Raw genomic sequence first — 72089 nt, forward strand, 5'->3', positions numbered from 1 at the left:
TTTTGACATAGGGAGTAGTTTCCCAAATTCAGACCATGATTCATTATGATCCTCCTTCACAAAAAAACCTATTTCTGCCATGAAAAATATAACAATTAAATGCCTAGTGTTACTGCCAATTTGGAGGTTATTGATCAAAATCTCATTGTTGTTTACTTGTCTTCCAACTCTATTCTTTTAATGCATCCTACTACTAAGATATGCATAATAACAACAGGACATAACTTTGTATTGGTTGTTCTTCCTGTGGGTGTGGATGTGTTGCATGCTGGTTCATGATGTAGAAGGTCACCAGCACTGCACGTTTCTGAGGTCACCGGAAATCTTCCTTACTCACTGCAGTCTATGCACGAGTCTTCCCTGATGTGCTCTGCTCATGTCTCCACTGAGATTTGTGCTGTTTATTAAGGGTCTGAAGTAAAGCTGATTGAAGGAAATTAAAATTGGAACATTTTCATTCATTTCACTGCAAATCACAGTAATGAAAACTGAAATATAGCCGAAAGGACTAGAGCCAACAGAGGACCTAAGTACCTAAAAACCTTTTGATCTGAGCATCATGTGGGATGCAAGAGGAGCAATTCAAAGCTTCTGGATGTTGATCAGGCTTATGAGTTAGGTGTGAAGATGCCCAGAGGGGCCAAGATCTATCTATACACAGGCACAGAGTGACAGGCACCCTGGAGCTTTAAAATGGAAAAGTAAGACCCTGTGGAGTCAGTTTAAATAACAGTTGAGAAAGGCTTATTTGATGAGCAACTTTCAACACAGGTGCCTGAGGTCCTGTGTTAGTCATAAAAGTCCCTTGTTAGAGTTGAAATCATTTTGGCTACTTCATTCAGAAGTTGCCTAGGCTTTGATAAAAAATGAAAGGATAGCAGTTACTTCATTTGGAGAAGGTTTTTATGCTGCCTTACCTTTTTATGACAGTCTGCCTCATTCTAGCTTGCCATACATTTATAGTTCAGCATGACTGAACTTTAGATATTTTCTAGCTCAAAACACTTTTTTTTTTTTCTGTGTAAATGATTCCATTTAATTCTTGGCAAGGGCAACTGCCAATTTCCATGTTCATAACCCAGCCATTTTCCTTAGCCTATGCATTTTTCATCCTGAGTTGAACTGCCCTTACTAATTTACTAATTAAGTACAAGTCAGATTAGGATTGCCACTTAACATTAATGTATTTGTTTGATCAAAATGAATTGCAAGCATATGATGTCTCATAATTGGTAAATGTAAGATGATAGCTCAAATCCACCTCTAGGCCTTTATCATACAGGTTAACAGTTTTGCATTTCAGACAGCTGAAGGGAATGTGGAGAATCCACAAACGTTTGAATTTATGAGTATGTTTTGCCCAAGACACTGTTTGGGAACTTGACTATTTCAGATTAACCATCAAATACCGTAGAAGACTCAGTGTTGAATTATTTCAAGGTCTGATGCACAAAACAATCTCTTGCAGCCATATCAATGTTATTTATTGATAAAGTACAGAAACTTTTCAGATTTTTTTTTGTAAACATTTGACATAAAATTTCTCTCTCACATGAGATGCTATAATAATAACCAGTAAAATCTCACTGTATTTGTTTTGCTTGACTTGCAGTTTTATAAGCGATAATCATGTATACTCCATCCATAAGAAATCCACATAGCATCACGAAATTATGGTTTCAGATCTAAGATTCTGTTTAAAAATAATACGTATTTCTGGGCTTCAGGACTTCAAGACAGACCTTAAGGACATTAACAGCTAACTGAAGGCTCCAGTGTTGGGAGTGAATGATCTCCACTACTCTTGCTGTTTTAACTCCAAAGCCAATTTAAGTATCAGAGAAATTAGCCATTCCATTGCTGATAATATTAGTAAACACAATCAGGTAACAACAATATTTCATAATCTCACTATTTCTCAGCTGCTTCTCTTACGAACTGGCAAACTCCTCAGTTTCCTAGAGGTAACTTCTACAGTGCTCTTATGTGCTGATAATATAAAACACTTAAACTTGTAAAACCAAAATTTTTATTATCACCAGGTAATTCCAGTTAAAGACTGAGGACTATAACCTAACACACAACAGAGAAGCATAAAGGAAAATTGCCTTTTAGTGAAACTCTGGTGAGAACTTTACCATTCTAGGGATGGAGTAAACTCTGTCAGAATTACAGCTGTTACAGGAAGGAGAATAAGTATAGAAACACAGTATTATGAAAAAATTAGGTTAAAGAGGGTTTCTGAAAGTCATCTGGTCCAACCTCCTGTTTCAAGCTAGTCCAAATGAAAAATTAAAAGGGGATGGCCAAGGCCTTGTCCAGTCATGCTTTGAAAATCTCCATGGAGGTGGATCCCACAGGCTGTCCGGGAAGCACATCCCAGGGCTTAATTAGAATTTCCCTTGCTGCAACTTGTGATTGTTGCATCTTGTTGTCTCATTGTCACGGAGAGCACTGCCTAAGTGTCATCACAATGTATCGCCTTCCTCCCACAACCTCACAGCAAGAGTTTTCAAAAACATATTGAAACAAGTGACTCTGTAGTTTCTTTACTTGGGACTTCAGTTATGTTTGGGTTTTCAGCACACTTTATCTGTCATCCCCACCAACTCATATATGCCTCTGAAAGAGCTGGCAGCTGAAGATGGGAGACTACAAACTTGTCCAAATATTTTGGTCTAACCACTTACCATCAGAGACGTGATGCTGAATTAGACAGACCTAGTATAGCTACTCCTGTATTTGTATGTTCTTTCTCTTCTGTACTTGAAACACCTCTAATTCAACTCAGAGCAACTGTTCACAATTTGTACTTGAAGTTTGCTGTGTTTGTTTCAGACTTGGAGAAGCTTCAGTGTCCATAAGCTTGTCTACTTTTCACAATATTAGTTGATTTGATTAAAGACATTACCTCTACTTAAAAATCTGTATCACTGATATCCTTAGTTTATCATGGTCCCAGTAATACTACTTCTACATTAATTCTGAAGACAGCTTGATAAATGCAGAGTAAATGATGCTTGTTTCATTAATTGTACGTATAAGTTAACAACTTCACACTGATTGTAAAGCACCAAATTAATGGGAAAGCATTTGCTGAGCTCATCTGTGAACTCCAGCATTTGTTTTGTATCATTCAGTCAATAAACAGTCCCTAATCACAGGCCATTTGTGTTTTCTGGACAGGTATGTGGACAGTTACTAAAATCTTGTCTTTGAGGATGGAATATTTATGGCACTTGTTTACTGCTTATACTACTGATAACTTCCTTGGCTACAACTTCTGAATCTATGCAGAAAAGAATAAGCCTGACATTTCTAGTAGCTGCATTCAGTCTTACAATGTTGTTGACACTTCGGAACATTAACGTAACTTTCTATGCTGTTGAGACTTTTATGTGATTTTATTATCTGATATAGGCTGCTCTATTCCCTGGTTTATTTTTCCCTTCTACTTTTGCCAGTATTACTCTTGAGACCTCCAAAAACCATTGTGAAACCTTTGATCCTTCACAAATTTTAGAGTCAGGAAAAGGTTACAAGAAAGATGGGCTTGGGTTTGCAAAGCTCATTGGGACCACAAGCACCCAAGCAAACACTAGGGTAACACTGAAGGCTCCAAGCATCCACTGTAACCAGCACTGGGAAGAAAACTAGCTTCAGGCACCTTCTGGGATTGGAAGGAGACAAAGACCTTTCATCCTTGTGCCAACCTCACCTCCAAGAATAGAGGTGAACACTAGGCCAAAAGCGGGTCCTTGTAAGGGCCAACACAGGCCTGTCAAAGTGGTTATAGCTTTGAAAACAAACCATGTGCAAATCGAGCAACAAATTGTTCCCTCTAGCCTTATTTAATTTTTCTCTTTCTATGCATTTATTTACAGGACTCGCCTTTTTTCTCAGTCAGAAGCAACCTAGGAGCTGTGAATTCTCCTTTTGACTAGAAGATCATTATGGCTATGTAGTGAGAGTCTACATGAACCCAGTGCACTTGTTTCAAGTTCCTGGCTATGGCCTAATTCAGGATTTGGATCTGCAGTTCATTAAAACATTAAGATCAAAGAACAGCAGACAGCTTGCCATTGTGTAAGGGAATTATTCTCCCTTTCTATGGGGAGCTCAACACTCATGGAACCTGTACTGAGGAGAAACAGCTTAAATGGGAAGAGATATTTTCCATTACTAATGTATCAACAGCAAACTGGACTTTGATGTACTCAAAACCTTGGTTCAACTGTTGTAACCCAGATCTAAGGCCAGCTTTTACTAATTTGATTCTTACTTATACACCATGTGAAGTTGTATATAATAGTTTCTATAATATTAAAAATTTATAGTATAAAAAATTCTCTGTAGGTTTACCTTTTACTAAATTAGTATAAAATTTTCTTTATTGATCTCTGTATTATCCCAAAGTATGTCTGGCCTCAAGAGGCAAGCATATCCATCCCTAATCTCTAAAGCCTTAAGACCTGAATCTGGATCACAATATATATGGTTAAGATTTTGTCATCCAAACTCCAGAAGTGCATCAGCCCTTGGGAGGATGTGATGAGGACAGGCTAAGCCCAGTAAGGAAGATATTCCAGAACGTTTAGTCTCCTGGGAAAGTCAGCAGGTGGAGAGCAAGATATGAGAAATTTCTAACCAACTGGAAAAGTGGATTTTTTTTTTTTTTGCCTTATTTTCCAGTCAATTTTGTATTACTGCCTGCTTGTAGTAGTAATAGTACAATGAGTACTATTCCCAAAGTAAGGCAAAGGTGGATGTTAAAGAAGGGCAAGTGAGAAAATTAAAAATAATGACAAGAGTCAGCCTGAAGTATGTATTTAGAAGTTATGACAACCACATGGATACCATCTGGGCAAAAAGATTTCTAAGATTGAGCCTGAATCACAAGGACACATAAAATATCAGAAGACCTCAGAAAATATGAAGGTTTTGGTAAGCTTGAAGAAGATACCTAACTGTAACTAAAAAACTTGACAAGCCATGAAGAAAACAGAGAAACTGGGCTACCTGCTGCTAGCTGTGCAGCCATCCTTCCCCAGGGGCAGGGGTGGAACCATGTCTAAGGGAACACGCAGAGGTCTAGGAGCCTGCAAGATCAAGGGGAGCTACCTCTCTGACCCATAAAGAAGGAAGTTAATCTGAAGTAAGGAAACTGTACTCCTCCCCTTTTTTACTCATTGGCCTTAGCATGCTCTGCTAACAGCTGTATGAAGTCAGAGCAAATGTCTATGCAGCCCTGCATCTGCCCTGCAATGACTAGCAGCACATGTAGAAATGTGGCAAAGAGGAAGAGGAACAAAGCAGAGTGTGGAGAATACTTTGTCATTCTCCATCAGTTTGGAACTTCTTGTCTCAGAGCCTCCTGAGCCAGAGGTGCTGTCTTCATACTAGAGCAGATCCAGAGGAGTTTTCTTCTCTGTATTCAGCCCTGTTTTACAGAGGAGGTACATGTTATGTGACAAACCACATAAAGAAGCCTCAGTCACCAACTCCATTCCCAACCTGAAGAGTCTCAGTCTGAGTGGTTCTTCCACAGATGGCAGCTGTTCTTCACCTTCAGTCATCCCTCTCACCTGGCTTTTTTACCCTCTCAGCTATATATATTAGGGGCAGAAAATAAAGACTGGTGGATTTTTATTTATTTAGTTGTGTCTCAAAAATAAGATGTTTTGCATAATTTTATTAATCTCTTACAATAAATTCCTTACAGGAAACCGTCCGATTCTCTTCACAATTGAACTTCCTGAAGTCATTTCAGTAGGTTTGCACAAGGCTTTGACACAGGATCTGACCTAGGACAAAAATCTACCATATAGTATATAGCATATATACCCAGGCCAACATATATGGGTTAGGAACCCTCTCTCAGTAAAAGATCTTGATTTTAGTTCTTTGTATTTCAACTACTGGCCATTTCCTGTAAGAAGCTGTGGGGGTAATTGGTAAACTACTCAGTGTTTGGACATTGCCAAGTATTTCCATTATATCATTATGACTAAATTAATGTATCCCTGATTTAAGAATATGACATCAAATAGAGTAGGTTATGTTTATTTAATTTGAAAAAGCATGTACTGGGAGCAGGACACATGCTTTTCCATATTAATTTGTACTTTTCTGTGCAATTTTTCTCTCTGCTACTTTATGAAAGGTGAGGGTTTTGTAACCGTACTCATCAGGCTTTGTGTAAATCCAGTGCAGCTCCTTTTATATCCATACCTGCAATAGCATATTTCCTCCAATTTTAGGATTAGTGTGTAAAGTCTCTGTGTTTATGCTTTAGATGAGATACGGCCTTTGATTTGCAAATAGTATGAATCTTCAGGACTGTACTTCTTCATCTGTTTAAAATCTAATAAAGCTCAACTCATAGATATCATGAATTGTCTAAACATCCACTGCTTCAAAATCAATATCCCCTTTATTAAATCTAAATTAAATCTTAGTAAGCATGCAGTAGGAATATAAGTATCATTCATATAAATATTTATCCTTAATAATTATTCATATCATAAACTTACGGACTGGTGTCATTGTATAGGTGATAACAATCTTCTATCTTCTGCTTGCATTCAACTAGACCTGTACGTGGCAAAATGATCTGTCAATACAAAAAAAAATGTCTCAGAACTGACAACTGGAAACTGATGGAAGTCACAGAGATGATCATCCATCAGCATCATCATTTGAGTATCCAGCTCATTTAAGACAACCTTAATTCTAATTCTTTCTGATTACATTCTCAAGATGGGGGTATCAAACATATGGAGTTGATTCTTTTTTCCCAGGAACAAACTATGTCTAAAATAAAAACTTTTTTTGTAGTTTTGAGGCTTCATGAATCAGTGGGATTCCAGTAAAACGATTCCAATCAATAGGATTCTTCACTGGTCTTGCCCAACGTTACCCTTCCAATGGCAAAAGGAAAGGCTGTTAAGGCAAACGAGACCCTGGCCAGTTTCCGCAGTCCATTCCCCTCAAACTGCTGCAGCTCCACAACTCTAGGAGAAGGATGCTGAAGGGCATATCCCTGCCTCATCCTTTTAGAATCCAGTTTTATACCTATTGTTTAAGAATTTGTCTTACCGCTTATTGAGCTTGCTCATACCATCTGCCTCCACTGCCTCCTGTGGCTGCATGATCCAGAAGTTTACTACCTGTAGAGTAAAAATGTTCTTTATTTTAACAGTTGACTGTGGATAGATGGTTTCCAAAACAAGGTATCCAAGCTAGGTTTTATGAAATGTCTGGTCTGGTATAGCTCCTGGAGGGCTTCAGCTGATAAACTCAGGCAGCCCCCAACTGCATGGAAGAATGTCCAACAGCATTTGCCATCCCCTTTTTCTATCTTCTATGCAAGGGCTTTCTCAGCATTTAAAAAGATCTGTTTAAGTTTTCTTCATTTCTTCTCATCGCTCTGTTTACCCATTAATTTTAAAGTTGGCACAATGTACTGGCTATTTAGAGAGCGCATTGTTCTCCTTAGCAACAACAGCAATAATAATGCCTTATTATTGCTGATATTATTGTTGCTGTTTTACACTGTATTGTTCATTTGTATTGCATGTGTGCGTGCGTGTTGCTTAAGATCTCAGTATTAGATTGGTTTCCCACTGAGCTGGGCACTGGAAAGTCACAGAAAAAAACTTTTTCTTGTACAGATACTAATGTAGCAAAAAAACCTAGGTCCTTTTTTCATCCAGATTTCCTTATTTAGAAAGCTATTACTGGTCCCATTACAGCTTTTTGTTTATGCTAAGCTGGTACTCAACCACTGACTTCTCTAAAAGAAAGATCCAGTAAGCCTTGTAATTTTTATGCAATAAAAGTCCAACCAATTCAGTCAAGGTCAGAAGCGCTTTTGTGATCATCCATCTACCTTCCTACCCTTTCAAAAATAATTTTAGAAAATAGATCTGCCCTTTTGAAAATTTACATGGCCCCACCTCTTTATGGACAAGTTTCCACAGAAACATTTTCCTTCCTGACCACACATTTTCATAGGATAAAAAGTGCTGTGTACTAAATAACTATAAATACTTTAAAGTTTGTTGTTTTTTACAGCAGTTTTTCCCCTTTATTTTTCATCAAAACCAGGGAAATTCTTTTTTGGGTGTGAGAAGTGTCTAATCATTTCATCCAGGTGATCCTATGTCTGTAAAGGGTAGTCCATGAGTATATTGACACCGACTACTTCCTCTCGTGCATTCCATTACCTGAATTAACTGTACAGAAAGTCCTTCCCTGGTGGCCACCAAACTTACATATTTATATACATATTTTGTTGTATAGATATTGCAGATCTTAGTTGTTTTTTTTTTTTCCTCAGAACCATCATCAGAAAGTCATGGTAGAACCACGCTTAGCTTCGGAAGCACGATATACCCTGCTCTTACTATTGGGCAGTAAATGTTAGAAAAAAAGTTTGTGCTTAAAGCCAGACAGGATGAATTATTGATGATAAAGGGTAATTGTCAGGGTTCACAGAATCACAGAATCATAGAATCATGTAGGTTGGAAAGGACCTTGAAGATCATCTAGTCCAACTGTTAACCTAGCACTGACAGATCCCAACTACACCATATCCCTCAGCGCTATGTCAGCCCGTCTCTTGAACACCTCCAGGGATGGGGACTCCACCACTGCCCTGGGCAGCCCATTCCAACGCCTAACAACCCGTTCTGTAAAGAAATGCTCTCTGCAACCTCCTTTCAGGTAGTTGTAGAGGGCAATGAGGTCTCCCCTCAGCCTCCTCTTCTCCAGACGAAACAACCCCAGTTCCCTCAGCCGCTCCTCGTACGACATGTGCTCCAGACCCTTCACCAGCTTCGTTGCCCTTCTCTGGACACGCTCGAGTAATTCAATGTCCTTTTTGTAGTGAGGGGCCCAAAACTGAACACAGTAATCGAGGTGCAGCCTCACCAGTGCCTCACTGGTTACACCGCATTGTCTTAAATGGCTCATGAAAAAGCTGCCTGCAGTTATGCATCACAGGGTATGATATGGATGAAGCCTATAAAAAGTCTTCTATCTATTGCCATTAATTTGACAAAGAAAACTCGGTGTGCTTCAGCCTCAGTGTGCTTCAGGCATGCACAGGTGTGACGTGCTGATCTGTTGGCAGTTGCGTGATCCTGCTAAACAGATGACCGCGTTCTGGCAGCTCCTGTCAGCGAGGGCTCTCAGTCGTCTCCCACGGCGGGATGGCCACGTTGGCGTGTCCAGCCTGCGGCAGGCGAGGAGGGGGACCCTGGCTGCAGGGGGGGCCGGCCGGCACCGCAGCTGGGGTTGGGGGCTCTGTCTTCAGGTCCATTTCTCTAACCGCTGACATCACGAGCAAAAAAAAGAGCATTTTAACGCAGTTGAGCTAGTTGGAAAGGGGGCTCATCCACATAACCTAATTTAAAGGCCTCAAACGGGTTTCGCTCCCTTGCCCTGACTTGCCCCCCCGGAGTTAAGCTGGAAACCGTGACTGGAGGCTGACGGGTTTGGTTTTTTTCTTCAAGCCAAAGTTTGGCGAGTTTTCTCTCCCACGCACCCGCACACCCCGCTTCCAGGGGCCCCCCGCGGGGCTGCCGATGTGCGCGGCTCGGCCGGGCGCCTGCGGCTGCCGTCCCGCCCGGCGGGCAGGGCAGGGCAGGGCGGGCCGGGCCGGGCCGGGGATGCGGGGGGGCCCCGCCGCGCCCCTGGGAAGGCGCTGCCCTTCGCCCCGCGCGAGGGCTGGGCTTCCCCAGTTCAGACAAGTCCTTGCCCCGCTCCCGCGGCGGCGGGTTTGGTGCGACACCGTCCTGACATGTTGTAACTGGTTTCCACACCCACCGCGCCTGAGAGCGACGGGAAGTACCTGCGATGCGCCCTGCGCCGCCGTGACTCGCCAACGCCGCGATCGCAGCAGCCGGCTCCAGCCGCCCCGCCGCTCCGGAGGCGACACCCCACCGCGGGGCGCCGGCGCGGTAAGTGGGTCTCCCGCCGCCTCCCCCGGGCCGGGCAGGGGCAGGGGCAGGGGCAGGCTCTGCCCTCGCCGGCCCCGCGCTGCGGGCGGACGGGCGGGGGGGAGGCCCCCTCCCCTCCCCGCCCCGCCCCACCAACGGCCCGCTCGGTGCGGAGCCGCGGGGCGTTTGAAACGGGGGCGCGAGGATCGCGAAATGGAGGCGGCGGCGGTGGCGGCGGCGGCTCCGGCCGCGGCACCGGAGGGGGCCGGCGGGGGGGGAGGCGGCGGGCGAAGGGCCGGGCGGGAGCGGCGGCGGCTGGCGGGGACGGGCTCCCACGCCGCGCTCCCTCGCGGGGCCGCGATGCGCGATCTGCCCCCCCCCTCCCCGCGCGTCCGAGGTCTCGCGGGGGCGCGGGGCGTTGCGGCCCCGCTGGGGCCGGGGGTGACACGCGTGCCGTGTCCTCCAGGCTGAGGCGTGTCCGAGCACGTGGCGGGGCCGGCGGAGGGCGGGTTGCCTCCGTTTTGCCTGAGAAGTTAACTTTCTGAAAGAAAGAAAAGAAAAGAAAAGAAAAGAAAAGAAAAGAAAAGAAAAGAAAAGAAAAGAAAAGAAAAGAAAAGAAAAGAAAAGAAAAAGCAGCAATGCTTGTGGTGGTTGTTTTTCGCTTGAATTTGATGCCCTTTGCATCCACGGAAAATGCTATAATTTCATTAATAATGAAATAATTGCCTGTCACTGCTTAATGTAGGTAATTATTATTCATTCTTGATACAATTCCTTAATACAAAGGTTGGTGGAAGGCAGCTGTCATAAAACGCCTGTTTATTCTGGTAAAGGCTGATCACACCAGGCCCTTAAGCGGTGGGGAGACTCCTTAGCAGAGCGGTGGGTCAGAGATGCTCAGGTGAATGCCCCAAAAACCATACCTGAGAGAGGGGCCTGTGACAAGATGTGCCTGTGGTTTAAATTTCCTTTAACTGAGGTGTCAAGGTTGAAACTTTATGCAGAAACGGTCAAAGCAATCACATTTCCTTTGGAAAAGAGATAAGAACATCCTGAGGAGAGCACCATGGCCAGGGCCTTGCCACGAACCAACTGTAGGAGCCTGAGGTTAGAGCTGCTCTATGAAGTTGCTGAATAGGAAATTTCTCAAATCCTGAAATATTAGTAAGGCAGGGAAGTTGCTTGTCTTTAGCTCTAGCCTGGAGGACTGCGCTCCTGGAACCACCACAGAAGGCTGCATCATTTTCTTCAGTGGGCATTTGTCATCTGCTGGTTTTGTGGAAGCTGGGATACACTCTGTATCTTTCTGCAAAAGGGCACATTTACTTTTCTTTCAAAGAAAAAGCTCTCTTCTTGCTAGGTTCCTGATAATGGCACTGGAAAGGTCCTAGCATGTTGTTAATAGAAGGACAATTTAATTCAATTTAAGCCCATTAATGGCACTGAGTAAAGAAATTTTAAGTAATTGATCCCTGTGTCCGAGCAGAGAAGATGACTGATACACTGGGATGGGATTAACAGCCAACATTATTTCTCAGAGGATGAACAACAGCTTTTCTGGTGATGGTAAAATTTGTAATTATGTACCTGAAGTCTGATAAAGCTCTGGAAACCTCCAGAGATGGGCCTCATTCTGCATAGCCTTGTTAACAGAATTGTTGACCTGAGGAGGATCTTTAAAGAATCAGGCTGATTATCCAGAGATCATTATACACAGTTGAAGAAGTTTATTTTAGAATTTTGTCTAAACCTATGCCTCTCTATCCAAAATTTCATAGGTTTCATAAGTACATTTCCTACAAAATAACTTTTATCTTCTAAGGAGGAAAATACCCTGTGTAAAGACATCTAGAGCGTTTGTCAAATATACCTGAAGCCATCATTTTAATTTGGGAGTTTTCTTTTGTTTCTTCTCATGAATGTACGCATGCCGATGTCCTTAATTCCAAAAAACAGAATTAGAATTTTTTCATTTGTCTCGTCTATTCTGTGATTTATTTCCATGCTGACAGATTTTACATTTACTTTCTTAAATAAATGTGCACTGCTTTAAGCTTCTTTTATAAACAGCACTTGTAAATCAGAGATCAACATCAAAGATGTTCACTGTAAAATAATTATCCTTGTTTGAAAGACACTGCACTAGATGTCTCACCTTTCCAAGATTATAGCATATTTATACTCTGCTTTCAGTATAAGTCTGAGCATAAGTTACTGCATTTGACCTATGCCACAATTAATTAATTAATTGTTTTCAGTGAAATGTCAAACAATATACTATTACAAAAAACAAAAGAACCAAACAGAACAAAAAACCCACATGAGCCAGCACACACATGCAATCATTTTTCGCCTTTTATTTGTTCATAACATTCAGTATTTTATACTGCACTTTACATATTATGTATAGTCCTTTTCACTTACATTATTTTCAAAGGAAAGAGTGAGAAGAGGAAAAAAGGGGTTTAGACAGGCTTTTGAAATAAACATTTGTGTCTTTCTCAACTGTATATATGAAATCAGTGACAAAATTCCTATCTTAGAAGTATATCCATTCCAAAGTAATGAGAATTTTAGAAATATCTTTAGTCTTAAATGTTGTAAGACTGAATGTTTTACTACACTGTTTAGAGTAACTTGTCCTGGAGGGCCCTACAAGAGGGGTGTATTAGATTCTCAGTAAAGTCACATGTATTAGTCTTCAGACTCTTCAGGACAACTCAGCCGAGTAACTCTTCATTTTGTACTCTTGGTAGTTTTTCATTCTTCATCTAAAATGTCTTGAAAACCTGTTCAGGATGATTTACTTTCAAGGGACACTGATGTGAAAGCTTTAATTTTACAACGTTTTAGGAGTTTGACCTTTGAATCAGTCTGTCTTGTCTGTACCGTGTGCTCGGTTCCCAGTGGCCTTACACCACAGGCTGTATCTGCATCTGGGCAAAGTGAAATGGTATCACTCCTATTTTATAATGTTTTATTTCTACCTATGAGAGCAGTGTAGAAAGAAGCCTTGAATATCCTCACAGAAATATGTGTAATTCTCAATCGGGGGAGAACAGTCAGATCCCTTTAGCTTGCTGCTTTCCAGTTCACCACAAAGAGCTACTCTGGAAGCAGCCAGAAACACTCCTTTCCCCTAGGCTCGAAAGCAATCCTATCTGGGAAGATCTACCCTGCTACTTGGCTGAGAGACAGGATTCAAATGGAATTATTTCATATGACATGCTGATGCCAGGCTCAAGATCTGGATTTTTCTTCCTTGTCTTTTTTAACCTCAGACTTCCCAAGTTCGTCAGAAATCTTGGTTTAATTGAACATTTAATGGACTTCGGAGTATCAGTATTGTATGGAGTTTTTGTTTTTTATTCCTTTAGGTTAATGTAGCTAATTTAGGTTTCCTTTCAAGAATATTTAAACTGTTCTCAGGAGACAGTGGAAGCCAAATGCACTGTTTGCAAAAATATCTGAAAGGTCTTGATGTGAAGAGAGAATTGTGTTACTTTTATATGCCAGTAAATGAAATCAGAACTCCATATGACTATTTCTTGCTATTATAGTGCTATTAATTAGGCTTGTAGGGAAACTCAGTGTTAACTTTCAAGCTATATTTTGTATATGCTTTTTGTAACTATTCTGCCTTCCTTGGATGTCCTTCCTACTTCTGCTTTCTCTTAAGCTTCATGCCCTAGCCCTGAAAGATGAAACAGTGCTATCATGTATAATCTTTCTATTTTACGTGGCCCTGCTCATGCCACTCTCATGAAAATCCCCCCCACCTTTTTCTTTTTTTTTTTTTTAATTTTTGTGGCTTACCTGCCCAGTGCAGAAATTCATTGCAGTTTAGGTTTTAGGCGAACAGTAGAGTTGCTGGAGTCCTGTAGGGTTGCACAAACGTGAAGAAAGAAACGTTGGCCATTTATCCTCTTTCTACCTTAAATCCCAGATTGTCACAGCAGGATCCAACCCTCTCAGCTCTTGTTTAATGAAATAAAAAGATGGCAAGAATGAATCTATAAATCATCATCAGTAAACAACTTATTATTAATGTTTTGGAAAAAAAAAAAAAAAAGTAAGATTAAAGCAGCCGCTCCTTTTGGCAGAAGGAATGAGCAGGGTGGAAACTAGACATCAGATTGCTGATTCAGAGTTAGATCCCAGATGTGGGAGGAGAAATCTTTCTGGAGTTCCTCATAACTCACTGAAATGAGGTAGGCTGGTCCTGCTTGGGAGCAACAAATGGATTAGATCAGCATGTGAGAACAGATAGATAAGGAGAAGGACCTGAATGACTGTGGTTTCAAAGAAGCCAGAGAAAAGGCATGCATTGCAGAGAAAGAGTAATGCATCAAAAAGTAGGAAGTATAATTGGTTTCTGAAGTGTTTCTCTGAACACGACTCCGTCAGTTGTTACAAAGAAAGTTTTGAAACACAACCTACGGTAGCGTATTGGAACATGCATTGGGTATGTATGGGTGTTACTGGTACAGATCTTCACTGTATTATAAGCTCTGCTCTAGCTTTTAATATAAGAACTTAATCAAATCACTTAATTATCTATTTAGTTTTGCCTTATGTAGAAGAAGCTCTTTATCTAGCTCTTTAGTATTCATTTGGCAATATTATTCCCTGAGCCTTTTCAAAACATTTTTAAATTCTTGGAAGGTGCTAGAAAAACTTAGAGCAACATTACCAGAAAAGTATTTTGAATAACATCTATGTGCATGTCATAGGTCTCTACAAATATTCTGATCATTTTCTTACTCTTCTCTCTTTACAGATACATTTCATCAGCTCATGAATGGAAGTTTAAGAGTCTTTATACAAAATATATGTGAGAATGGAAACTTCATCTTTGCTATCGTCCTTACATGATGAATGCAGATCAGACAACTATATTGAACCTCATTACAAGGAATGGTACCGAGTAGCTATTGATGCTCTGATTGAAGGAGGTTTAGAAGCCTACAAAGAATTTCTTTCCAAAGAGAGATGCTCAGAGTTTCTAGCGGATGAGGAAATTGATTATATTTTGAACAATATTCACAAACTTCCCCAAAGCACAATTTATTCCTCTAACCATGCCATTGATGACACCTCTTCCTCGGGAACCTACTGGCCCATTGAATCAGATGTGGAAGCTCCAAATCTTGATTTAGGTTGGCCCTACCTGATGCCTGGAATTTCTGGTGGCACGAATATTGATCTGCTTTTTCATCCGCCACGAGCACAGCCTTACACCATAAAGGAAACTATTCGGAAGATGATACGAGATGCAAGAAAGGTAAACATGAAAAATATTATTGGGGAAAAAAAAAAAAGTGGCAGTAATAATCTAGTTGGTGTTTTACTAGAGGCTTTTTTCTTTTCCTGGCAGGATAAAACAGTCTGGCTGCTAACAATTCAACCGGAAAGGTTTTCCCAGATTGAAATCGGTCCCTTGGTATCACATGAACCGATGTTCTTAACCTTATTTACAAGGGATCAGGGATTAATTGGAGGGATTAATGAAGTTTAATTACCATTTTGCTGTAATGTTGACCAATCTGTGAAAAATTTGTAGATAATCAGCACACCTTTTCTTTGACCTCAGTTGAATATACCTCAAGTGATATAATTCTATTTAACTTCAGGATATATCCTAAGGTTTCTCCCTTGCGTCAGTGGGAACATGCAACAGTTTGGCATGGTAGCCAGTTGTTATAAGAAAATAATACCTTGGTGTACATCTGACTCGTGTACCTTGAGGGTCTCAGGTTTTGTGATTTTGCAAGCCAACTGTCCTTGCAGAAATTAGTCAGAAAGTATTAAAGAGAATCAGAAGGAAAAATACTAGGCTTAGGCAACAAGGAGGTAGATTTTATTTGGGTACCTACCTTACCTTCATTTCTCACTAATGACTAATTTATAATAAATGTGGACACTTCTCCAAATGTACTTGTCTCCACTTAGGGGCACTTGCATCTTGAGTTTACTGAGGCACACCCAGTTTACATCTCAGTGACAAGGAGCTGTATGTACAAACCACCTTTTGCTTTCCAGTGTCAATTTTAAAAAAAACACCAAAAAATATATTAGCATGCAGATCTGTTTGATCCTGGGCCACGTTACTTCTTCAGACATTTGTGACAAAAGTTTCAGAAGTATTCCTAGCAAGTATGTCACGCTGCCCTTTCTTCCCCGTGAAATGAATTGGGTTCTGCATGACTCTGTGGGCTTTAACTTGGTAGGATGGGCTCTAGCTCAAGTGCATCTGTAAACACTTCAGTGACTGAAATGTGTGTGTAAACATATGCAATAGAAGTGGACTGAAAAGGGCGGGAAAGGGAAGGACGACGTTTTTTTACACTGTCTCTCCTCTAGTTAGGTAAAGCATGTAATTTGTTGCCATAATAGAGTTATCACTAGGCCTTTTGTCCTGCAGTTTACAGACTAGAATGACCATATGCTCAAGGAAGAGGAGAGTTAATTACTTTTCTCCCTCTTTGTCCCCTTCAGGGTGAGATTTGGTGTTTTCTGCTTTTGTTTGTAGTGAGGCTTGACCGTGACTTGCGCAAGATACTCTGTGATCTTCAACTGCAGCTTCTGAGCTACCAATGTAGCTTCTCTAAGGGAAACCACAAAAACACAGTTAACTCTATTGCCAAGACTAGTTCAGTTTTGCTGTGAGGTCTTGAAATACCATGAAGAAAAACTGTTTCCCATTAGTTGCCATGCTTTTTGTGCCTAGCTGGCTGGCTGCATGCAATCCAGTCCCTTTCTGATGGTTGTCTTCACTGGTGGTGCTGCCTTGTAAAATGCCATTTTAATGATTATGCTTCCTTTGAGTGCAGCTATAGAGAAAAAACTAGGTGTGATTCTTACCCCTCTTTGGAAAAAGGTTGAGTTCATAGTATATTGGCTCTCCGATGTGCTTGTGGTGTTTCCACTTTATAAAGAGGATGTTATGTATGTGTCACTGTCAAATCTGTCAGCTGAAAGGTTTGTTTAGTTGATCAGCACAACCTCAACAGCAACAACCGTAACACTTTTGATACAGTGATGTGGGTTGGTTGCTTCAGGAAGCAGCAATTAAATCTAAAAGACATTATGTTGTTCAGCCTCTTCTGTCTGCAGATGCATAGAAAAGTTTAAAGGATTTCTAAGTAAGGTATTTAAAACATGCTTACAGCAGGCAAACACTTTGTAAACAGGCTAACCTACTTCTCCTAAGCCACTTATAAAAATATAGTTATATTAAACAGGGTTCTTTGTTATGTAGTAGTGGAGATGTGTAGTCTTACAAGAATATTCAAAGGAAACAGGAAAAGGTTACACATGAAAAACAGAAACCTGTAAAGAATAAACAAGTTCTTCAGCAAATCACATTCAACCAATTCAGCTCTAAGCAAAATCTATGGGAGTTTCAGCAAACTTCTGTGAGAAAATAAACAAAATGTTGGAGGCGGGTCTATTCATGCCACATAACTCTAAGCACCAAACCTGAGTGCTCAAGTTCAGGCACTGGTTTCCCTGGGCTACCTGAACACTCGGTGCGGTAGGAAACCAGTTCCTACAAGGGCAAGGCAGATAATGTCTCTGCACTGATTCACCCCATGAAGGAACCCATTCAATACATGTTTTTATGTATATATTAGTCCAAAAATTCACAAAGAAGACTGAGCCAGTTAAAATCTAGATTATTTTGAGTATTTGGAGATATATAAGGATAAGATGACATTATTAGTGGACTTACTGTTGACCTCTTTCATGCTTGATGCATCGCAGTGTCACTCCTTAAAATGATCGTTACATATGTTAATTTTGACCTTAAGAAGACATGTTGTAAACAATATTAAGCAACTTGCTTGCTGACAGTGATTTTTCCTGACTAAATTGGAAAATCATTTGTAAGGCTATGCTACAGTAGACTAAAAACAGTAACTATGAAAAACTCTTGTAAGAAAATCTTGTCACTTACATGTTTCTTAAATGCATAATCCGCATAAAAATTATACACATCGCCTTTATGGTAAATACAGGCAACATAATAATGGAGTTTCTCTTACAGAAAAGGATCGATATCATTAAATCCTAGAAAAAGGAGCTAACCATTTTAAGGAGATGAATCCATGCTTGTGATATGTTTCTGAACTTATATTAGAACAGGGGAACTGTATTGTACATACCATGGCATTACATTGCAGTCTATACTACAGCACTTCTGCGGAATAGGTATGATGTTAGTAGAGTGCCTTAGGTCAAACCTAACATGTCACAAAATGGGTTTACTGTTGGTGTAACTAGACCTCGTCTCCAAATGATACAACTTGACAGCCACCCTCCTCTGTCTACATAGCCTGTGTTCATACAAGGAGACTGTTCGGTGTGACTGTGTCAACTGGTGAGACACGAGTCTTTTTCAGATGTTGATATAACCATGTGAGGAGAATCAGTGAAAGATCTGTCTGACCTTAGTGATGGACAGACTTTTGCAAACAAGGCAGTAGCCTTATTTCTCGTGTGTTTTGGAGGCTTCTACCTTTAATCATCGACAGGTTTCTGGCTTCTCTGAAGCTTGAGGTGCTCCTACAACCTGACTCATCCTGGCTGGGCTGTCTGAACAGCAACTGATAATGTTTAGCAGTTTTTCCTGAGAAGATTATTCATCTGGGAAATGGTATCAAGATGATTATTCATCTGTGTCAGGCTAACGTGAAACTTCCTTCTCTTACTCTAAAGTAACACAGAGACTTCAACAGTGAAGTGTTTTCTCGCTGTATGACTTTTCATAAGAGTTGCCTCAAAACTATCAGTTATGAGGCTTGTACATGTGTGCAAGAAACAGCTCATACTATCTTCTCAGGCATGATTGACAGGGTGAGGGAACAGGGAAGGGACAGGACAGAGCACCAAAGGGTCCTTCTGGCAGTGTGTTTTTCTCTTACTTCATTAATTGGATTCCTCTCTTCACCACTGAGAGATTCCTACACAGTTTCAGAGAGAATGCATAGCTCTGGGTCTTTTAGATTGATATCCGAATAAGGATCAGCTCTTCCTGGAGAGAATTCAAACCTGCTTTTAAAGAACCATGTTTTTTAGACAACCCAAGGATTGCTGGTTTGTAGTACAAGCCAGAAAACCCTGAAAGACTTCCCTGACATACTTTTGGGATTTCTGATGGAATGTAGGAAGTTGCACACTATTTGATAAATATGCATTACTTTTCACTGATTTTATTTTATTCAAAAAAACTAACAGTCTTAAGCCTGGGTTCGTAAAATCAGTGATAGTTGTAAGACTTTTTAAAAGTTAATTGCTTAGAAGCTTAAATAGAAATTTAGACAGGGTGTTATCATTTTGGAAAATCAAAAAAGGCAGTGGTTTTAATGAATTACTCATGATTGAGCTTTTTAATGTGAAAAAGGGTTGCAAAACTTGGACCCTTGGTACAGAATTAAGTTACACTGTAAATGAGTGTAATTTGTTACTAAGTCTTGCTGGACCCACTGTAGGTAGGCCCTTAGTAAGTCAAAAAGGACTTTCTTTGAATTCTTGTGAGAGAGAGTTATGTACAAAATCTGATGCCTGTATTGTCTTCTACAGCAGTGGAACTAGTCAAATAAACAAAAATAGTTGACTCATTTTACAGTCATATAAAAAGGAAAATAGTCTCTTATAGTTTGGAGCTGGGTTTCTTTCATTTTGTTTTGTTTCAGGCGAGAGTGAGAGGTGTATTACAGAAGAAATGATTATTCACTATTGATCTTGTTTGGCTGTGTGTATAATACAATAATAATAATAAGTACTGGCTGCAGTCTAGTATGAAAGAAAATCAAATTTTTTACATGACTGTATGAAGAGTGATGTTTCTATACAGAAAGAAGCTTGTAGAATATGGGTATGTTGAGCAATCTTTTTTTACTCTCTCAACTTTGCCAACTATTTTAAATATAATTTGAACACAGACTGGAACAATGATAATGAATCATGCTTGTGGCAATGCTTGTCTTAGCTCATTAATTGCAGCAGTCCAAGAAGATGAGAGAGAGGGGCTGCATTTTTTTCTTCATAAAAGCTAGACCAATCTGCTGAATTCAGGGACACAGAATAGATAAATGCAATAGTCATCCCAGTCAAAAGTTTTCTGAATAATCGCTGGAGTATCTGATACTCAGTGGATGTCTTTTCTAAGCTGAGAGTAACAGATCAGTGAAGACATATAGGCAACATTTTCCCTTCCAGAATATTCTGCCCCACAAGGATTTCAGCGGGTGCTTTTTGGTTCAGCTGCTATGCTGAAGGGTGCATTCATCATTCACTTCCACTCACCTTCTGTTAAATGACTTCCTGTTAGTTGAAACCCAGCATGGCAGTCATGCATATGGTTTCCAGGTGAAATGTGATTTTTAGCTTTTGATAGATTTATTAGAGAGAGTGAGGTCATGTCATACCTTTTCTAACCACACAGGGCACATGCCGTGTGTTGGAAGAGGACACGTGTCTTGCTCTTGGTGCTATTATTCTGTGACCCAGTATCAATTTTTTGTCATCTGCTCACAACAAGTAATTATTTCAGGTTTGTTATCTCCTTGGATTTGCCTTTGAAGTCTTCACCCTGTTTTACTTGCCTGTCCCCTTCTCCTTCTGCCTTCCTGCTCCCTCCATCTAAGGGTAGTCCTAGAGCACTCACAGCAGTGCATTTGTAATGCAGACAGAGAGGACTGCCATCGATGGGACATGTCTGCAAGCACTTTTATAATCTGGAAAGCTTGGGACTTCTGCGAAATGCATTTCTTATATGCAGTTGCTCTAACCATGAAACCAGCAATTGTTCCTGGTAGCCCTCCCGTAGGTGGGAAGCATCCAAAACTGAAAAACAAGCAGAAGCTAGGGCTAGCCTGGGGAGTAGGAATCTGATAAAATAGTTTTTAATCAGTTGCAGTGTTTATTTTACTCACAGGTTTCTATCAGGTCAAAGGTTTGCAAGACTATTTCGACATCTTTGATACTGATATTTTATATTAAAAGATGTAATTAACTAATTTATAGGTATTGCCATTTTTAATGTCACAGCTGTGTTAACATGTTACCAAAATATCACACGTCTGTGATGGATTTAAAAATGGAATAGGGAATATTAAAGGCCAGATCTTACAGGCAGCTGTATTTATTTATTAATGTCTGTCTCATTCACATATATGTAAGAAGTAAGCATACACATATGCTTTGTAGCAGTAGTTTTTCATTAAGACCTTTTCTCTCACTGACATAAATCTTTGTCAGTCAAAACAAAAGTGCTATTAAAAAGTCATTTACGCTTTTTGCACATTCAGTAGATTAAAATGTTCTTTACCATATTCAACAATAACTTTGTACTACAATATGCTGAAGGTCAAAATATGCTATAAATACAAAACCATTGATTTAAATAATTTTGTGCAAGCAGAATGCTTCTTTTAGTGCCCCGTCCAGTGTATCTGGGTTTTGTGCCTGTCCTTTTCTTGCTTGTCAAAAAAATCTGATAACATCAAAGTGCTATTTTTGTCCTTCGGAATTCCTATCCTCAAGAGATCTGAGTTTTTCTAATTTTTTTCAGCCAGGGAACAATCTTGCCTGAAGAACTATAGACTTAATCACTTCACATTCATATTGCCATAGGCCTTTTTTGATCTCTTGGAAGTTTTAGCACAGCTTTTGATCTCTAATAGCTTTCCAGCATATCCAGTGATGCTCTGAGGGATGGGGGACACATTTTGGGTGATTTTAAACTTTAAATTTGTTTGTTATGTATCAGAATTTGGAAACTAAAATATTATACTATCTGTGATAGAATTTTAGATGAGCATAGCTTTGTTTACAGATACCTGCAATACTGCAGCAGTATTTGTGTAATACAGTATGATAGAAACTACATGGAAAGTGAAGAACTGCTGACATGGAGCAAAACAAGAAGCACAAAAAACCAGTGAGAGCTGCCAGTTCAGAATTCCACATTCTCCTGTTTAGAAGGAGCAGGGCTGAATGCCACCAAGTTACATGTATTAAGTTTCCTTATGTATCAGATCTCAGTACAAGTATCTACTTCACTTGTAATTATTTCAGAACAATTTGCTTAATGCTGTGTTATTTTCCCAGAGGAGCACTGCAAGTATTCCAATGCAGGTGATAGAGGAGTCAAAGTATACTTTAGTATTTACCTCTCTAAAAGAAGTGCAGACCTTGCTATTGGTACCAGTGTGATCACGCCTTTCCTTTTAGCCTGTTGATAAAGTATGTCTATAACCATTTTCTAATAAGAATGTGCTATTCTGTACAATAAAAGTTAAAGTCCACATTTTCAAAAATGCTGTCAGCATGCCTGAGACCTCACAGGGCTTTTACTCTTTAAAATCCTACTGTAATTTACCTTTGGTAGGAAAGAAGCAAAGACCATCACAACAGTAATGGGATGTAACTGGCGTTGAGCTTGCTACTTTATAGTAGGATCTGCAGACGTCCATAAAATGACTCACCTCAGTAGACCTGTTCAAAACAAATAATTGCAAGATCTGTCTATGGCTTGCTTGATCAACAAAGTTAATAATTTTTCAGTATACAGTCCACTGATCAGTAAGCCAGGTGAATTTACAATAGTGTTATTTGCATTATAAATATCGAAGTGGAAGCAACCAAACTAGTCATCTCTGCTTTCCCTGCCTTTGTTTGATATCTTTTCCCGTATCCTGGCTGTTTATTTTCTGAAGCTGTAAACATCATTATGTTTCGCTGCATGTCTGTATATCATACGGACGTCTTAGTCTTCCTGACTGGTACAGGCATACCTCTACTGCAGTATAAACAGTAGATTCAGAATTTATATGCTCTCCTTTATCCCTAGCCATCAAAGAACATGACCAAAGTGTGTGCAGTTTTATAGATGAGAATACTGAGCCACAAAAGCATTAAATTAATATATATCACAATTCAAAAAGAGATACAATTATAACACAAAAGCCTGAGAGTATTATACGTTAGCAAACAGTACTCAGAACAAGTAAGGGCCAGATAACAAGTTTCTATTTTCTTGTCTCTGTGGTTTTAGTTAATAAAAAAATCATAGTTGTGCATTTAGTGTTATAGTTATGAAAACTAATTTCTGAGGAACATCAGTTCTTCTCCAAAAAAGTTTGTATTAGTATGTAACTGAAGCTTTGTAGCGCTTACTTTTCAAAAATATTTGTAAAAGCATGAAGTCCTTTCTTATCTTCAGATAAAGAGGGTGTATCTTCAAGACATACACAGGGTGTTCTCATACCTTAGCTAAGAGTGGCTTATCTTAACCAGTTCTGTCTCTTGGTCTGGCATGCTTGCACTGACTGCCCAGAAGATGTAAGACATGAGGGAACCAGAACAGATTCCTCAAAACCAGGGTCTACGGTGACCCTTGCTCTCCCCAGCGAGGTGTGTGGGCACAAAGCTGCAGAAAACTTTGGTGGTGTGTCTTTTATCCACCAGTTTATGCTAACTGCAGCACCAGATCTCCTCGGGCCTTTTCGCTTCTGCCAGAGATCCTGCTGTAAGAGATGAAGCTGGGCGATAGGATAATATGAGAAGTTATGCACTGTATCTCTTAGAGATGAAAAGAAAACTTTGATATCTGCTTCATCCACTAGCAATTGGGCTCGAACAGTAGCACAGGATTGTGCATTCAGGTAGCTAAATGGGTGTGCCTTCAGTTCAAACAGCAGATATAACATCTCAGCCTTATTTTCATGCTGTTTCCTGGAGCTGGAGGCACTCTTTGCCAAGCAGGGTGCACTTCAGCTCAATAAACTCCCTTTATGGCTTAAGCACTACGTAAAGCACTAGGCATCACCTTCTAATTCAGGTGAATCTGAGTGGCATCAGCTCACAGAAGGTATTGTAGTTAGTGTTTTCCTGCTAGGCTTTTGATGCTCAATAAGCCAGAAATAATAATGATGATGAGATGAAATAACCAGCACAGAAGAAGAGCAAATGCCTGCTGATTCTCTGTGGGACCTTTCTCAAGAAATGCTCACCAAGGGACAGCCCTTTTTAAGCTGTGCAGAATTCACTGCTAGTGAGCTCTACCTCCTGATCAGAGACATCAGAGGCAGCAAACAGAAGTGACAGTGTCAGCCAGCAAATCTGATTTCCCTCAAATGCCAGGAGGATACCGCCTGTCAAAGCAGCCAGGTCTCCATCCGGCATGACAGAGTACAATAATATCTGAAGCTATCTGCTGTTCTGATAATTTTTTGGCACTGCCCAATGGTGGATTAGTACAGGCACTCAATAATTGCCTGAAAAGTCATTGTCAAGGGTGTGGGTTTCTTTTAAATAATAGGTATATGTGGGTGCACAATATCTGTTTGATAGAGAGCTGTAACCTGCATTTGCTGAGGATGGGCCTAAAAATATCAACCATCAGCAGATCCAACTCTTACAGTAGTAGGTACTGTTACAAATCTACAGAAAGCTGCTTTGAAATGTAACAAAAATACATTATTTTGCTCAAAGGAAATACTTTTGAAATGACAATATTAAGCATAGAGATGAAACTTGGAATTATGACTGATTCTTCTATTTGTTTATTTATTTGCTATCACCTTATTTCATGTTTTAGCACTATATGATCACCAGTAATATCACTATATTTTATGATAGATTTTATGATGCACCATATGAATGCAGTAATATCATCACCTATTCTGTTCATGAATTCTGGGCTTATTGAATGACAGTAAGCCACTTGTGCCAGAAATCTAATTAATCAGATGATTTGACTTCTTATGCATAAGTTAAATTTAATGATGGAAGTGCAGTCCAGATCTGAAGTGCTGTGATACAGGTTTGCAATCTCCTGTTATAGGATTTCTGTCCCATGTAAAGGCTTGGAACTTGAAGTTCAGACGAGTTAAACAGTGTCTGCAATGAGCTTTAGAAAGCCCAGGAAGCTCTTCTGTGTAAACGTCAGAGCCTTGGAAAACCAGGGCTTCAAGTGTTTTTTGGAGGAATAAAAAGGAAGAAAAAGACATGCTGTTCTTGGGAGTCAGGAAGGAGGCATGTCAGAGGAGCAGGGATCTCTACTAGTCCTTTCAGTTGCTGGAAGGCCTCCTATTAGAAACCAGTGCAGCAACTAAATACTGTTTAGACCTCCTGAGGGACTGTAACACTCCAGAGCCTGCACTCAGGGTGAAAATGCTGGCAGTTTTGGATTACTTAAGTCTTACAGCGTCACGTGGAAGGGGACAGCTTAAAACAAATGCAAATGGACCAATGTTCAGTTCAGCCAGTCTCTGCTCCATGCTGTTGTGCATCGATCTGAAGTAACTCCGTGCGAATCGGTATCAAATGGATGGAAGGCACTGAAGTTGTGCATAGTGTCTGTAATATGCAGGTATTTCTGCTCTCACCCCCTGAAGTGACCATACTTACAGTGCAATAAGAAACCTGTACATTTTCTGTTGTAGTTCCTCTTTCCTTCCCCTCCCTCTTTGCCCCCACTCCCCAGCTTGAACAGCCCTCTGTCCTCTGCCTTTTCTCTTTTGATTGTGCACCTCAGCCATAGGTGAGTGTTTACTGCCTGCTTTAGGTACTTTGGCATCTTTCCTGAATCCAGTTCCAGGCATGATATCTGGGAATGTGAGTTCCCTCTTAGGTCAGTAAACAAATGTGTGTGCCTTGGAGGATGCCAACCTGAAGCAAGTACTGGCAGTAGAGGGTTTGAGTCTTTTCCCTACTCTGTCTCTCCCAGTAAGAAGTGGTAAAACACCATCATGATGTTAGAAATAAAGTAGTGCTTTTGAATTGCTAGTCAAATCACTCAATTTTATTGTCAGGTTTCTGGTAGTTACTATCAATTGTAGATATAAAATTAAATATTAGGGGAGATATATTTTCTGAATAGGGCTGTCTTATTTGCCGTCTGTTTTATTTTGCAATGAACTGAAGTTTTTGGCAACAAGGATGAAGTTTAGAGATAGAGCATTCGTGTATCAGAAATTACAATAGGCTATTTAATTACACAAATGGCTTGTATACACAGCTGATTTTCAACTCATTTTGTCAATCTAATAAAACTTGAAAATAATTTTTTTATGTATTTAGTAAAAGGCAGAGAGAGAAAAATATAATATGTGCTCAAAGAAGACTTTTTTTCTTTTTCAAACAAAATTAGATCCCTAATCCTGAGACAATTTAAATACTTTAATTTGTGTACACAAGAGGTTCCATTAGCTTAGTATGCATATGTTTGCAGGATTGATGCCTAGGGATATGACCATGTATCATTAAGAATCTGATTTTAAATATTTAATTAATCTCTTTCTCTTAAATCGTGCCAAAGTACACTTGTACAAAATGAGCATGTATCTTCAGTTGATTGCATCCACTGTGAGCAACTAAAAAAAGAGTGTGTCTAAGCAGACTGCTGTAATTTTTTCATTCTAAATGAAAACTGTTGAATAACTGAATATCTGAAACCTAAGCAAGACACTGAAACTGGTGGAAGGTTTTCCCTTCCCCAGATGCCATTTCACCACTCAGTTCTCCTTTACTGCAGGCCCAGGCCCAGGTCACAAAGAAGTCTAACCCAAAGGAATGCACACACATATGAATGTTATAGAAGACAGGCTTGTTCCTTAAAAATAAATTCAAGAGCAAGACTAATTTATCATGTTGATGCATAAAGAGCAAGAATAGTTTTTGCCAATATAGAATATCTATCAAAGAACATTTTTTTTCTCTAACTGTGCAAATGGCCTCAACCAAAATAATCGACTGAGTCCTCTGCTAGCAAACCTTAAGAGTTTGTACTGGGGATAGAGGCTTCATTATCTTCTGCCACATTACACATGCTTACTGAGCTCATATTCAGTGCAAGGAAAATTCCATAATTCCATAGAGAAGTTTCTCAATTTGTACTCTAAGTGTTTTGAAATGATTGCAAAATATATATTAAAAGCACACGTGCACTTTTTCATGTATACTGGCATGCAAGCAAGCAAAGCAAAAGAAAAAACAGTAAGAAGTGAACATCTGGAATTTAGTTTTTATGGTAGAACTGTCCAAATTAGTTTATGGATTTTTTTTTTTAAATGCTGCACATTCTTAAAAAACAAACAAACCCCCAAAAAACCCACAACCACCTTGAGAAATAGTTTCATGGACAGTTATGACACTATGCTGATACAAAATTGTGTGTACACAGATAGACATACTTATTTTTAATTTTGTTAGTGGTGTTTCAAAAAATCCTAGGGATCAGAACTTCATAATATGCTAAATTCTATGGAGAGACATTGCTTATACTGTCAGAGAAGGTGACTCGCTACTTTTAATTATACAAAGTAGTCCCTCTTGAGATATAAAGTAAAAGAAGAAAGTGTTTCAGTTTAATATGTTACTCTCTAGTTCATAACCCAGCTATTTTTAAGGTAGTACACTACGTTTAACATTTAGAAAAGGGAAAAGATCTAATTTCTGAAATATGTCATAGTAGTACTTAAGTGCAGGCATTGACGTTACCAAACTGAGTAGTGTATCTGAAATCAGCGTTAGAAGATGATCTTTGACAGACGACTTTTCCATAGAATGTAATTAGTTTAAAAAGAACACAAAAAGCTAGGTGATTAAAGATTTTGGGGTATTTTCAGCAAAGTACCTTGACTGAAACGTTCTAGCAGCACAGTTATATAGCATTATCTGTCGTGGAAATACTATACTGAATGAGAAACAAAAAGTTGTGGCATTTTAATTCCAAATACAGAAATCTCTCTGTCTTGTTTTAAAGAAGTAAAGATAACAGTTGGCCGCATTTCAGTTCACCCTGATGTTCACATAGAGCTTCTAGTTTTAAAAACCCAAATGGAACCTACCCAAAGCTGCTTGTTTTCATACATTTTGTATGGGGATCCACACTATAATGCATGCAAAAAGAATTGGACATAGGTCTAAGTATAGTGTTCCCCTGCGCAGTAGATCCAAATTTGGGCAGACTCTTTGATCAGTCTTGGCTGACTGTGTGTCACAAGGTTTAGGAGAAATATCCCTGATAAGGCACAGAGGTACAAAAAATTTCTTGTCGACGCCTATTAGAGGAGGCATTGCAGTCCTAACAGTGGAGATGTTATTGATAATTACACTAAACATTCTCCTGTTTGGAAATTTGGAAATTATGCAAGAAATCACTTTGACCATGCTTTAAGTTACTTCTCTATTGAGGAGAATTTCAGAAATGTAGGAAGCATTGTAACATACAAATTAAAAATAATTCAGTACCTTTTTTTTTTTTTCTGAATTAGTGCCTTCCATTGACTATAAATCCTATAGTGACGAGTTACAGTAAAAATACACTGAATTATATTTTCACATTGTAGTATATCTATTTTTCAACAGCTGTGAATAAATTCCATAGCAATTACAATGTAAGTAACAAGTGTGGATCTGTTCTGGTTTATCTGTGGCTCTGGATGGAATTTTAGTCTGAAACAGTAAAATGTAAAGCATCCTGCTTGGTCAGTCTTATGGCCATAAACTATATAAGCCAAATAGGGGAAATCTCTTTACCTATAAAAAAGGAAAAATGACATTAAATAATCTTGAAATGATCTGTAGAAACAGGTTACATAATATTTATAGAAATAAATATGCAGACACACACTCTAGAATTTCATTGAAAAGCTTGCTGTCAGCAGCTGCCACAGTAAATATTGCACCACACAGGCCGAAATGCAGAACACCTATGAGTATGATGTATGCGAAAAAGCATTCATGGTAATTATTAACATATTTAACTAAATTAATGCATTATGAAAATTAAGAATGACATTTCACTTAGGACATTTTAATTAGTTTCAATGTCATGCTTGGCTCTTGAAGGTCAGCAGGTTGTCCGGGAAGGATTTTAATGTTAATAAACTTTACCCTCTTTTTCCTTCCTTTCTCAAATTTGCTCAAAACCACAAAACCAAGAAAATCTCAAATTAAATGTTTCATTTGTTTTCAAGTTGACAAAAATGTCTTAGTGTTTCAGAGCATCATTCTTCTGTAGTTTTTGCTTACTTGGTTGTTTTCAGGCATACTTTTGGGTGCTTTGTGCCTGGGTTTTGAAGGGAATGCACTGCACTGCACTGCATCCAGTGAGATTTACTGTGCTCCAGGTTGATTCTCCTCAAAATCTCAGAGTCAAGGCTTTAGTTTTAAGCTTGTTCATAGAGACACGATCTCCACCCCCCCCCCCACCCCACCCCCCCCCCCGACTAGTAGTGATTCTGGTATTTTTTAATTAATACAGTTTTTTGTATAAATCAGTCTGCTTGATATGCTGCTGCTTGTACTGTGTTCATGTGTCCTCTCCATGGGCCCTGTCATTGCTTTCCTTTTCAGATAACATTTTCTAATTGGTTTTACTGGAAGTTATTTTGAAAAAGAGCTGGGTAAACATGAACCTGTAATCAGTGTTTGTATCCTTTAAAAACTCATCGTGTGTTACCTGTTTTGGGGGCCCTCCCTATTGATCTTTGCAGCTATTTCCAGACTGCAAAATCAACAGAGGTTGATAAAACTGAGAGGTTCACAGATTTTGATGCCAGAAGGGACCATTATGATAATTAAGTTTGACTCTCTGCACAACACAAGCCTGATAGTGTTGAATCTTCAAAGAGCTGATACTAAGAATAAATCTGACCTGAAAACACTTGGGTGCTAGTCTTACAGTCAACACTTCCGGGTAACTAATTCTTAATTGCTCAGGAGATCAGATTTTTTTTTTGCACAGTCACTTTTCTCTAAGTAATGGAATTTGCTTGAAGAAATCCATTTTGCAAGCCCAGACCAAGCCTGCCTGAGCTTTCTGCTTGTGTATCTCATCACTCAACATGACAGTCAGCCAAAAGAGAAGGTGCAGAGAATTTGAAATGCAGGACTGGAGGGCGAGGTGAGGCTCAGGCTGCTGCGTAGCTGCCGGGATTGCTTTCAGAGGGACTTTGGGATGCTCAGTGTCTCTGTAAATGCAGGCCATTAGCCTCTGAGGATCTGTTCGCATGCCACAGTAAAGTGCAGCGAGAAGATTCACAAGGAGCAGGGCGTTTTAACCTTCTCAAAGCATCATCTTAGCGTGACTAGACTGCCTCAAGTAACAAAACTAATTAGCGGTGGGCTGTCTCACATGTCCCTGCACAGGACAGCGGTGTGACACGCACACTCACACCCTATATATATTTTCAGTTTCCCAGATAAAAATAGATGCAATAATGTTATTCCCACATTTATGAAATGGTTTGCGCTTTGCATAGGAAAAACTTCTGTATGCACTTAAGTGTTATTGTAAGTAATTTAAGAGGAATTCAAAAAGCTGCTTACTTTTTCTGGTAATTTTTCTGAGTCTTCTATGACAGAGAAGTAACAGACTTCAGTGAGTTTTAATTTTTTTAGTTATGCCATGGATGATTTGGAAGGCCATAAATAACGTTAGTCTATTAAAAATATATTTCTATTCTAATATCTTCTAGAACTAGCTAAAATGCTTTTTTGCAGTGATTCACATGCTTTTCTAGTTCCATGCCTTTGTATCAATTCAAAGACATTTTACACCCTTTAAAATAAATTATGTTTTCCTTTGTATCCCTTTATTTTTGCTGAATATAAAAGTCTTGTGATTAAAAGTATTGGTCTAGGACTTGGAAGACTTGTATACAATTTCCTCATAGAACACGGGACTCCTCATCTATAAACGTGAATATTAGCTCAGTGATTTGTGAAGACATATCCACAGTTTGGGGTATTCACATACTAGGGGTAGTGAACACAGTTTCAAGAGCTTAAGCTGGAATTGGCCTTGTCAGGTGCCTCTAATGGTTTAAAGCTTTGTATTTTGCATCAACCTTTTGTGTATTTGGTCTTGTCCATGAGATTGCCTGTTTGCTTTAGAGCATTCAAGCAGAAATATTTCAGTCATACCCAAATACGAAGCAGAGAGTTGTTCACTTCCCCATTATCTGCTCATGTTCTGCTGTTACTTTTTTCTCACAGTATTCCTATGTGCAGCTGTGAGAAACAAGAAAATATCTCTTTTGTTGTTCACTTGAAGTAGTGTTTCTGATTTAGATTGCATTTCAGCAAATGCTCAGTCACCCACATAAATGTCATGGAAGTCTTACCTGTTGCATACCTGTCTTGTTTCATTGCAAAAATTGTTCCCCTGTCAATTAAGATGATGTATATTGTATTTTTTATGATTTATAAGAGACTGGAGTGTCTTTTAATTATCAACTACTGGTCAGAGTTGAACAAAAATTATAAACTCCCTGAAAAATTCCTTCCTGACAGCTGCACCTCATCTCTCTAGTGAGTGCAGACTGCACCAACATCTGAGAGCAGGTTCAGAATTAACAAGGAAAGACTCTGAAGAACAGCAAAAGATATACACATTTTTAAGTGAGCAAGAAAAAAGGATAAAAGCTCTCCTGTTATTACATCTGAAGAGTGCTTTTCTTCCACACTTTTGTCAATACAATGCTGGTTTGAAATTTTTTATCTAAAGGAAAGAGGTAAATATTAGAATATTTCTTTTTCAGTCAGTGTGCGTGCATGTGTGCAATCCTCTGCATGCACGCATATGCACTGTGCTACAGAAAGCATGGTTTCTAGGCATGCACACGTGCACAGAATGCATCACAGTCAGGTACAGAGAGCCTGTTGGCACAAATTTGGAGTGGTCAGGTTACTCAAGGGAAATCTTTCCTGAGATCAGAGAGGTACTTCATAAGAACAAATGATTATTTGAAAGGCACTAGTTTGCTTCAAAAAGCAGTTATTTTCCAAAGTGTTCTTGGAATAAAATGTTCACCTCTCCTCCACAGAGGTATTGCAGGTTCTCATCTCCATCCTTATTCCAAGCAGCTCAAGTCATCTAGTATATTAAGCTATTAGCATGCTTGGCATGTTTTTCAAGAGCAAATTTTCCAATAGAATGTGGCTTAGTGTAAGTCCATGGGTGGTTTGGTCAGTGGTGTTTCTGCCTTTTGTTCCTTGATTAGACAGGTTCTGTTTTTGATGGCAAAACAAGTGATTTTTCCTCTCTACCCCTCATCTTTGCTAGCATATATACCCTTGAGGGATACATCTACTCAGCACGGGAATGTTTTGTGGCTGCAAGGGCACCACTGGCAGGGAATCTCTCAAAGAAAGCTACTGAAGAGCTGCAGCAGGTGCCCCCAAGACTGATTTTCTTCTTCTTTCATTCTTAAATCCAGGTGCCTGCTGTGATGTTTTAGAAGAAACCCCCTTGCCCTAGCGGGAGCTGTGCATTCCTTGCAGGTGTTCTGCACGCTTCATGATTAGATCTCTGATTATCATTACCCAGATGGGGCGGGGGGGGTGTGAACCAGCATGCAATGCACATCAGGAGGAATATTTTGTAGAAAGGGGAATGATCTCACATACATGAAGTTGTACAACGGAAGACTTGTGATAACATGTTTCTCTTCTACCCATTAATTAAAACACTATTAACTTGCCATGTTGGTCACTAGCTCAATTGAGTATAAGAGGTTCAGTTACTTGTACACTGATAACTCATTTATTTGAATAACTGTTCATTTTATTAATTCATGAATGAGTACTTCAGAATATCCTTGAGAGGATGAGAAAAAAGAGAGGAGCAGACCATGAGTGTAGGATGACGGTGCGTGTCTGTGGCTGAGGTGATGGAGTCTGGATCACAGAACTCTGTCCTGCAGCCTGTTCCTGTGTCTAGTCCTCCCCAGATACGTCCTGAAAGGGCCTAGGACTCTGATTTAAGAAAATATTATGAATAGACTGAATAAACTTTTAAATATTAAAACTAAACTTTTACATTTAAATGGAAAGACTGGTAGATATCAAAGATGGAGCATTATGATTATCTGATCTGACTTCACTGCAAAGACCAAATAATCTTTACCATGATTTTGCATAATTGCAGTATCAAATTGCAAGTGATGAATTAATACTTATCCTGTGGCCTTGTTGAAGAGCTGTATGCAGATCACTGCTGATGCTAACTGCCTGTACAAAAAAGTGTCACCAAGATCATTGTTAAGATGTATGGCTTATTGTTGTCTGACAAAGACGGTTATTCAAAATTCAGCTCACATAGAGACTAAAAGATCTGTTTAGCAAAAACCTGCCAGAAAGAAGAAATAAATGTTTCTTTAAATTCTTTAGACTTGTTTCTATTAATTTCCTTTCTTATCTATTGACTTGCTACTCCTTCAAATGCCTATCTGTGGAGGATTCCCCTTTGAACAAGAACTGTCAGGTTTGTCTTAAAAAGTTTTTAGAGGTTTCAAATCTGAATTTTTTTTAAAAAATACAATATTTTAAAGCATAGTATTGCTACTGAAATTATAACTTTTTCAACTGGTAATAATTTTACTTGTAATTCCTCTCTTGTTTTATTTTAAGTGCTGCACTTGATCCAGGAATTAAATTTTGTTTACTACCTTATTTAGTTCCAATTCAGTATCCAATTCACTGGGGTCTACAAGAACTGGAGAATTACTTATCTGCTTCATTTCAGTTTGTTTCACAGGAGATTTGAGCAGGGTTTTCTTAATTGCTTCCCTACTATTTAAGATATCTTGCTCCATATGGTAATATGCATAAAAATTTGAATTTGTTTTCTTCCTGAATAGCTGCACATAATTACTTATTAACTAGATTAATCTTTTCTTATCTTTAGGACATTCTGCTGATGCTTTCAGACTAGTCCGCAATTATTTTTTCCTTTTTTCATCTAATCTGTAATAAATAATCTAGCATGCCAGAGTAGTGGATTTCACCTGAGGATCTCAACATGATTTGCAGACAATAATTAATTAATTAGTTTCACAACCTGTCTTTAAAATAGGTGAAATAGAAATGCAGCCTGCCAGCACACAGTCATTAGCAACATGTTGCACCATTAACTGTAGCTGCTCTATAAGCAGGTGGCGTAATCCACTTCTCCCAAGTATCAGGGAAGGTTCCTGCCCAAATTGCACCATGTTTAAAAAAATAAATAGTTAAAATCATCTGGTTGGGATGTTTACCTGGTGTTTGGATGTAATTATGTGCTATATGGACATATGCAGGCATACATTATGTCTGTAATATCTATTGCAGAATAGTGATCTAACATCATTGCTGTTGGTTTTTTTAGCAACATAAATGCTACTACAGGTATTTGCCAAGGCACGGTATTTTTACTTATAAATGCATTTTACTACATCATGTAGCTGAATGGAAAAATGTTAAAGATATATATGAGGTGAGCAGAGAATTTGTCAGAGTTAAACCCCGAGGAAACTTCTCATTATTCATCCTGTTCTATTTATATAGGAGGATCCTTGGCTTTCCTTCATACTTGACGCATTATTGACCTGTGACCAGTAATTTTAAACAGCCTGGATTCGGTATTGTTCTGGTTTACCCTAACCATATTACTGCTTGAACTGAGCTCATTAAACAGAATTAAGTGGATCTATAGGGTTTGAAATTAGTGACAGTGAAGTAAGTAATATCTATAGCAGGAAGCAAAAGCTTTATTGTGACTATCATACTGATATGGTCATAAAGTGTGCAGTAAAAAGTGACATATTTTAAAGTTTACATAAAATGCATAGGAACCCATTTTAAGCTCACATTCAGTATCCAAAATCAGATTTTTTTTTCCAACTTCAAATTTAACTGAGTTTGAAATTCTTGAAAGAGAGAGGGAGGGACAGGAAGGGAGAAAGAAAGAATTAGAGAGTGAAGTGGGAGAGGAAGAGGAGGGAGGACAGAGGGAAGGAAGGAGGGAAGGGGGAAGGAAGTGGAAGGCAGTGAGAAAAGGGAGAGAGGAAGGTAACAGAATTAGGCCATAGTAATCTGTAAATCATAGTGCTTTTGCTTGCAGTTTTGTGACAGCAATATGAAAATCTTTAATATCAATATTGAAGTCCTACAAGCTGCTAGAAATATTCACACCCAATCAAAATGTTTTTACAGGACAACTGCTTTAAACGTCTGGCCACTAAACAGTCCATTAGTGTGTATACCTCATGTGTCTATTACTGACTCTTAAACACATGTATGAAGCTGAATACAAAAGCTGTAATCTTGAAAAAGGATGTAATAAGCAATATTTGAAAAGACATTTTTTTCCCACTTACCCTTCCCTAAGTATATAATTAACCTTTATTTCTGTATTCATTGACTCCTGTGTTGGTTTTCCTTTCAGAAGTCAGGCTGTTATCAAGCTGGTTTTTTGAATATTGGGCATAAGTGTTATTTCCCTGATACTCAAAAGTTTCATTAAAAATGACCAACAGCAGAGCAGGAAATTCCTTCTCTGTCTTAGTTATAACTATCCACATCTGTTAATAGCAGTTGTAAAAAATATAACTCTATTGCAGTGGACTGTAATGTTCCTTTTTAATCTTATAAAACAAGGAGATTATCCCACTTCTTTCCAAAGACTAACAGGAGCCTCTGTTGAGGACTGCTTTCTCCACTTTGGTGTTACCTTCACTATAGCATGAACTGGGGGAGGTTTTTAACCAGAATTAGTTCTAGTCTCAGTCGGGGTTCTGTGGATATCTAACAATGTCTTGGGCAAGGACTTCCAATTTTTTATTCCTCTTTTTCTTCTGTATTTATCTCTGAGACACCTTCACTAGCAATGTTCCTTAGGATTATGAAATCTACCTTTTGGAATAAGTTTCAATGTCTATGGAGGACTAACCTCCAACAACTAATGATATAATTAGGAGTTGTTTCTCAGTAGTAAGTCTAATCAGGTCATGCTCATTGGTCTGTAGGCTCCCACTAATTTGAAATCTGGCAATTGAATATTTTTTTTAATTGGACACTGCCATCCAAAATAGATTTGTTTTCTCTTGGATGCAATGTCTTTTATGTTAGAAAATAATAATCTTCTAATGAAGTTCTGTTACTTGCTGCAGGGTCACCCTGGTATAAAGCTCATGGACTTACCACTACATGGTTTACAAGTCCTCTGCAACTGTGTGTTTTTATTTTTCTGCATGCTAAAAATGTTTGATAGGCCACCCTTGTGGACTGTGGTTAACATACTGCATATAGGCATTTGAAAGTCCATCTTTCTGAATTAAATTGAACTCTGAAACACATCAGATTTGGGTGCTGACTTAGATCTAACAAAATCTTCATGTGCTTAGAAACATAGAAAATAAGGTTTTTCTGCTTTTAAAACACTTATTTTCATCTACCCTCATTATTTTCCAGGGTCTACTATGAAAGCACTGTTTCCACCTCTGTCTTAAGTCCCTGCGTTTCCTTTTTGATTCTTTTCTTACGTGCTTAATGTACCTGTAGTATATATTAATTCCTGTAAGTAACAAGTGATTTCAGTCAGTAATGTACAATTGAACAATATAGTTATATTTTATTGGAATTTTTTTGTCTAAAATACATATATATACTAGCAGCAGCATTGAACCCTTGCAGGATATTTCAAATATGTTGTTTATTTATAAAATATGAATATTAGATATTCAGCTCTTCCCATTTAATTTCGTGTCAGAAACATGTGTTTACTATTAAGATTTCAAAGATGACAGACAGTGCACAGCTCTTCATGAGCAAACTTAAAAGCAAAATTATTCTTCCCAGTCTGGAAAAGTGGGTCTGAATCATCTCTTCTTCCTATAAATCTGCCTTTGACTAAGAGAATCTTTCATTGTTTCCAAGTGTCTAATTAACAAATGCCAACAAAGTTGTCTACTTTTAAAAAATGTTGCTTGTTTTTATAGTTTAAAGTCTACAGCCTGTAAGTGTTCATTCATATTGTGGTTTTCTATACATTGTCTAGTGTTTTTCAATACGTAAACTCTCAGGAAGTGGGGTTCAGTGTCAACAATGTGTTTATACAGGATTCTTGAGGAAACTGAGTGGAGTCGGGGGAAGGCAGACTGACTTGGAACTTCATTCCATTCCCAGCCTGAGAAACCCCACCAAAATATGCTTTTAAAGGTGGCAAAAAACCAAAGTATTTTCAAGAATTGTTATCCAGATTAGCTGAAATCTCAGACATTTACTTTGACTCTTTGATAAGCAGCAAATTATTTTAAGATTCCTTGAACAAAAACTCAGAAAGAACCATCAGAAGTGTTGACATCCAGTCTAGTTTACCTTGGCATGAAAAATATTTGTAGGGAGGAGCAATTTGAATGGACAATTTTAGTACATTTTTTAAAATGTTTTTGTCCCTTTGCATTCGCCCCTGCTCCCAAGTTTGAGGTGGCCTTTTCCCATGTTCTTAGCTGTGTATGGCCATTCATGGCAGCCATTCATAGTTTCAGGTATTGAAATTTCGAGTACTTAACCGTATGGTGGTCAACTCATACTTCTCTTGGCCAGGTGGAAGCTAGCCAGGAGCATCCACTGCTCTTACTAGTACTCCAGATATTTGACAGAAGTCTCAAAACAGAGACTGGTCTCTGAGGTTGTCATATGAGGTTTTCAGTCCTGCACAGCAGATCAAAAAGTAAAATTTATTAAGAGTTTAGTTCTAATTACTATTGGCACTTTTAAAAAAATAATTAAGGCTTATCACATGGTTGTGCATTGGTTGGTTTTGGGCAGTCACTAAGTAATGCACACGTGAATTAATGAGTACTTCTACTTGCAAACAAATTTAAAATAAAAAGTATAACATTATAATATTAATTCAAGTAGCCTGAACATTCCCTAAATATTAAGGGATCCAATGAGAACCCACATATTAAAGCTGTTAATACTCTTTTAAATAAAAAATTATTTCTGAAGCAGCAAGTCTTTGAAATTCATCATAGAGAAGGCTGGAGGCTAGAGAAGTACCTTTTATTTTTGTCATGAGTTTCCATTCTGGTATAGCTGAGTTGTAAGCTGTCAGAAATCCTGGCATTTCCTTTCTGTTTGCTTTCCTCAGGAAAAGCTTGGCAGCTTCCCAAAATAACAACTGAATAAGGACATTCTGAAGAGCTAAATACAAATATTAAAATCCTGCTATTCAACCAGCTGCAGCCCACATGACACTGAGAATAGAGCAAGAACATCAATGGCATGAGAAGAAAGGGGAGAGTAAGCTCCCAAACACGTTCCCTCCATCATGCCGAGGATTTTCTGTGCTGCCTCATGTGCTTCTCTGTAGGACCACTGCCTGCTTCAGTTTGCAGTGACAGAACACACCTTGCTTGTTAAATATCAAAAGTGGTTTAATTATTGAGCGGAGCAGTGCAAGCAGCAAGGAAAGTGTTAAAATTGAACATTGTGAGTGCTTGTTGCTTTAATCATGCATGACAGTTCTTTGCAGATTTAGGTACATCTTTTCTTGTCTATGGTGTGCCAGTCACTGGGCAGCAGCTGTTTCTTTGCAGAGCCTTTCTTCCAAGGGTTAGGTTTATAAATGCTTCTTGGAAAGTCCCATCAAAGAATCCCCAGAATATCTCCTTTCCTCCTCTCATCTCCGTGACTTGCTGAAACTCAATTCTTCATGTGCAGAAGTAAAGCTTCAGAGGAATTATTGCCTCTGCTGCTGACTGCAGCAAGGTGGTGTCTCCTATAGTTTAGTCAGCTCAAGCTGAATTTTTACTAATCCTTCAGCCAGAATAACAGCTACCAAATCCATAGATACAGACCACATTTATAAAGTTAATGTATCTCACTCCCATACATTCTGCAAGATACTCGCCTGTGAAATTCCCAGTTGTGTGAATTTGAAGGGGTAGCATAGAAGGTGTCATTTTAAGATGGTACATGTATGACTTGCTAGCTCAGACTGCAGTAGCTTTCTGAAAGGTAATGCAGAAGGCTGCTGTACATTCACTTTTCAGAGAAAACAATCTTATCTGCACTTCAGAGAACTTCTGTGTTGATTTTAGTTTAATCTGTAGAAGAGCTAATCCCGATCTTCTGATCTGCTTTTTAAAGACATGGTAAGCGGCACAAAAGTTGCCAAATTGAGCAAAAGGCAAAATTGTCAGGTAGTTGTTAGAAGATGGATCTTCCCGGTCTATTTCAAAATTAAATCACATCCTTTTTCAGAGCTCCTGTTTTTACTGCCATATCATTCTTAGCTGCCAGAATCAGAAGATATTTCCCCGATAGTGATAGCTAGAAAGTTCCCCTACCACACATTTTTCTTATGTGTTTCTTGGACAGAACGGATGAGGCTTTGCAATGTGGGCTACACAGTTAAACTATTTATATAGTGCTTTATGTGGTTGCCTGCATTCATAATTTTCTGAGAATAGGTTGCATTGTTTTCCTATATTGTATTGCCAAAGATTTATAGAATTTTAGTTTACCTTTTGTTTTCTGGGAAGTGACTCATGAATTTTCATTGATGTTGAGCATGTCTAACATCTTGTTACAGAGAGAAGCTGTTGAAGTTATTGAAGGCTGCTAATGTACATGTTGAAGTAAATTTTTATTCCATTTAAACTTAGTTTTCACTTTAAAATGCTTATATTGTGTAGGTGGTACGTGATGTGATAAACTGAGACTTGGTAATCAGAACAGAAGACATATTCGGTTCTGAGGTGCACTTTTTGTATCCTCGGAATTGATGGTGGAAGTGTGTTGGAGCTAGAGGAGGAAAAGAGGATAGTGAGGGTTAGGAGAGCTGGTTCTGAGGTAGTGTAGCTGCCTGTTATAGTGAAGTGCCAGACTTCACCCTGTAGTTAATTAAATTGCTTTTAAAGAATGCAATAATGGAAGAACATTACAAAGTACATTGTATAGTTATGGTCTATTGCTCTCTGAATGCACAATCAAATTAAATAAATTAAATATGATCTCAGGGAGCCAATTTTGGTGATAATATACTACAAGTAGTGACATTAACTTCATGGAAATTGTGTAAGTGTAAATCATCTGAGTACTTGTTCCATTACATTGCCAAAGAAATTAGGAGAATGGATCATACTCAGATGTTTGATTCCTATTTGTATTATTGTATCTAGGCTCTATTTACAGAGGGGGTCTCCCCCATTATACTGCTCTTTGGCACTTTAAATATCTGATCTGCTACATTGGCTATGTGAGACCTCAGCAATTCAGGCAGCCAGGTGACCTGAGATATTCAGGTGCAACTCACAATGGTTTCAAAGTATGTTTTGCAATGAAAGAATGTGTTGTACAAAGCATTTGAGGGCTGTGTTCTATTTTGAAAATTCATATGAAATTAATGAACTATCATCCTAGAAGCACTCTGGTGTTAGCAACAGTGCCAGAAAGTAAGGATATCAGATGATTTATTTAGGATGCTGCTAATACAAATTGCAGCAAGCATAAGCAAGATCTAGACCCTCAACCATAAACAACAGCATAACATAATTAAAAAATCCCACAATAATTTGTGGGACATGTTATATAGCTTACTAGTGTGAAGGCTCTCTGCACTGATCATTTTTTTTTATGGTGCCTGAAACCCACCCAGTCAATTTGCTGCCTGCCTCCTGTTGCTAACAGCAAGGTATGCGGTACCATATCTTCTTCCTGCACTGTTGCAAGCATCATGACCTGCCTGCTCTCTGAGAAAGGCCAGATTCAGATAGCACTGAACCTGTGCCACAAGGAGATTCTCTCCAAAGCAGAGATCTGTGGAAAGGAATTTGGCTGGAGTACCAGGTCAACGAAAACAGAGTTAACATTTCTATCTGAAATGTAGTTCTTCGGTCTTGGGGTGAGAAAGGGCAGTGGCATTCAAAAGTACTGCACAGCAATATGGATTTTTGTCATAGCATGTCCAAAGTAAGCCTCGTGTAGGTTACAATAAATTAATACTCTTGCAGCGTAGGGTAGGTCTTTAGCATCATTCCCTACTAGGTTATTGATATAATGGTAGGTGTCTCTTTAGTAAAGGCTGACCTAAGAAAGCAGTTTCATTAGAGGATTGCTCTTTTTTATTGCTTATAGCAAAGGATGTGTTAAATGACACACTCTACAAGTTATCCCTTAAAGAATTATAATTAGTGCTTGTGAAAGGAGTGAAGATAGTGGGATAATGAAACTGTCAGTAGTTCACTAAATAGGCTTACAGAGCACTAGCAGTAAAGGCCTTTCATTACATCTATGTCTTAAATTCTCTACACACCCATTAAAAGGGTTGATTTTGATGTCCTAAAACTGAGCTATGAAGATTAAAATCCGTTGTTTTTTCTTACCAAAATTCTTACCCAAAACTGGAGAAGCAAAGCAGAAAAACTCATTTACTTGTCAGTATTCTTTATTTATAGCTCTGTTTGTTTTCTTTAAACCTCACAACAAAGTTTGCCATTACTACCAAACGTGGCAAAAATTCCTTGGATTTTGGCAGTGATGGGAGTGGAGATCTGAGAGGTCACTTGGAAGGGACCTCAGGAAGTCTCCAGTCCAGCCTCCTAGCAATAGAATCTGACCAGGTTGCTCAGAGCTTCATCCAGTTGGGTACTCTCTGGGCAACCTGCTCTACTGCTGGGCTGTCTTTGTGGGAATAAGGGGTTTTCCCTATATGCAGTCAGAACTGCTCTTGTTCCAGTTTAACCATTGTCTCTTGTCCTGCCACCACTGTGAAGAATCTGTCTTTGCCTCCTCGAGACCTTCCCTGTAAGTCACTGGGGACCACTGGAAGATTCCCTAAAGCCACCTTTGCTCTGGACTGGACAAACGCAGCTCCTTCAAATACTCTTCACAGGGCAAGTGCTTCAGCCCTTGAACATCTTGGTGGCCCTCCCCCGGACATGCTCAGGAGATGTTTAGTAACAGATGTGTTTGTACTGTTGGGATTGGCAACTTCTTTCTATACAAGCCTTTGAATAGAGTTAGTTTCTGAAGGTGAGAACCATTTAAGCAAATATAATGCATGTGAATGGGCCCAAACTAGTAACTCCTAGCAACAACGACTAGCCCTGTAACATGGTAGGTCAACAGAAGGGAGCATCAGCCTCCATTTAGTCTTATAATATCCAGTGTGGTGTCATGTTACCCTGTACTTAAGCTCCTGTTTTGCAAGAATCTGCATAATTTTGCAGGAAATTTCAGCTATAGCTGTATATTTTAACCTTCAAAATATGTGTGTGTGTCTCATGAATCTTACACTAGTATTTTATGTAGGAGTGAGTCATTTCTTGAACTTGGAGATTATTAAAAACTTTTAAAGAATGAAAAGAACTTTGAATTAAAATGATCTGATAGTTTACAGATAATGAGTTTTAAAATGTTACTTTATTCAGTACTGTGCAAATTAAATAAAATACATCAGCTTACTGAAAAATGTGTTTTAAAATATTTGCATAAAAAAGTACTATCCAACAAAATAACACTTTTCTGCCTATACTTAAATGTTTCTAAAATGTTAAAGTAATGTGTAAAACTTTAGTTTTCTATTTCAAACCATAGTCTTAGTGTCAAGATAGTAGTAAGAATAATAGAATATGGCTCTGCTGGTGCCTTCATTTAAATTGATAAAACTATCAGCTTTGTTAGGAGTAATTTTATGCTTATTGACTTCAGCAGATTTCCTTCTTCTGTAAGGATGCCATTGAAACTGAATTTTAACCTTAAAAAGCATTCACCATGGCAATAAAAGAACTGGCAGATAAGATGAAAAGACTAGTAGTGACAATCTAAGATTATTTAAATTTAATTTTGGAGGAAGAAGACTAGTATAAAAATGTTTTTCTGCACTATCTTCACTTTTAGTTGATCACTGAAATGTCCTCTTTTATCCCTCTTCTATCTAATACCAAATCAGGTGGTGGTAGTTCTTGCTGTGCATAATATTGTGCACAGCAAGTATCTGCTCCACCAACTATTTTCTCCTCCCTGAAAGTGTAAAATGCTTAATTATTCCCAACTGAGATCCATTTTTGAGCAGGGTGATAATCAGTTTCTCAAGGTTTGGAAAGTTCTCCCCAAATTCTGGTGCTTTCAGCAGAAAACTGTTGCACCCATCCAGTGTCCCCTGCATGGCTGGATGGCCTTTGTATTTCCTATAAAAGCACTGGTGCTTGCTTTTGAAAAGACCTCTGCATTTTGGAAAACAAATATGCTTTGGAAAGAAAATGACAGTTTATAAGGAAGCCTACTGTATGATACTGGAGTGTTCTGCCTTGGGGGATTTTCTTGACACAGAATGGTGTCGTTATGCCCAAACGAAACAGAATTTGTGAAAAAGGCAATTTTCTGACCTATTTTCTGCAATTTGAATTCTATCAGTTTTGTTGTTTTTTTTTTTTTTCTTGCTGGATTTCATTGTTATGTGGCTTCTTATCAGGGTGGAAATTAGCTTTGCAATTGCAAAAACAAATGTAAAAACACAGTAGTGAAATCTTTTCTTCCAGAGTGATGCAGCAAGTAACTAATCCTTCAGCTGTTGTTACAGCTTTAATTAAAGGTAGATACATACACATTTTAGAATACCTCTTGAAGTAACTTCCTAGTCTTAGTTTCCTTAGTTAATCAAAACAAGATTAGGACAAGAGGGAATGGCCTCCAGTTGTGCCAGGGAAGGTTTAGACTGGATATTAGGAAGTATTTCTTTACAGAACGGGTTGTTAGATGTTGGAATGGGCTGCCCAGGGCAGTGGTGGAGTCCCCATCCCTGGAGGTGTTTAAGAGTTGGGTTGACATAGCGCTGAGGGATATGGTGTAGTTGGGAACTGTCAGTGTTAGGTTAATGGTTGGACTGGATGGACTTCAAGGTCTTTTCCAACCTAGATGATTCTGTGATTCTGTGAAAACTTGGGACCCTAAATACCCTATTGGCTTTTTCTTTTCCCAAGCTCAATATTCCCTTCTGCTGCAAAGTAGGCAAAAGTATGGGGAAATGTACACCCCTCCCCCCCCCGCCCCCGCCAAAAAAAAAAAAAAAAAAAAAAATTGAAGGAAGTTTAATACATTTAAAAGCCACAATATTCCATGACATTTATGGAATCCACTTGCATCAAAATCTGTAGTTTATGATCAAACTAGTCTGATTTGTAGAAATCAGTATACAGAAATGACCTTATCACTGTAAATGACTTTTTACTTATGATTGTGTATCTTATGTGTTGTGGTTTGAGCCCAGAGGACAACTGAGCACCATGCAGCCATTCACTCACCCCTTCCCCCTGGCTCTGGGAAAGAGAAAATGAAGTAAAAGGCTTAGGAATCAAGATAAGGACAGGCAGGGGTGGCTCACCCATTATGGTCACGGACAAAAGACAGGCTTGTTAGGGAAAGAAAAATGACATCACTTTAATTCAAAACACTAAGGACAACAACACTTACCAGACAGAATGGGACAGTGAGAACCATCACCATATCTTAAAACACCTCACCCCACTCCTCCCTTTTTTCTGGGACTCAGTTTTGTTCCCGGTATCTCTACCTTCTCCTCCAGCTGCGCAGGGGCAGGGGATGAGGGGTACAGTCAGTCCTACCGTTTACTCCTCAAAGTCAGGGGGAAGCGCTCTTCTGCATTCATCCGCCTGCTCCACATGGTTTCCCTCTCACGGGAGACAGTCCTCCACAAACTTTCTCCATCATGAGTCTTCTCCACAGGCTGCAGCTCTTCCCAAGATGCTCTGATGTGGGTCACCTCCTCATGCTGCAGTCTTCCCAGCACCAAACTACAGCAGCGAAGGCTTCTTCTTCCCATAGAGACCTGGGGGTCCTTCACAGGCCATAGGCGAATCTCTGCTCCACCGTGGACCTCCATGGTGGCAGGGGGGTGGCCCTGCCATCTCACCATGGGATGTAGTGGGGGTCTCTGCTCTGGCACACCTCCCCCCCTTCCTCCTCCTTCCTTCCACTGACCTCAGTGTTCTCATAGGTGTCCTTCTCGTAACTCTTCCTCACAAATCCCAATCCCCTTTCAGATTCCCCTTCTTAAATACGTTATCGCAGAGGTGCAACCACCATCACTAACTGGCCCAGCCTTGGCCAGAGGCAGGGCTGACTTGGAGCCAGGGGAGCTTTCAAGAAGCTTCTCACAGGGGGCCACTGCTGTAGCCCCCTCCCCCACCACCAAAAACGCTGCCACACAAGCCCAGCACAGTATGCATTGTTCAAGTTTGGCACTCTTCTTCCTCCAGCAATTGAGCCTAATTATGTTTGTGTTGACTAGATTAATTGAGTGTTGCTAAGAGTGAATGGACAGGCTAATGAGGGCATACAACAAGAGTCGTCTTTGGTTTCCAGGGAATGCAAAAATGGATGTCCAGTTGCTTGTCAGATCACAACTGTGGCTTTGCATACATGTCCTTAAATCTGGTGAAGATTTTTCAGCTAGCGCAAGCTTTAGGTTTCAAAATTAAAAAAAAAAGAAACAACCAACCAAAAAACCCTATTCTGACTCTGGAAGGGAAATCTACTTTTTCTTGCAAGACTACTTGGATGCTTTGAAGAATTAACTCCAAAATTAATAAGCTTAAATGGTTTAAGAACAGTTCTGCTAGTGAAGACAAAGAGGGTTTCCCTGTTAATTCCCAAGTTACAAAATATCTGCATAGTAGTGCGCATGCATCTCTCTCATGCCACCATCTTACTGGCCTGCTTGCTTATGTATGTCTCTCCTCCCCTCTTCGTAAAGATAGATATGGCCATTCTAGTCAATGTTGGGTTTTAGTTTTTATTCCTCATTCTCATTTTTTCTTTTCTGTATATTTCCAATATATTAGTCTTTGCAACCACAGATGCTGCAAACAAATTAGCATCTTAGGTATCTACCATAGGAAAATATTAGAATGATTTCTGAAGGCTGTACTGTTGATTTTGAATATTTCACGTATTCATGTCAATGTATGCTAATGAATCCATTCAGGATTTCTCCCTTACATTTAAATAGATACTTGAATGTAATGAGCACCTGTTTCTAAAAGATCTGAAGAAAAGAAAAAGCTTAAGAAGAAATTAGGGAGTTCAGAGGGAGGGAGACACAGGTAATGAAACAGAACTATTTGAGAACAGACTTGGTTTTACCTAACACACTTGTTCTGTCTTGGCAGATTTCTGCTGACACATGAGTGAAACAACACAGGTGAATAAATAGGGTTGCCATGTTCCGTTAATGTTGTGTATCTTGGAAACAAGACCAAGCAGAAGGTGCAGTCTGAAAGTGATGAGGTCCTTAGAGTCAAGATAAAATTTTGTGGTTTTCAGTCTTTCCTTTCAAATTTAGATAAAGAAATATAATTTGTACCATTAAAAACCACATCTAGGTTTTATTTTCAAAAAATCAATAAAATTAGTGAGGTAGTGCATGGGTGTATTGCCTAAGATTTGTGAAAGAATTGAATTATTTCATGCTGTTCTGTTCCTCTCTGACTGGTGGATTTGTAGAGTCTTTATTTTCAGGTGACATATTATGGTAAGGCCAAGTCCTTTCATTTTTACTTATATTTTACAGGAGCCGTCTTTTCACTTTTCCTAATGACATTGTTATTTTACTTTTATTTTTTGTAGGTCAGCTCATTAAGATCTTTAGTGGTTTAAGTACATGCTTGGCATAAGTGAGTCTTTTAGTTCTAAGCAGGTAGAATTCAAAAAGGTAGTTTAGACAGTTGACTGGAGACATAACTTTTACCTGGGTGTGTGCAACAGCATTTACCAAATTTTGTGAAGTAAATGTTTCAGTTCTGGACTAAGATGGTGATTGTAACTTAACAAGTACACCACTAAACTTGAGGTACAGACAGTTTAAAGAACAGATACCTGTTCTCCCTCTGTTATTTCCTCTAATGCTCCAATAGTAGTTCTTCCGAAATTGCTAATGATATGTCAGTAGTATCTCATCTCCAAAATACCATTAGCAGGACATTGCTTTTCCCAGTCAGAAATACTTACTTTATCCCCATATGTTGAAGGGCATCAGTAGCTGGTGTTCAGCACTCTAATCTTGAACAAGCTCTCACCAGCTGAGGAAGTTTCATCCCAGTAAGAGTGCTGAATCAGTGTGGATCCTGAAGTCCTCAACATCTCTATCTCTTCAATGTCTGCTTATTGACTCCTTCATCTCTTGATTATTTCGGAGAAGATAATGAAAGATGAAAAGCCCCTTGTACAAAAACATCTGCAATTTTTTTTATGCACACTGCAGTTATATTTTGATGGTTTAATGTTTTCCACTGTATTCGTATCTCTGTTTCCCCTTCCCTTCTCTTCCACTGGATCTCCTTTTTCTCATATAACCAATCGCTACACACACCCACAAGACAACTTTTTCCCAGACGTTGGTACTTGTCACAGATATCACACAAGCAGTCACCTGACTTCTCAAAAAGAAGATCCAAGGGTCTTGAAAAGCCTTCCAGGTTAAATGGTACCACATGGAAAATATTAGAACTTTATGATGTGTAAAAATATTAGTGTGTTAGCTGCCCAGTGCAAGCTTCAGTGAAGAGTTTTGTATATGTTTATACAATACAATAATTTGTGTCTTTTCTGTTTTATTCAGGTCATTGCCATCGTTATGGATATGTTTACAGATGTGGATATCTTTAGAGAAATTGTGGAGGCATCTGCTAGAGGGATTGCAGTGTATCTCCTGCTTGATGAGTCAAACTTCGGTCACTTTCTGAAAATGACAGAGAAACAAGGCTGTCAAGTTCAGAGGCTCAGGGTAAGGCTTCCTGTGTTCCTGTACATGAACAATCACTACTCATTCCTCCACAACCTACTGAAAAGGGACTCTTATTCAAAAAGTGATTATTGAATACTGCTTTTTCAAATTCACTAAGAGGTATAAATAGGTAAGCTCTCGGCAGAACCTTCTCTACAAATGTTTTTCTCTTTAGATTGTTATCTTTTTCATGTGTCAAAACAAGAGTATTTGATAGAATGACATAATTTTTCATATATTATTTGTAAAATAATTTTCCATTATTATGTATCTAGGAATACTACACATTTGAAAAACTTAGCTTCTTTTTGCTTTCTCTTAAAGTACCTGCAAATAGAGTCATAAAGCTTATGTAAATTAATAAATTGCATACTTCATTTTATGACCTTTTTTTAAAGTTATTATCTATTAAAATACTTTAAAAGCCCCAAGATTCTATTTTATTACTGTTTTCCTGAAATCTGTATTATCATGTCTGTCTGTGTCATGTCTTAGAGAGTCTTACTTTTATACATGAAATACGTAATTTTATCCTCTGAGAAAGATAGCAAGGCTAAAGTTTACATTTTTCGCAAGATGTCCTGTGCCACCCTATTAACAAGGATTAGAATACAAACCATGAGCTGCACTGACCTGACGTAAATGCTTCATAAATACTTCAAGATTTAGTGTATTGTAGATAGAACTGAAGAAGTTCCAAGGACGTTACCAGAGATGGTTTGCAAAGTTCTGAGCACTGCCTTGGCTGAACTTCTGTATAGTTCCATTTGCAATTCCTTGTTTCTGTAACTAGTTAGGCTATGTTTGCTCCTGGGAGAAATATTGGGAAAGCTCTTAGCAGCATGCATTTTAAAAACCCAGTCCAAAAATCAGATAGAGGTATGATGTATTTGTGAGGATAAAAAAGGTCTTTTGTTAGAATTTTGGATCAAACCTGTAGTTTGTACCAGTTTTCGCTCTGGAGTGTTGTTTTAGGTCCTGAAAGTATTTCCACACCACTTTCCATGCTTGTTTCTTGTGTATGAGTGTGTGGGATTGCCCTCTGGTGGCCTAATACACAGAGCTATGGGAACTCTTGGAAAGAAAACATCAAAAATTAGTTGTGGGTCTGTAAACACTAGTCATGATTGCCTTCATGAAGTCAGTATTTGGTAATATTTCCATACTCTGGAACTTGAGACACCACCATTTGCTGTTACTTGGGTTAACTATGTCATAGAGGTTGCCAAAAATGGTGTATGTCTTTTTATGGCATGAGTTTTATCCTTCCAAAATAAAAGAAATTAGGAGCATGAATTTAAAGTGATATTTCAAAAAATGCCATAGTATGCATTTTCAAATTATTTCTGTGCAATGTGTATCTACGGCTGTTTTGAAAGCTTGACTTCTTTTGGGTGGGTTTGAGGCTGTATTTTTAATATGGTTTTATAGATCTACAGGCATTTATACTGTGGTTGAAAGAATTAATGTACATACATTAGAGTGGATTTTGTATGAATTAGTGTGGATTGGAGAGGTTCAGACTTGTCCTCTTTAGTGACATTATATATACTATATTTCTGTTTTGTAACAAGGGGAGAAATAAAATACATCTTTACACTGCAAGGTTTACTTAGAATAGTTCAAGGTGTATCAGAAAATGAAAAATAGATGCCAAAGAGAGTTGTGTGCTGGGTTTCCAGTTTAGCTTGTAATAAAGCTCTTCAAAGTAATGGTCTTTTCATCCAAGTGCTACTCCCAGTGACTGTTGCTCTAGGAATAGAAGCTTACTACTCCCACAGTAATTCTCCTGTGCCTTTCTTGAGGATGAAGAGAAACTGCTGGTGACTATGAAAGAAGTCAGTACTTTGGAGAAGTTTTCTCCCTTTCTCTTTTTCCCATCACGTCAAGGTTCACAAAAACCAAACCATCTTTTTCTGCTCTTGGCTTTTGATCCTCCCCTTCTGTTCAGTGAAAGCAGGAAGAGGAGAGAGATGTATGGATCTGTTTCTTTTTTTCAGGATGTAGCACCAGCAGCATTGGTCTTGTTATTCTCTGGCATGATTTGGTTCAGTCTTGCAGCAGTATGGCAGACACTCCCTCATGCCATGCACTCATGATGAGGAGTTTCTGTAAAGTTTTTCTGACTCAATACCTTCTCTGGCTCTTTTTCTCTTCCTTTGGATCAGTAAAAAATGAGATGCAGGGATGAGCAAGACTGTATTTTTGAATTCAGATTTACAATTCGGTAGTCTGTATGGAAAAAAAGGATTTTATTCACAAATCTACATTAAATGTCTGTGCAGACAGTTTTTCTTATCTGTAGTCTGCATATCAGGGCACATTTCCCTCTTTATCAAAAGATATAACTGAAAAAATTGAGTGACTATGTATTATGTGATTATTATGTGGATTCTGTATAGGAGAAGATGAAATCAGGGGTTTACTAGGAGCTTTTTCAGTCTCTCCTACAGCATTTCTTCTTGTGGGTTGGTTTTTACTTAATGTTCACCCTAACATCACCAGTGGAACTCAGATAAACAATTTCTTTTTTATACTTTCCCATTTCTCTTTCCCCACTTATCTGTTTCCTGACTGTCCTACATTTTTTCCCCATTAATTAATGTTTCTTTTTTTTCCTCATCTTTATCTAAGCTTCTTTTGATTAACTTTTTCTCCAGTCTGACTTGTTGTTCAGTCAGCAATTCCTTTGCATAGAAAGACGAAAAGTCAGTACAGATTGTGACTTTTTTGAGGTCAATACTAATAGCTGAGTGTTTTGAGAGATGCTTTTTTTTTCTGCTACTGACAGGTGCTGCAGCAAACTATGAAATAGATTGCATCACCGAGACAACAATCCCCAGAACCACCAAAATGCTCAATGCAGTAACTTAATTTTGGATTAGAAACAATGAACCAGTGTAGGCAATGTTGTTTAATGCCTAAGTCAATCAAGCTCCTCAGCTGATGCCAGATCATCATGTTTTATTTGGTGAGGTGAGGCATGTGGCAGAGGCTCCATGCTCTGCAGAAACTTATTTTTACTTCTCTGGCAATAATGAAGAATCATCTTGCTACAGAAGGATATTGAAAGCAATCTGGCAGGAACTGTTTATCGCCTGATACTCCTCTCAGTATTTTTAATGAATTGCAGGAATGAGAAAATAGAACCACTAATGAATTTATTTTACTTTCTGTTTGTGAAGTCTACTCCCAGATACGCATGCTTAAATTCATAGTAGGAGCTGCTCTTGAGATCTGATTGCAGCCTGTTATTTCTCACCAGTGTTATCAAAATCATCAAAATTTTTCCAGTACTTCCAAGTCAAAGTCAAATTTAGTTGTTAGACATGCACAGCATGATGTTGTGTCTGTGAGCAAATGTCTGTACTGAGGGACTCCAGACTCCAGTGAAGTCATTGAGATTTTGTCTTCAGTGGTCACTGAATCAGATTTGAGGTCAGAATAGAAGTGAACTTGAAAACTAATTAACATTTGTACACCAACTATTATCTATTGGTAAGAAGAGAGGCACAGGATAATAAATAATATTGTCAGTGATGAACAATACAAGAAATGTGACTTTTTTTCCTTTAAAAGTTAGGCTAAGTATTAGGTAGACATCCATTTTTTTCTTTGTGCATTTTCTTGACATCAAGTACAGGGTGAGTAATTGAACACTGATAAAAACAGACTCTACAAATAAAAACTGCTGAAATGAAATGTTTGAGACCAGTATGTTCACTGTACTTATCTATCACATTGGAGGGGTTTTACTGATGAAAATAAATGTGTAATGTTGAATTATACTTCAGAATTTTAAATCATGCTTATGTGTCTCTCTGGGAAGATAGTGGTGCAATCATCCATAAAAGAGGTTAGAGCTTGTTTCCTCTTCATTTGGGTGTCATTTAACTGGGTAGCCCTGGTGGCCATTCTTAAACTGCAGCCACAGGATGTTTTAAATGTCCCGGTGTCCTACACCCTGCTCTTGGAGAAAAGAGAAGATCCTGTGTCTGGCTTCAGAAACCTAAAACATCAAGTCCTTGCTTTAATTATTTTTCCATATGCATCCACTAGCAGTCACTGACAAAAACAGATTACAGGACCAGACAGACTTTTTGTTTGACTCTCTGTGGCCGATCTTACATACCTTTGGGTGTCCCATCGGGCTAGCTGGGATCCTTCGTTATGTGTGTTTTATGGTTTGCCCATGATTTTCCTCTCAGGATTCATAAAGGAATTACTGCTTTACCCACAATGATGCATAACACTTCTGCAGTGATCAGTGACACGCTGCTGTTAGTGCTGTTAGTAGGGGAGTCCTGTAGCCTGAGGATGAAACCAAGTAGGAAGGCAAAGCCTAGCATTTCATACCAAATGGGGCTTGCAATTCAGTACATACGAACTGGAACGCATTGTTATTATTATCCTCAAATACTGTCTGTATTTGGGCAATTATTCAAAGTATGCATCCCTGGCACCTAATTAGAGGGTTTGAAGTAGGTGAAGAATGCCAGATGAACTGTGGAGGAAAGGAAGTGTTATATGAGAAAGGTGAGCATGATCTCTAGCACATGCCTTTGTAATGCTGCCATGTTCCCATCTTTGAGTGGATGACCTACTGAGACAGGGAAAGAGTTGGCAGGATTAAGGAAGCAGGAAAGAAAAGCTGCAGGAGGAATAATACTGAAGAGAAGGAAAAGAAAAAGGAGAACAGGAAACAGTGACTATGATTTATTTTTTAAAAAACAGCAATTTAAGGTAAATTTTTCTCCTTTTTTAGATATGCCTACTTGAAGTTATATTTCAACTTATGAGTACCTAAGGCAAAGCTTTTTTTTATATAGTATGGTAATTTGCAAGCCATCAGCCTTGCTCGTGCCTCCAGCATTCCAGATTTACAAGTGATATCCTGTGCAATAGCGATCAGACCTTATCTCAATAAGATTTGATGTGTTCAACTGGCATGTCTTTAGGCCAGCATTACTTGTTATGGTTATTTGAAAATGTATAAGCTGCCTCTCAAGTTACCTTTTCAAATTATAATGACATAAATATAATTTAATATCATCGAATATAAATCTCACATACGAATATAATTACATTGTATATAGAATTGTGTAAAACAGTCATTGAAGTAAAAGCCACTTTCATAACTAATTCACAAAATTTTATTTTATAGTAAATAAGGCTTTACTATTTTGATAATATTTAGAATGGGTAAAATCCAGTATTTTCTGGGTTTTTTTTCAGGAATTACTTCTTCCACACTATTTAACTTTCAAATAAAAACTTTTTATTTAATTACTTTTACCTAAAGCTTAAGTAGCTGCTGGAGAAAGAAAACGGTTGGACTAGATGATCTTCAAGGTCCTTTCCAACCTAGATGATTCTGCGATTCTATTCTATTCTATTCTATTCTATTCTATTCTATTCTATTCTATTCTATTCTATTCTATTCTATTCTATTCTATTTATTTTATACCCTTGATTTTGCTGAATTTACGCTAGATACAATCTTACCCATTTTGCTTTGTGAACAGCCCTAATCCATCTGTACCTGGTCTTTACAGAGCACATGTCTGCTGTGATTTTCAACCTGTCCTTGTAGCAGTCCCATGAAGCAAGACATTATTCTGTATTCACAAGTCTTATATTCCACTATTTCCATATATACAGTCTATGTAATAATCATATGGATTCTGTTTTCTTACTTCAAATGCTAAACTACAGATTTCACTCCCACTGTAATACTTGTAAATTACCACAAATTAGCTTTGCTAGAACACATATTGCAAGGCTAGAAACTACAGTAAATGTTGTGATCATTCACAGCTATACCCCAAGCTATTTCTGTCTTGTGAAGCATTTTGTATCTCACAGCCACATGAAGTAGGTACTGTAGGTTGGTTTGCATTGAATGTAAATGTTGTTTTTTCTATAAATAAGCACCTTTCTGTAACAATTTCTGATAAATGCTTTTTTTTTCCACATCCATGTAAGAAGTTTTTGAAAATTAGTATTAGTAGAGTCCAGAAAGTAACACTTCTTTTGAATTTTTTATTTCTAGGAGCTTAAAAAAATAAGTGACAGTAGAGAGGAAAAAAAAAAAAAAAAGGACAGTAACTTAGGTGAATCAACTTCATCCCCAGTGTGGGAGAAAAATTGACCACATTTTTGAGATCCAACATGGAAAATTTCCCAAGTGCAATTTACTAAGTTCGCATGAGTAAAACATAAAGCTTCTTAATAGAATTCAAACTTAACTGCTGCATAGAGTTTGTGCTACCTATGCATGTTGTGATAGCATCTCTGATTCTAGAAATGTGTTTGATCCTATGGTGCAAAGCTGATTGAGAAATCTTACTGGTGGTAAGGGATTCTGGTGCCAGGAGGTATCATTCAATGGATCATCTCAGAATGGGGTATCTGTTTGTAGGTATAGCAGCCTTGTCCAATTAAAAGAAAAGTGATCCTGGCTCTTTAGATGTCTCTGATTAGCTGAGGTGCCTGGAAATCTTCTAAATATTGTACATCAGGTGATGGATTTTTTTTTTTTTTTTTAATGCTACAAAACCTCTTTCTCTTGTTGAAGACTTCTTGTGCCAGAACCTCATTTCTGGGAGTGGTGGCTGTGGAAGAGCAGAATTTAATTTTCTGTGGCCTAGGGAAACTCATCAGTCTTGAAGACAAAGCAATAACTTGTCATTTTGGGTCCCTAGGGGACAAGTTTGATCAGAGTTTACTTCCCTGCAGGGTTTATTAATACACAATAATATAACTCTTCTACTATACCTCTGACTTTTAAACCCCTGGATACTAAATATGGAATATATAGTGTAACAACTGATGTATTTCAATTGTCTTTTTCAGAACATGAGGGTGCGGACAGTAAAAGGACAAGATTACTATTCTAAAACAGGAGCAAAATTCCATGGAAAAATGGAACAAAAATTTATTCTTGTTGATTGTAAGAAAGTCATATATGGTTCTTACAGGTAAGATCAGTCACTGAGGTGTCCGTAGAAAACCTGTCATCTCAGTACCTCTCCTATTGCAAATTTGTTGGGTTTCTTCTATTTCTGAAAATCCTTCCAGTGAATTCCATGGGCAAATTTGATGATCTTTTCTGTAATTTAATAAGTTATTGTAGATACTTATTGCTAACTTGCTTAACACAGAGACAAATTTTGAGATTCTCTGTTAGTTTTTCACGAATAAAGGATATAGCTTTTGCTATGGCTGGAGACTTGCTAAAGAGAGAAGAATCCTGATTTGTCTTACATTGGCTGAATTATTCTTGTTTAAAATTCACTTCAGAAAAGGCTGCCAAAATTATTTCTCTTGGATAGTTCCTCCTCATAATAGTCTTCTAAAGCTAACGTTATAGACCTATTCTGTGGCACTCTGTAGTGTACCATGGTCAAATTCAGAGTTGCCCAAGTTAAGTTGACATAGTCTGTCTTTGTATTTGGCTAAGTTTCTTTATTCTACTTTCCATTTTATTTCCACTGTATGTGTGCAAAACATAGGCTGGAAGAACTTCTAGCTTTGCAGAGCTGGAAAAAACCTAAGTTAAAGCAGGGACAGTTTAATCTTACACATTATTAAATATTTTCCTTCTTTTCATGCTACACTTCTCTCCTTTGTCCTACTGAATTAGCTTCTGCCAGTGTAGTGTCTGGGTGCCAGATCCACAGCCACTGACTTCCATAGATTTCTATCACTGTAAGCTTTCGAATATCTGGCTTTTTATTTCCTCTGAGTCTTGGCCAGCCCCAAATTCAGACTAATGTATAAATGGTAGTGAGGTAAGTGACAAGTTCGTAAATGAATCAGTATAAGAGAGTTCAGGGAGAGTCTTTCTATTTTGACATATACACACACTATTAGAGTCTGTGAGAATATGATAGTTTTTCTCATTTCATTTTGAAAAATAACACTGCTTTAAGACCTAGCACCACAGGGGCTGGAATCATCAATTTCTGTACAAATCAAGCTTGCTTTGTAAAAGAATGTAGTGATTTATAACAGGAAAGATGAGTCTTTCTGAATTCTTGCTCTCTGAACTCAATTTAGTTTAGGATTTTTTCAAAGATTACAAAATATATTATTCTTAATTGTGAAAATTAATAGAAAAAACTTATGCAGTATGATTTGATTTAATGTCAGCACACTGTTATTTCCTGAAAAATACAAAACTGACAAAACAAGTAAAATGAAATCAGCAAGCTATTTATGTGAATACAACAAACCTATTTTCTAACATTAAGAAGACAAATGCAAATAAAACAAGTATTTAATTCTCTCAGGTTTTTTTTCATGAAAATAGAATTGCAAAACAGATTTTTTCTTTGTTGTAATCTACAAATTGCATGCTTTTGACACCATATTAGGCTTGTTGAGACATCCTTAATGTACATGTTAATGTATTTTACCTCATTTTGTAGCTGTAAAGTAGCAATAGCTACTTAGCTTTGAGCATGTGTTCAGCCTTTCTAAGTACAACAGAAAAGAGGAAAATTTCCTTCATCTGAATATCATCATTGCAATTAAAAGAAATGTTCCTGTCTAATCTGGTGTGCATAATAGAAAATATAAACTTCTTAACAATTATGCGGTGCATCTTTTTGAAAATGTTTTTAGAGTGAAGTACATTCAGAACTGTTGAAGCAGTTCTGCAGTTCTGCATATTATTTCAAATGTATTTTTTTCACAATTTAACTATACATTAACATTCTCTGACTCAGGAGTAAATATAGTGGATCTAGTCAATCCTGACATAGTCTTTGTAGAGGTAATTTTGTTCCATTAAGTATTTGTACTCCACTGTTCTACATCTGTGAATACTTTTTTGCAATATCCACTTTTTATAAGGGCAATTAAGTAGTGATAGACGCATTCCTGCTCCCACTGAAAGCAGTGGAAAGTCTCCAACTGAGTTCAGATTAGAACTTCCAAATCCAAATTACATGAATCATGCCCACAATTTATTTATTTATTTATTTAGAAAGTACTGGTATAAAACCCAGGTTTATGTGAAAACTTTCTTAAGAAGGACCAGTGTAATACTTTAGTTCAAGAGAACTGTTTCTAATGGTCATTTGTTCTTCTTTTTCAGCTTTATGTGGTCATTCGAAAAAACCAACCTCAGTATGGTTCAAGTTATCACAGGACAGCTGGTTGAATCCTTTGATGAAGAGTTCAGGACACTGTACGCCCGTTCTTCTGTTCCTAGTTCATTTGCCCCAGAATTAGTGCGGGTAAACAGTCGCAGGACACTCTGGGATAATGATACATACCAACACTCAGTGTCTTCCTTAGCTTCAGTTTCTAGCCAAAGAAACCTTTTTGCTAGGCAAGACAAGGTTCACAAGATAGATCCTGTTTGTTGGAAAACTCATGGAAGATATGCAGTAAATGAAATAGATAAATATGGCTTGAGAAATCAAGCCTATAATAAACAACCATTTCATCCAGGTTTTAATATGCAAAATCCAATCCAGCAGTATCAACCTAGTGAAAAAAATGAGCACTGGAAGAGACATAGTTATGCTGGGGAGAAGCCAGAAAGGACACCTTACCTATTGCTCAACAGAGCTATTAATAGAGCCAACAATCCATCAAATACTTGGAAAATGCCATCTGATAGCCTTAGTATTGTTTCTTCATTACGAGGAGGATATGCAAATAACTACAATACACCCCAGCAAAGTTTTGCCGATCAGTTTTCACGACCAAAGGTAAATCTTGCAGAAAGAAATTCAATTGTACGGAGGTCTTTTAATGGGACAGATAATCATATCCGCCATCTGCAGCAAAGGATGCCGACCCTCGAACACACAACAAAATCATTCCTACGTAACTGGCGAATTAAGTCATATTTGAATGATCAATCAGATTATCCAGTAGAGTCTAATGGGTCAGCCTTGGGTGACAGGTATGATAGCTATGACACAGCTGAAAATATTAAAGCTCATGCGCTGTATTCTCATTCTCGCTTACGATCATCATTGGTGTTTCAGCCAACTTTACCTGAACAGCAGGAAGTAAGCAGCTGTGCAAGTTCCTCAAATTCAACTATAATTGGGTCAGAAGGAAGTGCAACACCTAAAGGGACATCTAATCATGCTCCAAGTGTGGAAAATGGAACAGATAACGTTTTAGAAGAATTTAGCACAAATGTCCCACTTAAATCAGATGCACCAAAAAACCACAGAATTCATGTTGCAGACAACACAAAGCCTAGTGTAAATTCAAATGCAGCAGGCAACTCATCTATCTACTTGTACACAACACTGTGTGCAGACAAACATGCAGAAAATTTGAAGAATCTTCAAAATGAAAATATGTTAAAAAGGAGAAGTTTTCCCATGTTTAATTCAAAGTCCATATTAGACCCTGGTGCCAACAAACATGCATCCAGTTATGTTTACAGCACATTGACTAGGCATAGACTTAAGGAGGCAGTTAGTCCAAAACCTCCAGAAGACACGCTGAAGAGCTCTAAAAGTTTGCACAGTGTGACCAACCACTTGCCACAGGAGGAAAAGAACCTCAAAGGAGAGCTAAAGAGCCCGACTGCTAGCAAGGCAATCTCTATGGCTGCTCTCACTGAAGCTAGCAAAGAGGAGTCTTGTAAGGATTGCACGTCAAAGAAGGAAAGTAAGAATTCCCCAAGTTTTCTAAAGAAAGGATCCCAGAAATTGCGGTCACTTCTTAATCTCACACCAGACAAGAAGGAAAACTTGTCAAAAAACAAAGGTCCTGCCTTTTACAGGATGTGTAGTAGTTCTGACACATTGGTTTCTGAAGAAGAGAATCAAAAACCAAAGATTTCTGAGAATAAGACAGATTCCTCCCCAAGGAGAAAGAGAAATACATCATCAAATTCTCAAGGTAGCTTGAACAGAAGTAAAGAAGATGTCACTGGGAGCCCAACAAAGTCTCCAAAGTCTCCTAAGTCACCAAAACCTCAGAAACCTCCATCTGATGAAAGCAATAAAAAATGTCCTCTCTTGTGCCCCCTTGAAAGTAAGTTCATAGAAACTGCAGGAGATGCATCTACCCCAAGATTTAATACAGAACAGATTCAGTATCAAGATGTAAAGGAAGTCACCACAAATACTACTTCCGAAAGTGTCCCTGTTTCTGCTCTTCAAAGAGCAAGTTCAATGACACCGCAGCTGGCAAGCTCAAAACGGCAAGAGGAGCTAAGATCTCGTTTGAGTGAAAGGCGTGTTTATAGCCGCTTTGAGCCATTCTGCAAGATGGAAAATGCTAGCCAACCTGCAGGAAATGCACGCAACAGCAGTTCACATCTCTCAGATATCAAAAGCAAGACCTTAGGGAATAATTACGGCAGGAGTAATCACATGGTCAGCTACAACTCAACTGCTTACCATCCATTGCAGCCTAATGAAAATAAGCTGAGAGGATTTATGCAAAAGTTTGGGAACTTCCTGCACAAAAGCAAGTAAAAGTTTTGTTGATTATGTTGAAATACAGCAAGAATATCAAAGCTGGACATAATCTTAACCAGACAGGACTGATGACAACCTTTGTAGAGCTTACTTGGGTATCTTCTTGGGTCTAGGACATTGGAATGAATGTACATATTTTTACATAGTTATCCTAGAATTGTTATACTTAAGTCTTTACAGAAATTCTGTGTCCAAAATATGTCTCAAGGAAGTTGTTTATAGTGTTTATATTGTAAGATTAATTTTATACATTTTCCTTGTGAAGAGAATATGTACTAGCATATTGTAAGATTAAGTGTGGGGAAAAAAATATGGAGGATGTTTTTAAACTTCAAATAATACTGTTTCCAAAGATTTGCCCTTTAAAAATAGGATAGCACTAGGAATAGTGGCTTGCATTTTTTCAGCATTTATGTACACTTTCAAATGATAAACAGAAATGTTAATGCATTGCATGTTACTTATCTTCAAACTAATTTTTGAAAACCTCTTTTAGGCTTCATCTTGTTAATAATTTATCCCATAGCATCTATCAAACTTTGGGCAGCAGATGGATCTATCTTACTTTATTGAATTTTCCATTAATATGATATTTTTCTGAAGTATTTGGCACACAGATCTTAAAGTGACCTTAATCTGAGCTTTCACAGACGTGTTTACATGGTTAAACTAATGTGAATGTAGAATGAACGTTAAAAAAACTATTTATAAAAAGGTGCCTTGAACATAACTTACAACTAGTTTAAATTTCAATGGATTAATTACATTTGTATAACATGCCAGTATTCTGTAATGTATTCTAAAAATAGACTTTTGTTACATTTTTCTATTTGGTGTTTTCGAAAACAAATTTTCTGTGGACTTCCATTTCTCAGGTAAGTTTTTGAGTTTCACATGCAACAGTCTCTTTTAAATGTTGCCAGATATATTTGCAATTTTGCCTTTAATAGCCTGTTTTTTTAAATAAGGTTGCAAGTGCTTAGACTAGGCATATAAGGGAGATTGCAAGCTCAACCTTATGCTGCCTTATGTCGGGACGAATATTACAAGGCCGGGAGCAATTAGGCATCTAAAAATGAGATTCGTAAAAGTCACCACATCAAACAATAAGGCACCTCTCCTAAGCCAAAGAAGGTATCAGTGAACGGTGATAGTAGCAAGTGTTTAACCCTAATGAAGGTATTTAGGCACCTAACTGCAGTCTAAAGGACATATTTTTGTTCATCCAAGCCTCTCAGTCATAAAAAATTTCCTGATATTAAGTGACTATGCCAGGTTAGCGCTTACAGAAAACACAGAGTGATGGTGTTTGGGCAGCAGCATGGCATTCACTTCTCACCTGCAGTGTGCAGCCAGAATATCCAGCTGGCTCACATCCTCCTGGATGTGGAGTTTTTCTCTTAGAAGAATGCCATAACCATTTAACTGCTAGATGCTCTGTGACAGTTTTGTTCCAAATGCAGAAATTTAGGAAAATTAGTTGCTGAAAACCTGTAATTCTTATCCAGGGTGTTCGTGTTTCAGGAGCATATTTTAAGAGACCACTTCCGTCTTAGATATGAAAGGTCCTACAGTGTTCTCTGGAGGAGTCCCACTATGAAGGTCTTGGCTTTACTCTTTAAAAAGAAACACCAAAAAGGCATTCCATGCACCAGCTAGATTGAGTTCATTTGTCTCTTCTACCTGTAGCCCTGGGAAGAGATTTTATACAGAAATCTACTTCTCAGCAAGAATCTGCTCTGGCTCATGTGAACTCACCATAGTTATTGTCAGTGATTTCAGTGAAGCAGTGTCAGCTTTTATTCAAACTGTTTCTCAGGCAACTTTATTAGGCTGATGTATCATAGCAGTAACTGTTTCATTGTGGGGATAGTATTTATTTATGAGAGTGACAAAGTCTTGCGTCTTAATCCTCTGCTGAAAGTTTAGGTCTCCCCTTTGATCACAGAAGAGATTTGATGAATTTCTTGATGAACACTGGTGACTTTGTTCACTCCTTGCTGAAATACTATCATTGGTATTTTTCCCAAATGAACTTTTATACTGAAGTATTCTGCCCCGACAGAGGTAGCATTTTCAGACCCAAGGCAAGGAGTGTCTTCCCAATGCACCAGGCATATTTTCAGTATAGGCACAACACACTTCCGCAACTACACAGCCAACAGCAATGCAATACTGTACTTTTTATAACTCTTAATATTGTTTTAGCAGGGCAGACAGTTATCCAGGATAGTGCCTGAATTAATAGTGCAGCAAAGGAACTTAATCAAGATGCACATGGTGGTAAAAGTAGTAGGGGTAGGTTTTAGGAGGATCTTTAGTTTTCCCTCATACTCTTATGAACTCTGACAAACATTCGTAGGCAGTACTATATTTGGGAAAGAAATGAGAGAGGGAGAACAAGGATCTTGGGGCAAGTTTTTAAGTGACAGCGCTTTCCATTTTGTAGTAAACTTCAGGAAAGCTATTTTGATACAGTTTGGAAATATTTCACTGTATTTTTCAAAGTAGATTGCTAATTAGAGAGTCCTGAGAAGGCAGATATTTTAATCTACCAAGTCATCTGTTTATAGATACATACTGCTATTTTGTACCTACACAGAAGATGAAGAGCCTTCAGTGAAGAGCCTGCTCATAGACTTAATAATGAAAAAAATAATCACAGTAGAGCTAGCTTTTTTTCATTTTCAGATCTCTCCTCAGAGATCCTGTATAGGAATGTTGCTACATTAAGACCTGATCTGAGATTAATTGATATGAATGCAAAAGACCAACATGGACCTCAGTGGAAGTAGGATCAGACACTTAATGTACTGACATCACTATTTTAGAAATGTTACAAGACCCAGTGCTGCTTGGGGAGCACGAGGCTGTGATACCATGGGAAGAGCAGCCCCACACTCTGCCTGCAGCTGTGGCTTTCAAGGTGGGGGAGCACATGGGAAGCTCCACAGGTGGTGGAGGACCACCTGTTACTTTGTTCCCTCCAGAACTGTGTGTTGAAGGTGAGAAAACAATGCTTGCTCAGTCCTGTCTGATTTGCCTCATGTCTCTGTGGGAACCCAGCTGTTCACAAAATAGAAAGAAAAAGTATTGGAGGGAAAAAAAAAAAAGATACCTGCGTCAGCGAAAAAAAAGGATATGCACATTTCTGGAGGGAAAAATAGAGTTTATATTTTTGAACCTCATTTTCCCAAAGCCTGTCTTGATGTTTTTGCTTTTCCAAAGAGATGCATTTCCTTCAAGATGTCCTAAATGTATTCTGCACGTTGCAAGTTTGTTACACCCCGCACACACCCAATGTACTCCCAGTTTTGTAAGGCTGTGAAGTAATAGCTGTTACCATGCATGACGATCATTTGGCCAAATGGCTTGGGAGTTGTGAAACCCATAAAAAATGATGCGTCATTTCCACATTAAATAAAACTCCATTAACACCATAATAGATCTAGGAGGGTGGCCGTGTAAAAGCTGAGTGACGCAGTGCTGAGCATGGCCCTCAGGAGCACCATCAGCAGTGAAGGGCAGTGCAGCTGGGAGACATAGGCTCTTCATATCGTGCCCATTCCATTCACGGCATAAATAAACCACCCCTACATACAGTCATAGTACCCAGTGAATCGATTGCTTCATTTCTTCAGCCTTGTAATAAACAACTTTTCCCACCTCAGATTGCAAAATGTTGGTTGTTCTCTTATTAATATGCTTGTGCTGTACTCTTTATTCATGCTAACAAACATGAACTAGATGTAAAGAAAGATTAAAAATTCATAAAAATTAACTTTCCAGCTGTCCAATACACGAGGATGGTAGTATTTGTTACAAAGCTTGAGAGAAAAAAAAAATGCTTATCAGGCAATAGATATTTTGTGCATTGATAGGTGAAAAACTACTAGAGAAAAAACTGTTTGATCATTTTTCAGCTTTCTGAAGTGTATTAGGAACTGTTGTCATTTATAAAAGAAGTTGTAAGAAAAATAGTACCAAAATCTGTTGCAAAACAATATAGAAATAAAATTTAAAATGGCTCCACTAAGCTGTATGATAAATATATATTTTTTTCATTTATAGCATTATGTGGGATAAGCTGTGCAACCAACAAGTAGCTTTGCAACTGTGTGATGCAGAGAGATCAGTAAGATTACTGTGGTACTTATTGTAATTTATTCCCCCTATCAATATTGTACTGCAGAGAACAGTATTTAAGGGGTTTTTTTGTTTGTTTTCATGTAAGTCAGGAGAGTTAGAGCAGCATAAAGCTGCAGCAGTTCACTGGTAATTGAGACATGTTACCGCAATTTTGTCTTCACTTGCATGAGTACATATTCCATTAGCACCCCGGTGACAAGAAAGGAGACTGCAATGCTCAAAAGGCCGTCTTGCCATTTCATTCTTTATTTCCTACAGGTGCTTACAGATGTCTTGGTACCTTTCTATAGGGTCTGAAATTTTTCATCATTTTCAGCTCAAAACTCAGAGTTACTGTTAGGTCTCCATTTTTCACATTTTGGCATGATGCCAAAGACGTTGCATGTTTTGAGAACTGTTTTCTGTATTGAGAAGTAGGATGGAAGAAAATATTTGCTCTTGGACAGCTCAGAACAGAGCTGCGTTTCTGTTAAGCAAAGCTAGTAGTGCAGGTTTCTACTTTAGTGACATTGACTAATGTTTTAATCCCCTTAACCTCCTTCTTGCTTAGAATGATTCCCCCCAGTCAGTATTTAAAAGCAGTTTTCGTAGATTTAACACTTTTAAAAGTGGTCAAATCCTATTTCTGAAAAGCCAGGGGAATATAGGGGGCTAGATTCCCAAATCAATCTCTCTATATCTTGAAAATATCTTTGCGTATTTCTGGAAGAGAATCTGGTTTACTAAAAATGACTGACATTCCTTCAGAAGAAGCTGCTGTGAAGGCTGTGCATCTTTCTCCCACTACGTGTGTGACACTAAAAATTCCACAGATAAGTGCAAAATATAGTTGGGGGGAAAAATAATCACTTCTTGTAGGAGGCCCATGAAACATGTTTATTTTAATAGTGTTGCTTCCATATGTAAATACAGCTGGGATATAAAATCACTTCTCTCCAAAGCAGACAAAATTGATGACAGTTGAAGTAGAAATATTTTTAAAGCCTACGCACCAGTGACAATATTCTGTTGTGTTTGAGAAATGAATGTAATTCCTTTATTAGCATTCAAACACAGGACTTTTACATGTTGTTTGTACATTGTCTGTTCTTGCCTCATTTAGCAACCAACGTGCTCAAAATTCAGACTGAATGTCTACAGCTTCCCAAGGCCTTGAATAATACTCTGAAGAACCAATCCAACAAGGCATTAAGCACATGCTTAGCTTTTTAAACTAGGCAGTCCCTGGATAAAGCATAACACCATGCATACACGTTTGTTAGATTTTGGTGTAAAAGAATCTCAGTGTAGCCTTAGCTGATATATTTTGGAAGACTGTTGAATATATGGTTTCATTCTTTTCTTTGGGCCATGTCTAATTTTGACCCATGCTGATACCATGTTTCGACATCATGTCTGGCATGGTTCTTCCAAATGTCACATACGCTAGTGTTAAAATATCATTATTCTGGTTTCAGAGTTTAGATCAATGTTCCTTAGTGCAAGGCCTTTGGATCCCTGGTGATTCATTTCAAAAGGTGACATGAAAGTGAATTCAGATGACCAAAAAACCACAACCAGACAAAACAGAAAAGAATTTTCACATATTTCTACATACAGCAAAGGAAGCAAGTAAAATCAGAAGATAAGGTCATAAGTGAATGTTCATAATGTACTCTTTACCAGTTGAAAATGAAAGCTGGTACATCAACGCTGCAGGAAAAAAAAATATTGGTGCTCTTTCATTAAAAAAGCTGAGAAACACAGATCTGGATGATATAAAACAAGCATGAGGGGTGCTACAAACACACAAGACCCAGAATAGATATTACTGGGTAATTTGGGGGGGGGGGGGGGGGGGGGAGCGGTAGGGCATTCCATCAAGTTGGTTTCAATACTCACGGATGTAAAAGACTGCTGGTTTCATCTAAAATTGTTACTTGATTTGTAAATCCTTTTTTTTTAAGATGGAATTCCTGGATTGCATAACAGCTATGTTATGGATATACTGTGTATGTACAGATACAAACCAAAAATTGTCTTGAAATAATTTATTCCTTTATTTTTTACCAAATAAAATGTTTCTTTTAAAGCTCAGCTCATTCTTGTGTTGTTTTAATTGGCTCATACGGTTATTAACATTTCTCATTTCAAAATGTAGAACATCTTTTTAAAAATTCTGACATCAGATGTGTTAAGTGAAATGTAAACTGAGGTCTCAAAGCTGCTTTGTGGCAGCATCACTGTTTGTACCTCTACTGCGCCTTCTACACGACTAAGGCAACAGAGAAAGGACCAAAGCCGACATCACTTCAGTGTAAAATTTCTGGAATAAAATATAGGTAGCAATAAACTGGATCAAAAATTAAAGAAGGTAAGGTCGAACTATGTTAGCATCCCATGTTTACTTGCAGAGCCTTGTATCACTTCCTTGCTCTGACATTTTGGATTTGTTTGCCTTCCTGTTAATTCTGCCTTGCTAGCAATGTCAGGTTCAACAGTCTTTTCTGTGTCCTCCTTCCATCTCCACCTTGATTTCCTCTTTCCTATTTACATGAAATATCCTTCAGAAATCTGTTTGCCTACCTCTTGCCTTGTAAATGCTATTGGAAAAATCACTTCCATCACATTGCTTGAGAGAATTAGCTTCAAACAGCTCCATGCATGAGTGCATGCTACTACTGAATGGCTAATGAGAAATTGATTTTGAATCCTGAATATTTGCTCAGTGCCTTTGAAAAACCAATAGGAAACATAGTAGGCTTTCTGAACAGCTTAGAGTCTATATTTAGACTTAATGGAGGAAGAAAATTAATTGGAAGAGAGGCAGTGAAAAGTTAAAAAGGCAAAGGTTTTAAAACTGAGGTGGTTACTCAGTTACCACATAGGAAAACTTTGATGGTTGGGGTTGTGGTGGTATGCATGCAGGCACACATGCATGTACCTGTATGCATAATACCAAGGCTCCTACTTGTACAGGAACTTCTACTTATATAGTAGTATAAGTAAATTTCATCACAGCTAATTGAGCTCAAGACTTTTCTCAGTTCCCACACACAAATCATTATAATTCCCATCTCTTCTCCTTCCTGTTTTCCTCACTTAGGTCCAACCAAAACTTACCCTGCCAGCAACTGTCTGCAGCATTTCAGCATCAGTAGGTAAATATTAAAAAAAAAAAAAAAAAAAACCCTTTTCATTTTCTGGACATATCAATTGGATTGAGTAGGGAGCTATGGTTATACCCAAATGAGGACAGACAGACGACCATATGAAATGGGGATTTCTGACACGAAAGTACTTGCGTGCCATTCATTACTGAAAATTAAAATGTGCCAATTTTTGATAAAATACTGTTGAAAACCAGAATAATTTGAGTTATGTCAGAATTACTTGAATCTCAAAGAATCCCTCATAGCTGAGTTAGAGCTGTCATCCCCTTTCCGTAGATGGGAAGCCCCAGGCTGCACTGCTCTCGCACGTCGGAGCAGCTGTGGGTGCAGACACAGGTATCTCCTTTTACCTTCATGCAGTTCCACTGCCTTGAATTTACCAATAATACGAATGACTTGGAGAGGCCATTTCCAGGTATGTAAACTAAGTCATATTTAGTACAAGCACATACTAACCAAAAATCTTGCTTCAATTAAGTGCCTGTAAAATTGTCACTTTTGATATTGCATACTTTTTATATAATAAACAGCTTTTCCCTATGTATCTCAAAAATTACCAACTTACACACTGTATTAGAGACACACAGCTATTTTTTATCTTGAAGTAGTGGCTAGTGGTACTTGGTGCACTATATTGTGATAAATGTCAGTAGTCAACACTTAAATAACAAAAGAGGTTAACCATTACTCTTTGTGTGCAACAACCAGTTTCAAACCCATTAGCCACAGTCTTCACAATTGTTCTGTTTGACTTGCTCCTCAAAATAAAAACATCTCTCTGCTTTCTAAGGTGGGACAGACAAGTGTCTCTTTGTTTGCTGAAGTCCACGGATGACTGCATCCAAGCAATGCAGAGGGACTCTGTCTGTAAGTGGACGAGTCAATGAGGCAGCCAGGTCTTAGGGTCAGGATGTTCTCAGAAACTCCTCATGATTGTTTCCCTAATTAAAAGCATTACAGTGATCAATATAGGTCATAGGTAAGCAGGTGGTTGCCATATACTTATTCTCACACTGATAAACCTGTCAGCCAGAGAAATGCTGTAAAGGTGTCAGGCGTGCGTTGAGATTCGTTATCTTCTGTTCCTTCTCTTCTGAGTAGGGCAAAGGTTTGGGGAAGAACACACAAGAGCTGGAGGAAAAGGGATTTGGGAAGATCAGAAGCCTGTTTGTCAGCAGATTTTGTTCTCACAACCCACATTAAAAGCCTTTAGAAGGACATCTGTCACTGGTTACTTGACACTTAAGTATTAACTGCTGGGTTTTAGTTCTTTCACTAACACCCATCTCTTGCTCAGATGGTTCCTGCACTGGAAATTCTTAGTGTTGGGGGGAATATTCTGGAGAAATGTTACTATACATAATCTCTTTTCAGCCAAGTAACTCACAGCAGAGGCTCTCTGCTGTTGTCCAAGGAATCATGCCATCATCCTTTGATGCTTCAAATGATTGGGCAGAGGCAGGACCACCAATCATGGATCTAAAAGAGTGTCTTTCTCACTCACTGGGAAGACATAAGCTACAAGAGGGAAGTGTGCCTCCCTCTGTACATTTCAAGAATGGATGTTTCACAAACTAGTTTTTTAAAACTTAATTTCCTTATGGGTTTGTTTTACAGAGTGTGCAGACCTAAAGCAATAGAACTGCCCAAATAATAAATTATTGAACCTTTAGGAGATTATAAACAGAATGTAAGTTCTGCCTGGAGCACTTTTGTCTTTTTTTACCCACCCACACCACAGACGTGTCCAGAGAGCAAAAAGCAATGAAAATGAGAGTAAACCAGAGGGCACCTTTGTGTCTCATGCGTGTTCATACTTTTTCTTCTACCGGGGCTTCTGCACTACATATTGGTTTGAACTCTCTGCTGAAAACCTGTGGGCTCAAGTTGCACCTCTTACACTGGTCTTCAAACCCAGTTTTCACAGACTTGTGTTTAATTCCCCATTTATCACATTATTTCATTTACCCCTCTGTGGGATTTTTAAAACATAATCTATACTGAAATATAGTTTTCCTGAGGAGTATCACTTGTAATATTTTATAGGTTATATATGTATACATATATACATACTCTCACACACTTCTTTTCCAGCTTGATCAGCTCTAAAGACAATTCAAAAGAAATTACTTTCTCAGTAGGTAAAAATTTACAGTCTATAATCTTTAATAGGCAATATTTTATTCAGTTCACTAGCTAATAATATGTTTGAATTATTTTCAAATCAATTATTTATAGCAATGTTAATCTCATGACCTTGAGGCATTAATAGTAAATTAAATTGATAGTTGACAGTTTGAATTCAATCAACATTTACTTCATTTGCATTTCCTTGAGCAAGCACTATTAAACTCCATCAGAAAGACTGAGCATTTCACCAGGATATATACTTGCATAAGGTCTGACACCTGCTTGTACTGACCCAGTAGCAACAGAAAGAAATAAACAGCAGCAGATATTAGAAATCTCTCATGTTCAGTTTTGAAGCAAAATATTAAAAATCATGGCAGGGATTTGGAAATTGAAGTCCCATTTTCAAAATCACAGAGACAGTAGTTTTGTGGATTTTGTTTTGTTTTGTTTTTTTCTTTGGGGGCCAGGGATTAAGCACTTCATCTGGATTTACTCATTGTATTTTGCATACAAGCATATCTTGAAAAGACTCATCATGCTCAAGTCTTATTGATGTTTAAGAGAGAGATAAATACTTTTAAAATCTGTAAAGCCTGTGTATTACTTGTATGATTTTAGAAAGGATGCCTTCAGTCACATACTGAGAGACCAGGGATTCACACCTGAGTTGGCACTTCAGAGAGGCCATCTTTCTAGGGAGTAAGATACTGAATTTTGGTCATATGGACAACTTGGGGAGCTTATTCTCAAACGAATATCAAGAAACCATTAGCATCTTTAGATGGAAAATCCTAGAAAAAAAATAAATTAAAAATAAATATATGTTAGAACAGGAATAATGTATGGGGGTTTTTTTGGTAAAAAAGTCTTAATTTTTTCATTCTTCAAGATCAAACACCTTTTATTAATTAATAAATCCTCTTCCTTTGAATTTTAAATAACTTCCTTCATTACCATGACTGCCTTGGGTTCCAGAATTATAGAAACACAAAAGACATGGCCTTGGAAACTTTAGTTACCTCAAGTTTCAAGAAGTATACCATGAAGCATATTTTAGCATGTTCCTTCACAAGTAATTGAACACTTTTTTCCTCTTACTTGAGAAGCAAGAGCCATTATGCCCTTAAACCCTTTATAATTTTTTTTAATGTGAGAGGAAATGTGGGTCAGAGCATTTATATCATAATACTTCTACACACATCTATAAATCTCTTAATTAAATGGGGAAAAGAATCAGAGAAGAGAAAGAGCTATTAGTCCCTCCATCTGTGCAAGGGAGCCAAAATGTACTTTGGCATATTTGAATTCCCTGCCAAATTTGCAGTGCTTTGATGTAACAAACAAAATAAGGTGACAACTGAAAATATTTTAAAGGCCAGGCTAGCATTTCACACAGACCACCATGCTTACCTGCATCTTTAGTCTTTAAACATGTATCTCGGAAAATTACAAAAGCTACAACCTTCTGTTATTTACGTGAGCAGAGAGCTGAATTTGCCCATGCCAGGCAGCGCTGAGGTGAGGCAAAGGCTGTGCTGACCAGTGCGCAGTGGAGGAGGAACCTCACCTGGAGTTTTTAGTGCTTCCCAGCAACTGTATGAACTCCTGTCCAAACGCTCTGTAGGTATCCCCTATCCTCCCTATAATTGTTTCTATATATTTATTTAAAGTGTGGAGCTCAAATCTAAAGGTAGAAGACCTGTATCCTGTTCTGGCTCATGCACTGTCAGGTTAAATAGTTAGAAAATCCAGTCCCAAAACCTTTTTTCGTGATGGTGATGAACGACCATGCCAGGTCTCACTGAGATTTCTGTTACTGGCAGGTGGGCAGTCTGAGAAACTGCAACATCATCCTGAATATCACAGAAAAGGAAAAAGCAAAAAAAGTCTCCCTCCACCAATATTTCTGAAGTCCCTTTTCATGTGGGAGCAGACTGTTGTGGCAGGGAGAAGCGCTAAGGAGGCAGGAGAAGGGACCAACAGTGTGATTTGTCACTTCTCCAGTGGAAAATACAAAATTACATAAAAACCATAAGAAATGGAAATCTGACCTTATCAGTACAGTGAGATAATAGCTCTGCTCCCATGAGCACTTCTGAGAAGCCTCAGACAAGTCTGATCTACAGCGTTTCTTGTCTGATGAAAATTTTGCACATGCAATGACGATAAAAGACCTGATCTTCAGTTTTTTCCTCATTTCCCAGAAGAAATTCCTTTCCTCCCCACACTGCTACCCATGTATTTGTGGGTACAGCATAGCAACAGCATCACTGCATAATGATACTCCAGAGAAATGTTCAAGCAACAACCAGTTTTGCAGATATAATGAGACTGCTAAAGTATCTGAAGTGCGATAGTTCACAGCCTGCTCAGATATCTCTGTTCCTTTGTGTTGACAAAAGTATAGACTCAACCATAGAAGAGATGACAAAACTGGCATTTAAGCCATCCACAGTTTCTGAACTTCAGTACCAGTGTACTGGTTTGATAGCAGTCTTCATATGATAACTGATTATGTCCTGTGATATCTGTATATATATAATATTTATAGCATTAAATTTAAAAACATATTTAATATTTATGTGTTTGACTTGACAAGGTACTAAAGTGCCTCAGAATTAAGGGCATATTAATAAACAGCCCTGGTTTTGCAGATGGTTCCTTACCGCCATCCAAAATTAAGAACGGAATATTCTTTGACATTTACTTTAGCTACTAGTCAATTATATGTAATGATACTTAGGAAACGCATAATTAATTTGCTTTCAGTATGATGATGATGCGGGCATAAAGGCACGATCATCAGAAGAAAAGGTATAGTAAAGAAGAACCTGATGACAGACTTTTTCAAATATCTTTTGGGTTTGTTTTTTTTTCATGTACATGATGCATATTCCCAGTATAGATGAAAAAGTACAGATGAATCATAAAATAAAAGTGATGTGAATGAATGGGTTCTGCTTGCTGTAAAACACAGTTAATAATGTATTCATTACCTCCAGCTAATACTAGAGCCTACAGCTGCTACATCTAAATAACACTGAGGCAATTTCCATGCTGATTTACATCCAAGAGAGGGCAGTTCCAAGTCTTGATTTTCAGGATGGGCAATATTTTTAAATGAAGGACTGGACTAGCACTTGGGAGATTAAAATTCAGCAGTTCTTCCACAGGTTTCTTACGTAGCCAGCTAAGACTTGATTTCTAAACAAGCCGTGCAACAGCATTTTTATATCTTCCATTTGACCTCTAAGCGAAGATAAAGAAGCAGAGCTGGATGCAATGATCAAAAGGCAGGGTTCCTTCTTCCACTGAATAAATGCCTCAATCAACAGGCACTTCTTTTTTGACCTTATCTGTTTTGCTACTTGATGGCTCATCTTCAACAAGTGGTGCTCCTACAACAGTAATCTTGAGAAGCTACTGTTTTCCCCTCATCTTTATATGAACCTTCTGCATCAATCAGGGACACACACAGACCAGGCATAGATGGACCATGTACCTCGAGTGCAATAAATGGAGGAAAGCTTAACTGAGAAACTTTAAAGGCATAAATGTGAGAGAAATGATGATTCTATCTCTGCCAGCAAGATCCAGACCCCTTAGGGATGACTAAAAGCAGAATTTAAGCAATCAGAAAAGTGTAATACTGACA

At 38.3% G+C, this 72089-nt stretch overlaps 1 protein-coding gene and 1 long non-coding RNA gene across 2 annotated transcripts in view; one reads left to right on the forward strand and one right to left on the reverse strand.

Moving 5' to 3' along the window:
* LOC141941742 (uncharacterized) overlaps positions 1-6597 on the reverse strand; it is a 14413-nt gene extending 7816 nt beyond the window's left edge. Inside the window, exon 1 of the long non-coding RNA XR_012628406.1 lies at positions 6534-6597. This is a non-coding gene — a long non-coding RNA (uncharacterized LOC141941742). The remainder of the gene's footprint in view (positions 1-6533) is intronic.
* Positions 6598-14784: 8187 nt separating this feature from the next.
* On the forward strand, positions 14785-58997 carry FAM83B (family with sequence similarity 83 member B). The gene is made up of 4 exons (XM_074864717.1): positions 14785-15228; positions 47371-47535; positions 54391-54515; positions 56639-58997. Exons 1-4 carry the CDS (start codon positions 14785-14787, stop codon positions 58995-58997), a joined length of 3093 nt encoding a protein of 1030 aa, XP_074720818.1.
* The last annotated feature ends 13092 nt before the right edge of the window (positions 58998-72089 follow it).

The sequence above is a fragment of the Strix uralensis genome, chromosome 3, assembly GCF_047716275.1.
Source record: "Strix uralensis isolate ZFMK-TIS-50842 chromosome 3, bStrUra1, whole genome shotgun sequence".
Taxonomy (NCBI): Eukaryota; Metazoa; Chordata; class Aves; order Strigiformes; family Strigidae; genus Strix; species Strix uralensis.

Coding starts and splice junctions, on each gene's coding strand:
- FAM83B (XM_074864717.1), top strand. CDS start 14,785: ATGGAAACTTCATCTTTGCTATCGTCCTTACATGATGAATGCAGATCA. Junction 15,229..47,370: donor TGATACGAGATGCAAGAAAG/GTAAACATGAAA, acceptor TGTTTTATTCAG/GTCATTGCCATCGTTATGGA. Junction 47,536..54,390: donor GTCAAGTTCAGAGGCTCAGG/GTAAGGCTTCCT, acceptor TGTCTTTTTCAG/AACATGAGGGTGCGGACAGT.